Here is a 72,089-nt window from a genome sequence, read left to right as displayed (position 1 = left end):
TTTTTCTTTTCGGTGATTCAGGAACGTGCAGGCTTTTTTTGCCGAAGCGCTTGTCTTGATCCTTCCCCATCTCCTCATTTAGTACCTCCAACTACCTCTCACTAAATTTGTGTTTTCTCTTCCTCTCACCAACCTCCTTTTCCTTTTCCTGTGTGTCCATGGTAGTTTTGCGTGTCTGCAAGGTGGTTGCTGTGCAGCTCCTGGGTGTTTGGGCTCCCTGCCTCTCCCACAGCTTCAGGCTCAGTGTAACAGCATGTGTCAGCCCACTTCCTGGTTGTGAGGTCATCAGGATGCACCGGATTAATTGATTTACTGAATCGCTAATACCGATTCGGTACTGCGAAATCGGTATTTATTTTTAGCGATTTTTACAGAATCTCAATCTTTTAGCGATTTCTTATCTACATCGGAGTTCTTAATAGCAATTCGGTAAAAATCGCTATTAAGAACTCGTAATTTGGGTTTGATTTACTAATTAGCAATTTTTTGAAATAGCGGATTACTGATTTGGTAATGCGAAATCGCTAATACTGATTCGGTACTACGAAATCGGTATTTATTTTTAGCGATTTTTACCGAATCTAAATCTTTTAGCGATTTCTTATCTACATCGGAGTTCTTAATAGTGATTCGGTAAAAATCGCTATTAAGAACTCGTAATTTGGGTTTTACCTACATATGGCCCTAAGTCTATGTTGTGGTTTTATCTACCAACACTGTAAACAACGAAGGGTACGCAGTTCCCCAGAATGATAAGGTGAAAATGGAGTGGATGAACCAAGCAATGGGTGAAGACCCCAACAAAGGAGGAAAGGGAGAGGAATCCTCCCTTTCGGAACTAAACCCTCATACACCCAGCAAGCTAGGTGTCATGCTTCATCATATGGGTTTGCTCCTCATTAGGCTGGCGGTGCAATGTCTGACGGGCACCCATAGAGGGGCACTTTACCAGAGATCTGTTGATCCTGCCGTTGGTGCTGTGGGTGTGAGGGCCCTAGGGAGAGTGTAGACGTGGGGGGAAGGGTGGATTAAAAAAGGTTAGATAATCCACTGGCTGAATTTAATGGTGAGGTCACCTACCTCATTAAAATACATGAAGAGAGGATGCTCGCTGGTGCAATGATCCAGGAAAGGAAGATCTAATTAGTGTTATGGGTCAGCATGTTTCATGCTAGTGCAATTCATCAGGACCTTAAGGAGTAGCTATCTACACGCTGTGGTGGGCGAGAGTTCTACCTACCACAGGATACTGAGGGGCAGGTCAGAGATCCCGCCACTTCTTAGTGGGACCTAAACAGGGATGGCAAAAACGGGGGGGGGGGGGGGGGGGTTATATAAAAGTAACTGTGAGTATTGTCATCAACCTGGTCCACATTATCAAGGTTCAACCGGCTAGAGCAAGTTTGTGATCGCATTATGGTAAACAAACCTAGCCAAATAAAAGTGTATTAATAACAACATAGACTGGGTCTGGTGTCAATAGTTACGTAATAAAAGCTTTACAATTATAGTCCTGATGAGCAAACAGGTCTGTGTGTCTCATCCTACTAAGTTAAAGCGATGGCTACAACGGTCTTCTCCAGTGCCGAGCACCTCGAGTGTAGGTACCCTAGGAAGGGGAGGCAAAAACAGGTTCATGGCTAAATCATATGGTCCAGGACCACCATTACCAATCTAAACAACCCCCTCTGAAAATGCTGGCCGGTAGGGTTTTTTTCCGTGTGTCTGAAACAGCCGTAGTTGCAGCCGATACTCCACGCAGTCATTCCACTAAGATCTACAACAATTCGCGGTCCGATTAACGTGGCTCCCAACAAGAGCCCGTCTGGTGCCACCATGGGCACGTGAGGCCAGCCAGTATCCGCCTACATGGCGGCAACCCAAGTAGTGCACCACACCAAACCTCTTACTATCCCGCAAAGAATTGGGACCCACTGTTGTTTTTAGGCAGGGGAGTTGAAGTGAGTACAAATGCTGACCACATAGGTTTACCAAGCACACCCCGTCAGCCGTGCATTCAGGGAACGGGCTGCTTCGAAAAGGTGCAGATCCATACTCAAGTTAACACCCACACATACACGTAGCTATCATCCGCTCTGCACTTACCTGTCCGCTTAATGGACGCCGCCACCAGACCTACCCGCACGTCAGGGAGTCGAAGAGAAGCTGGAGCGGTTTCCTCACCATTTTATTGTAATCTGCCGTGCTTTCTCGTATTCCCTTATCACGTGCAGGGGGGCCTCGTAGACGATACGCATGCGTACTGGGCAGTGTAGAGGTCGTGAAAACTCCCTGTGCAATGCAGCTTATTGCCGTCACACCGGCGGCCATATTGGAGTGTGAGATAGTGATACCGGTAGCCAAGGAACTACCGACAACCACTGTCAGCATAAGTCTGGGGCCTGGCAGTGTCGGGCAAGTATAGTAAATTAACATTGTACATCCTTTGTTGTAAATTGTAAGCCCAGTCAAAATCAAGAGCTGGGAAACCCGGTCACCATTTAAAAATTTGTATAGTGGATATAATATAATAAGCCTGTGGTTGCACATAGAAAGCCCATCCGCAAATCCCGTATGGAGAGTTTAATCCTGGTGGGTCAGCTAATGAGTAGGTGAGCCATTTCAGGATGATCTGAGTGACATTTATTAGGGAAGTCTCATAGGGCGGTCTTAATGGCAAATCACAATTATCCCATGGTGAGAAAAGGATAGCCCATCGTGCCTATAATCAGGTCAGTATTAATCAATTGTCATTGTATAGGAAGGGCCGGATCTCCCACCTCGTAGTCGGCCTAGAGCTAAGCCATTGTTGAGTGTAGTGATTCTTCAGGTAACGGAGTTATAGCAAGGGGAGGTAGGGATATTCCATTGCGTGGCCAGTCTAGACTGAAGTCAATACTGAACGCAGTGTATGATACGTCACTGGTATCGAGGCTTATGACTATCACGGTGCCCTTGCTAGGGATCACCATGGAATGCAATCATTAAGACCATCAGTATCGGTGGTCAAACGGTGCACCCACCTTTTTTCTATTCTGAATAGGGCCTGATGTGTTATATGGGGGTGTGCTTCAAGCACCGTCCATTTCAGGCTATCTGCACTGTGGTTCATGTCTTTGAAGTGGGTGTATAGTCTGGTGTGTGCATTAAGGCATCTCATGTTGCTCTTATGTTGCGTAATGCGCTATTTCACTTGACTCATGGTCATTCCAACATATCTTTTGTTGCAAGGACAAATGAGGAGATAGATGCATTTAGAGGTGTTGCAGTTCATGTGTCGTTTTGGGCGCCATACAAAGGTCTCAGAGAGTCTAATCTCTTTACAGGTACTGGTCTGGTTGCACACAGAGCAACCCCCACAGGGGTAATGGCCGGTTACAGGAGGCAAGTCCCAGAGTGTTCGCTGGGCACTTGATTCCATCCTTCTCGGTCTCGTATGTACCAAGTTATCCTTCAGATTAGCTGTGCGTCTGAAAGCAGACCTAGGCCGAGGGATAGCTAGATCACCTGAGTACACTATACTCCAGTGTTTATTGATTGTCTACTTGATGAAGGTAGAGTTCCTCATGAATGATGTAACAGAGGTGAGTGTATCAGTCGGCTCCTTCGTAGTGGTTTCTAATAGCGCCTCTCTAGGGTTATTCATGGCTCTCTGGTAATAGTGTCGGATTTGCCTAGATGGGTAACCTCTATCCTGAAGTTTGTGTTGTAGTTGTTGGGCCTCTATTCTGTAATCTGTCATGGTGGAGCGGGTTCCTCCTAATGCGGAGGAACTGTCCAAACGGGAGGTTGTCTCTAATTTGGGGTGGTGGCTTTTGTAGAGGAGGAGGCTATTCCTGTCTTTTTCCTTGCTATGGAGATTGGTGCTCAAACCCCTCTCAGTGAGCCAGTTACTCAGGTCCAGGAAGGGGATACTGCTGTCCGATATTGTGTGGGTAAATTTTAAGAATGGGTTCTGTGTATTCACCCAAGCACAAAAGGCCTCACAAGTGGTGGAGTCGCCATTCCATAGTATGAGGATGTTGTCAATGTATCTTCTCCATACAGTGAGTGTTAGAACTGGCTATTTCTGGTAGGCTAAGGCTGACGCCAAAGCCAGGCAGAAACCACCATTCTAGTCAGGGCAAGGAAGTCACACGCCAAGATAACCCCTGCTCACCCCCTTGGTAGCTTGGCACAAGCAGTAAGGCTAAACTCGGAGGCAATGTGTAAGGCATTTGCACCAGCGCACAACAGCAACAACACACTAGGCACACCACAAAAGGAACTCCACACAAGGTTATTATAAAAATAACTTCTGTATTGTCAAAACATATCAGATAGAATCACACATGTACATTGTGCCAACTGGCACGGGCAATATTTACAAGGGATTATTCACAAGACAGGGCCACTCGGGCCACTGTCATAATCAGCACTTAGTAGAAATTAAATACTGTCAGAAATTAGAATAAAAGAATATAAAATCACTGTAGCACAAAGTAACAGTTATAAATCACAACCAGTATATACTGGTAACAGGAAACAGGACCTTACTAGGACCACCTGTACTAAAAAGAACAACCACCTAAGAATAAAATACATTTAGGGGTATACACAAGAAACCATTACCCATGATGCATGAAACACATTCAGAGGAGTAATAAAGAGAAACACATGATGCCTAAAACATTCAGAGGTGTTAAAAATAAAGCACATGATGCAATAAAATACATTCAGGGGTGCAGCGCAAGAAGACACATGATGCCTAAAACATTCAGAGGTGCAGCACAGGGAAAATGAAGACACATAATGCATGAAAACATTCAGAGGGGCCAGAGCAATACAATAGCGCAAAAATCACATGATGTCTAAAAACATTCAGAGGTGCAGGAATCACACATAATGCAAGAGAACACATTCAGAGGTGCAATAACCATATAATTGCGCAAAAACTCACATAAGCCACTAACTGTGGCAGTCCCTAGGCCAACGGCCTTGTTGGGGCTCAGACGCCCTGAGTCTCAATGTCAGGGTGTGCTGCCATGCAGCGCCAGTCCAAGAACAAGCCTAAACGTAGCAGGGGCCCACTACTTGCTGGGCCCCTGGAATCATCCCAAAACCTAAACGGTGCAGCTGCCCACTAATTGCTGGGCAGCTGGGGATCAGAACTGCGGCAGGGCTCTCACTAGCCCTCATGAGCAAACTGCGCCCACTGCTGCCGCCAAACATGCCCAACGTTGGAGCTCTCAGGCTCTAAAAACAATGGTGCCCCCATGAGCCTCACCGGACTCTAACCCTAACACTCGGAGGCAGGAGGGGGCGGGCACCGTCAATGTGCCCCGACGCCCCCTCTATCTAATATGGCCCTCTCTGGAGCCAAACAGGCTCGTAGGCAAAATATGGCCCCTCTGACCCTCTCTAGGCTCACACACGTTGGGGCGACCTACTGCCAACTGGGGCTGCCCTTGAAGCCCTCGTGGCTTCGCACTGGCAACAGGCGTGAGCTCGCGCCACTGGGGGGGGGGGGCGGACACCGACAATGTGTCCCGGCGCCCCTCCCTTCTCCTCTGCCCCCCTCTGCCCGGCCCTTAGCCCAGACTCACCGGGACTCCGATGCGGAACACCAGCCTTCACTCTCTCTCCGGGGCTCTCTCGGCACATGGGAGCCCCTCAACCGGCCGCCATTCTTCTCGTGGTCGCCCTCCTCCCGGTCACACTTCTCCGAAGCAGGGCCTTCGTCATCAAGGCTGGTCCAATCCCAGCGCGGCTCCTTCCTTGAGCCCCTGGTGACGACGTCAGTCCCGGAAGGAGTTGGCCAATCCCTGCGCGGCTCTCGGACGAGCCCCCGATGATGCGGGGAATTCTTGGAAGCGCTCAGCCAATCCGAGCGCGGCCCCTCACGAGCAGCCTGCCTCAGCAACCAATCAGGTCGCGGCCCCTTCTCTACAGCCGGGCACATGCGAACAGCGGCTTCTGGTCACCTTCAGGCCCCCGGGCAGCGGCAATCATGGCGTGGGCAGCCGAAGTTAAATAAAATTAAAAATAAGCGAGGTGGGCACTCGCCAGGGCGGGCAAAGCGCTCCTCAGCGCTATAATCAAAATAAAGCGCTCTAAAGCGCTATGGGGCGATAAAGCGCTCCCAAAGCGCTAGAACACAAAGTACAAAGGTCCTTATTGAAATGCAGCTCCACCATGCTGCACAAAGGTCCCAGAGAGTCCCAGGGGGCAAAGCAAAGTCCCCCCATCAGCCCAGCAAGGCAGAGGGGTCCCCCAGAAGTCCAGGAAAGTCCATCAGAGGTCCAGGGGCTGGGCAGGGCCCAGGGATTCCCCTGAGCCCCAGCAGCAGCATGCCCCTGGCAGATTCAAGTTAGAAACAAGAACATTTTGGATGGGGGCACAGCCCCTTCTTATACAGTGAAAAGTCTTTGAAGTCCTTTGAAGCAGGCAGTGTGAGAACCAGCAAGAACTGGTTATAGGGAAGTCCCTTCAGTATCAGGGACAGAGGTGACAGTCGCCCAGCGGGAGGTGGAGCCAGCTTTGTAGTCAGGCAGGCACAGCCCTTCACTATCAGGTGCCATCTCCTCCCACTTCCCTGGCAGCAGATGCAGCCTTTCATCCATGGGCTGACTCAGACAACCTCCTGGGCTCTCCAGCCCCTGTCACCCTCAGACCAGACAGTCAATCCACAAGCAGGCCCAGGCACTCTGACCCAGGCTCACCAGCCAATCACATGCTAGACACAAATTACACAAATATGCCAACTTCTAAAAGAGGCACTTCTAGACTAGACACACTCATGCCGCATATACCATTTCGCAGCATTCAGTCTCACGAGTTCGTACATATCAAACTCGACCCTGCACTCCCCACACATCAAGAACTACCATGGGCATACATATTCCCCGTTCATTCTTATGGGAGGGCAGGTCACTCACCACTCATTCACAGAGAGCTCAAGCACTTTACACTGTACCACAGTGAAAAAGTGCGCAGAGGCCTAAAATCACCACCACCAGGTTCCAGAAACAGGCTAGGAAAAAGCAAAAAGTTTGGGGGTGAACCTGCCCAAAGGGCCGCTGTCCAACACAACCCCCTTCCAGCCAAAACGCAGGGTAGACCAATCACTCCACTGATGGGCTTCCTTGCTTTGGGCGACAAAACACGGACACGGACCCGCACGGCAGGGACACCCTCCGGTTTTACGCCACTCTGAACCTACATGGTTTCCTCCAAACAAGAACTCTCTGACACAAGTAGGATGCCCTACTGGTACTCACTAGTCATCCACAGCCAAGACCATCCAAATATCACAGGTCCTAACCAATCCACAGAGTGGGGGGCAGTAACCCCTGGCACACAATAGCCATTCTCCACTCTCTCTCTCAGTGTAGCTACAACTACCACTGATCCTTCAACCTAGGGACCACACCCTCACAGAAAAGCACTTCACCAGAACACAATTCTCCTACCAGATCAGGACCTCACTCCATCACTGGTCTATCACCTGGAAACTATCCACTTCTGAGGTACAAAGCACACAGCACAGTCCCTCTTCAAGCAGGTGGGGGGACACAGCACACAGAAAAGTTCCCTTTCCTCTACCTTAGTGGAAACAACAAACTGCAGGTGAGCCCCAGAACACACAGCAAGGGTAGCCCCCTCAGTCTTTTCAGCTGTTCCACTTTGGCAGAGATTCCTCTTGACCTAGAAGTTTCCTAATCTCCCAACCTAAGATCTAAACCTTCAGGTTGCACCGGGGTCAGAAGTAAGGACACCGTCCCTTGCACCCCCTTCCAGTATCATGACTACTGGCCCAGTATGTCTCAGGCTAGACAGAGCACACGCCAGCAGCGTTTCAGCGACACACTCTCCTCCAGTACTCCCTATCACAGGGTAATTCTCAGTATGTCCCAGGCTAGACAGAGCACACACCAGCGGCGTATCAGTGACACACTTTCCTTCAGTACTCCTTCCAGGTTAGGCCACAACCCCAACCTGGCTTTCCCCCCTCCTCGGGGAACGACCTCAAGAGGCCCTACAAATGGTCAAGCACTTTTGACGGTCAAATGCTCTGCGAGCCAGGACTTCTGCACCCTCCACTTAGGAGCGGTACTGCCCAACACTAGGACCGCCGGAGTTCTGGTTACAGACACTCCCCGTCCTCTAGACACAGGAAGATCCTCCTCAATTGACCTATGTACAGCTTAGGCCCCTGACCTGGCGCTCCCTTAGGGAACCCTCCAGGCCCTCAGGCAGGGTTTCGGGCAACGTAGGACACACCGTCCCACACTCACTCCGCCTCCACTGAGACAGGACGTGAGCCCCTACACCCTACCCTTTCTACTGGGATCTAGTTGGGCTACACAGTAACCTCTTCTCCTACACAGGATCATCAGATACTCAAGCCACTCCTTTTAGAATCACCTCCTAATGCCTCTGCAAGACATCTAGCACACCACCAGACATCCACCTTCTTGTCCAGTGCCTCTGCAGGACCCCCTGCACACCACCAGAGGTACACCTCACGTGCAAGCTCCTTAAAAAAACTCACACCAACTCCTCCAGTTCAAGACACCACTCATCCACACACTCCCCCTCCAGACTGGTGAGACAGTTCCTCACTGCCTCTGACTCACAACTTGTACCCCTCTTACTGAGCACCAGGCACCATACTCTGGGAACTGGGAATGGGACTTCACACTCACTGGACACATTTAAGCTGCCACCACTGGATCCTACCACGCTGGGGAATCCAGACACACACACTACACTCAGGGAACAACCACCCTCCTGAGCTAGTCATTTCTCATAGGGATTGGATACTGGACCCAGCAAGGGATTCCTAATCTATGGGAACCTCCCCCTCTACTGGCGTCCCGCCCTGTCACTTTCTCTCATCTGCCACTAAACATAAAGTGCAGAAACACATTTGAAAATGACACTCTTGAGGAAAAACACAAATCAAAAACAATAATCCCAAACATGTGACTATCTGAAAAAAATTGCAGAGTTTTGTAATGTAGCCAGTTGTCGCTATGGCACTGCGCAAACACAAGTCCAAATCCGCACCGCTGGCCAACAATGTTAGAACTGGCTATTTCTGGTAGGCTAAGGCTGACGCCAAAGCCAGGCAGAAACCACCATTCTAGTCAGGGCAAGGAAGTCACACGCCAAGATAACCCCTGCTCACCCCCTTGGTAGCTTGGCACAAGCAGTAAGGCTAAACTCGGAGGCAATGTGTAAGGCATTTGCGCCAGCGCACAACAGCAACAACCCACTAGGCACACCACAAAAGGAACTCCACACAAGGTTATTATAAAAATAACTTCTGTATTGTCAAAACATATCAGATAGAATCACACATGTACATTGTGCCAACTGGCACGGGCAATATTTACAAGGGATTATTCACAAGACAGGGCCACATGGGCCACTGTCATAATCAGCACTTAGTAGAAATGAAATACTGTCAGAAATTAGAATAAAAGAATATAAAATCACTGTAGCACAAAGTAACAGTTATAAATCACAACCAGTATCTGCTGGTAACAGGAAACAGGACCTTACTAGGACCACCTGTACTAAAAAGAACAACCACCTAAGAATAAAATAAATTTAGGGGTATACACAAGAAACCATTACACATGATGCTTGAAACACATTCAGAGGAGTAATAAAGAGAAACACATGATGCCTAAAACATTCAGAGGTGTTAAGAATAAAGCACATGATGCAATAAAATACATTCAGGGGTGCAGCGCAAGAAGACACATGATGCCTAAAACATTCAGAGGTGCAGCGCAGGGAAAATGAAGACACATAATGCATGAAAACATTCAGAGGTGCCAGAGCAATACAATAGCACAAAAATCACATGATGTCTAAAAACATTCAGAGGTGCAGGAATCACACATAATGCAAGAGAACACATTCAGAGGTGCAATAACCATATAATTGCGCAAAAGCTCACATAAGCCACTACCTGTGGCAGTCCCTAGGCCAACGGCCTTGTTGGGGCTCAGACGCCCTGAGTCTCAATGTCAGGGTGCGCTGCCATGCAGCGCCAGTCCAAGAACAAGCCTAAACGTAGCAGGGGCCCACTACTTGCTGGGCCCCTGGAATCATCCCAAAACCTAAACGGTGCAGCTGCCCACTAATTGCTGGGCAGCTGGGGATCAGAACTGCGGCAGGGCTCTCACTAGCCCTCATGAGCAAACTGCGCCCACTGCTGCCGCCAAACATGCCCAACGTTGGAGCTCTCAGGCTCTAAAAACAATGTTGCCCCCATGAGCCTCACCGGACTCTAACCCTAACACTCGGAGGCAGGAGGGGGCGGGCACCGTCAATGTGCCCCGACGCCCCCTCTATCTAATATGGCCCTCTCTGGAGCCAAACAGGCTCGTAGGCAAAATATGGCCCCTCTGACCCTCTCTAGGCTCACACACGTTGGGGCGACCTACTGCCAACTGGGGCTGCCCTTGAAGCCCTCGTGGCTTCGCACTGGCAACAGGCGTGAGCTCGCGCCACTGGGGGGGGGGGGCGGACACCGACAATGTGTCCCGGCGCCCCTCCCGTCTCCTCTGCCCCCCTCTGCCCGGCCCTTAGCCCAGACTCACCGGGACTCCGATGCGGAACACCAGCCTTCACTCTCTCTCCGGGGCTCTCTCGGCACACGGGAGCCCCTCAACCGGCCGCCATCCTTCTCGTGGTCGCCCTCCTCCCGGTCACACTTCTCCGAAGCAGGGCCTTCGTCATCAAGGCTGGTCCAATCCCAGCGCGGCTCCTTCCTTGAGCCCCTGGTGACGACGTCAGTCCCGGAAGGAGTTGGCCAATCCCTGCGCGGCTCTCGGACGAGCCCCCGATGACGCGGGGAATTCTTGGAAGCGCTCAGCCAATCCGAGCGCGGCCCCCCACGAGCAGCCTGCCTCAGCAACCAATCAGGTCGCGGCCCCTTCTCTGCAGCCGGGCACATGCGAACAGCGGCTTCTGGTCACCTTCAGGCCCCCGGGCAGCGGCAATCATGGCGTGGGCAGCCGAAGTTAAATAAAATTAAAAATAAGCGAGGTGGGCACTCGCCAGGGCGGGCAAAGCGCTCCTCAGCGCTATAATCAAAATAAAGCGCTCTAAAGCGCTATGGGGCGATAAAGCGCTCCCAAAGCGCTAGAACACAAAGTACAAAGGTCCTTATTGAAATGCAGCTCCACCATGCTGCACAAAGGTCCCAGAGAGTCCCAGGGGGCAAAGCAAAGTCCCCCCATCAGCCCAGCAAGGCAGAGGGGTCCCCCAGAAGTCCAGGAAAGTCCATCAGAGGTCCAGGGGCTGGGCAGGGCCCAGGGATTCCCCTGAGCCCCAGCAGCAGCATGCCCCTGGCAGATTCAAGTTAGAAACAAGAACATTTTGGATGGGGGCACAGCCCCTTCTTATACAGTGAAAAGTCTTTGAAGTCCTTTGAAGCAGGCAGTGTGAGAACCAGCTAGAACTGGTTATAGGGAAGTCCCTTCAGTATCAGGGACAGAGGTGACAGTCGCCCAGCGGGAGGTGGAGCCAGCTTTGTAGTCAGGCAGGCACAGCCCTTCACTATCAGGTGCCATCTCCTCCCACTTCCCTGGCAGCAGATGCAGCCTTTCATCCATGGGCTGACTCAGACAACCTCCTGGGCTCTCCAGCCCCTGTCACCCTCAGACCAGACAGTCAATCCACAAGCAGGCCCAGGCACTCTGACCCAGGCTCACCAGCCAATCACATACTAGACACAAATTACACAAATATGCCAACTTCTAAAAGAGGCACTTCTAGACTAGACACACTCATGCCGCATATACCATTTCGCAGCATTCAGTCTCACGAGTTCGTACATATAAAACTCGACCCTGCACTCCCCACACATCAAGAACTACCATGGGCATACATATTCCCCGTTCATTCTTATGGGAGGGCAGGTCACTCACCACTCATTCACAGAGAGCTCAAGCACTTTACACTGTACCACAGTGAAAAAGTGCGCAGAGGCCTAAAATCACCACCACCAGGTTCCAGAAACAGGCTAGGAAAAAGCAAAAAGTTTGGGGGTGAACCTGCCCAAAGGGCCGCTGTCCAACACAACCCCCTTCCAGCCAAAACGCAGGGTAGACCAATCACTCCACTGATGGGCTTCCTTGCTTTGGGCGACAAAACACGGACACGGACCCGCACGGCAGGGACACCCTCCGGTTTTACGCCACTCTGAACCTACATGGTTTCCTCCAAACAAGAACTCTCTGACACAAGTAGGATGCCCTACTGGTACTCACTAGTCATCCACAGCCAAGACCATCCAAATATCACAGGTCCTAACCAATCCACAGAGTGGGGGGCAGTAACCCCTGGCACACAATAGCCATTCTCCACTCTCTCTCTCAGTGTAGCTACAACTACCACTGATCCTTCAACCTAGGGACCACACCCTCACAGAAAAGCACTTCACCAGAACACAATTCTCCTACCAGATCAGGACCTCACTCCATCACTGGTCTATCACCTGGAAACTATCCACTTCTGAGGTACAAAGCACACAGCACAGTCCCTCTTCAAGCAGGTGGGGGGGACACAGCACACAGAAAAGTTCCCTTTCCTCTACCTTAGTGGAAACAACAAACTGCAGGTGAGCCCCAGAACACACAGCAAGGGTAGCCCCCTCAGTCTTTTCAGCTGTTCCACTTTGGCAGAGATTCCTCTTGACCTAGAAGTTTCCTAATCTCCCAACCTAAGATCTAAACCTTCAGGTTGCACCGGGGTCAGAAGTAAGGACACCGTCCCTCTGCACCCCCTTCCAGTATCATGACTACCGGCCCAGTATGTCTCAGGCTAGACAGAGCACACGCCAGCAGCGTTTCAGCGACACACTCTCCTCCAGTACTCCCTATCACAGGGTAATTCTCAGTATGCCCCAGGCTAGACAGAGCACACACCAGCGGCGTATCAGTGACACACTTTCCTTCAGTACTCCTTCCAGGTTAGGCCACAACCCCAACCTGGCTTTCCCCCCTCCTCGGGGAACGACCTCAAGAGGCCCTACAAATGGTCAAGCACTTTTGACGGTCAAATGCTCTGCGAGCCAGGACTTCTGCACCCTCCACTTAGGAGCGGTACTGCCCAACACTAGGACCGCCGGAGTTCTGGTTACAGACACTCCCCGTCCTCTAGACACAGGAAGATCCTCCTCAAATGACCCAAGTACAGCTTAGGCCCCTGACCTGGCGCTCCCTTAGGGAACCCTCCAGGTCCTCAGGCAGGGTTTCGGGCAACGTAGGACACACCGTCCCACACTCACTCCGCCTCCACTGAGACAGGACGTGAGCCCCTACACCCTACCCTTTCTACTGGGATCTAGTTGGGCTACACAGTAACCTCTTCTCCTACACAGGATCATCAGATACTCAAGCCACTCCTTTTAGAATCACCTCCTAATGCCTCTGCAAGACATCTAGCACACCACCAGACATCCACCTTCTTGTCCAGTGCCTCTGCAGGACCCCCTGCACACCACCAGAGGTACACCTCACGTGCAAGCTCCTTAAAAAAACTCACACCAACTCCTCCAGTTCAAGACACCACTCATCCACACACTCCCCCTCCAGACTGGTGAGACAGTTCCTCACTGCCTCTGACTCACAACTTGTACCCCTCTTACTGAGCACCAGGCACCATACTCTGGGAACTGGGAATGGGACTTCACACTCACTGGACACATTTAAGCTGCCACCACTGGATCCTACCACGCTGGGGAATCCAGACACACACACTACACTCAGGGAACAACCACCCTCCTGAGCTAGTCATTTCTCCTCACACTACCTCTCTTCAATCTACCCACACAGGGACAGAAATAGGGATTGGATACTGGACCCAGCAAGGGATTCCTAATCTATGGGAACCTCCCCCTCTACTGGCGTCCCGCCCTGTCACTTTCTCTCATCTGCCACTAAACATAAAGTGCAGAAACACATTTGAAAATGACACTCTTGAGGAAAAACACAAATCAAAAACAATAATCCCAAACATGTGACTATCTGAAAAAAATTGCAGAGTTTTGTAATGTAGCCAGTTGTTGCTATGGCACTGCGCAAACACAAGTCCAAATCCGCACCGCTGGCCAACAATGTTAGAACTGGCTATTTCTGGTAGGCTAAGGCTGACGCCAAAGCCAGGCAGAAACCACCATTCTAGTCAGGGCAAGGAAGTCACACGCCAAGATAACCCCTGCTCACCCCCTTGGTAGCTTGGCACAAGCAGTAAGGCTAAACTCGGAGGCAATGTGTAAGGCATTTGCGCCAGCGCACAACAGCAACAACCCACTAGGCACACCACAAAAGGAACTCCACACAAGGTTATTATAAAAATAACTTCTGTATTGTCAAAACATATCAGATAGAATCACACATGTACATTGTGCCAACTGGCACGGGCAATATTTACAAGGGATTATTCACAAGACAGGGCCACATGGGCCACTGTCATAATCAGCACTTAGTAGAAATGAAATACTGTCAGAAATTAGAATAAAAGAATATAAAATCACTGTAGCACAAAGTAACAGTTATAAATCACAACCAGTATCTGCTGGTAACAGGAAACAGGACCTTACTAGGACCACCTGTACTAAAAAGAACAACCACCTAAGAATAAAATAAATGTAGGGGTATACACAAGAAACCATTACACATGATGCATGAAACACATTCAGAGGAGTAATAAAGAGAAACACATGATGCCTAAAACATTCAGAGGTGTTAAGAATAAAGCACATGATGCAATAAAATACATTCAGGGGTGCAGCGCAAGAAGACACATGATGCCTAAAACATTCAGAGGTGCAGCGCAGGGAAAATGAAGACACATAATGCATGAAAACATTCAGAGGTGCCAGAGCAATACAATAGCACAAAAATCACATGATGTCTAAAAACATTCAGAGGTGCAGGAATCACACATAATGCAAGAGAACACATTCAGAGGTGCAATAACCATATAATTGCGCAAAAGCTCACATAAGCCACTACCTGTGGCAGTCCCTAGGCCAACGGCCTTGTTGGGGCTCAGACGCCCTGAGTCTCAATGTCAGGGTGTGCTGCCATGCAGCGCCAGTCCAAGGACAAGCCTAAACGTAGCAGGGGCCCACTACTTGCTGGGCCCCTGGAATCATCCCAAAACCTAAACGGTGCAGCTGCCCACTAATTGCTGGGCAGCTGGGGATCAGAACTGCGGCAGGGCTCTCACTAGCCCTCATGAGCAAACTGCGCCCACTGCTGCCGCCAAACATGCCCAACGTTGGAGCTCTCAGGCTCTAAAAACAATGGTGCCCCCATGAGCCTCACCGGACTCTAACCCTAACACTCGGAGGCAGGAGGGGGCGGGCACCGTCAATGTGCCCCGACGCCCCCTCTATCTAATATGGCCCTCTCTGGAGCCAAACAGGCTCGTATGCAAAATATGGCCCCTCTGAGCCTCTCTAGGCTCACACACGTTGGGGCGACCCACTGCCAACTGGGGCCGCCCTTGAAGCCCTCGTGGCTTCGCACTGGCAACAGGTGCAAGCTCGCGCCACTGGGGGGGGTGGACACCGACAATGTGTCCCGGCGCCCCTCCCTTCTCCTCTGCCCCCCTCTGCCCGGCCCTCAGCCCAGACTCACCGGGACTCCGATGCGGAACACCAGCCTTCACTCTCTCTCCGGGACTCCCTCGGTACACGGGAGCCCCTCAACCGGCCTCCATCCTTGTCGTGGTCGCCCTCCTCCCGGTCACACTTCTCCGAAGCAGGGCCTTCGTCATCAAGGCTGGTCCAATCCCAGCGCGGCTCCTTCCTCGAGCCCCTGGTGATAACATCAGTCCCGGAAGGAGTTGGCCAATCCCTGCGCGGCTCTCGGACGAGCCCCCGATGACGCGGGGAATTCTTGGAAGCGCTCAGCCAATCCGATCGTGGCCCCTCACGAGCAGCCTGCCTCAGCAACCAATCAGGTCGCGGCCCCTTCTCTGCGGCCGGGCACATGCGAACTGCGGCTTCTGGTCACCTTCAGGCCCCCGGGCAGCGCTAATCACGGCGTGGGCAGCCGAAGTTAAATAAAATTAAAAATACGCGAGGTGGGCACTCGCCAGGGCGGGCAAAGCGCTCCTCAGCGCTATAATCAAAATAAAGCGCTCTAAAGCGCTATGGGGCAATAAAGCGCTCCCAAAGCGCTAGAACACAAAGTACAAAGGTCCTTATTGAAATGCAGCTCCACCATGCTGCACAAAGGTCCCAGAGAGTCCCAGGGGGCAAAGCAAAGTCCCCCCATCAGCCCAGCAAGGCAGAGGGGTCCCCCAGAAGTCCAGGAAAGTCCATCAGAGGTCCAGGGGCTGGGCAGGGCCCAGGGATTCCCCTGAGCCCCAGCAGCAGCATGCCCCTGGCAGATTCAAGTTAGAAACAAGAACATTTTGGAAGGGGGCACAGCCCCTTCTTATACAGTGAAAAGTCTTTGAAGTCCTTTTGAAGTCCTTTGAAGCAGGCAGTGTGAGAACCAGCTAGAACTGGTTATAGGGAAGTCCCTTCAGTATCAGGGACAGAGGTGACAGTCGCCCAGCTGGAGGTGGAGCCAGCTTTGTAGTCAGGCAGGCACAGCCCTTCACTATCAGGTGCCATCTCCTCCCACTTCCCTGGCAGCAGATGCAGCCTTTCATCCATGGGCTTACTCAGACAACCTCCTGGGCTCTCCAGCCCCGGTCATCCTCAGACCAGACAGTCAATCCACAAGCAGGCCCAGGCACTCTGACCCAGGCTCACCAGCCAATCACATGCTAGACACAAATTACACAAATATGCCAACTTCTAAAAGAGGCACTTCTAGACTAGACACACTCATGCCGCATATACCATTTCGCAGCATTCAGTCTCACGAGTTCGTACATATCAAACTCGACCCTGCACTCCCCACACATCAGGAACTACCATGGGCATACATATTCCCCATTCATTCTTATGGGAGGGCAGGTCACTCACCACTGATTCACAGAGAGCTCAAGCACTTTACACTGTACCACAGTGAAAAAGTGCGCAGAGGCCTAAAATCACCACCACCAGGTTCCAGAAACAGGCTAGGAAAAAGCAAAAAGTTTGGGGGTGAACCTGCCCAAAGGGCCGGGTCCAACACAACCCCCTTCTAGCCAAAACGCAGGGTAGACCAATCACTCCAATGATGGGCTTCCTTGCTTTCGGTGACAAAACACGGACACGGACCCGCACGGCAGGGACACCCTCCGGTTTTACGCCACTCTGAACCTACATGGTTTCCTCCAAACAAGAACTCTCTGACACAAGTAGGATACCCTACTGGTACTCACTAGTCATCCACAGCCAAGACCATCCAAATATCACAGGTCCTAACCAATCCACAGAGTGGGGGGCAGTAACCCCTGGCACACAATAGCCATTCTCCACTCTCTCTCTCAGTGTAGCTACAACTACCACTGATCCTTCAACCTAGGGTCCACACCCTCACAGAAAAGCACTTCACCAGAACACAATTCTCCTACCAGATCAGGACCTCACTCCATCACTGGTCCATCACCTGGAAACTATTCCACTTCTGAGGTACAAAGCACACAGCACAGTCCCTCTTCAAGCAGGTGGGGGGACACAGCACACAGCAAAGTCCCCTTTCCTCTACCTTAGTGGAAACAACAAACTGCAGGTGAGCCCCAGAACACACAGCAAGGGCAGCCCCCTCAGTCTTTTCAGCTGATCCACTTTGGCAGAGATTCCTCTTGACCTAGAAGTTTCCTAATCTCCCAACCTAAGATCTAAACCTTCAGGTTGCACCGTGGTCAGAAGTAAGGACACCGTCCCTCTGCACCCCCTTCCAGTATCATGACTACAGGCCCAGTATGTCTCAGGCTAGACAGAGCACACGCCAGCGGCGTATCAGCGACACACTCTCCTCCAGTACTCCCTATCACAGGGTAATTCTCAGTATGTCCCAGGCTAGACAGAGCACACACCAGCGGCGTATCAGTGACACACTTTCCTTCAGTACTCCTTCCAGGTTAGGCCACAACCCCAACCTGGCTTTCCCCCCTCCTCCGGGAACGACCTCAAGAGGCCCCACAAATGGTCAAGCACTTTTGACGGTCAAATGCTCTGCGAGCCAGGACTTCTGCACCCTCCACTTAGGAGCGGTACTGCCCAACACTAGGACCGCCAGAGTTCTGGTTACAGACACTCCCCGTTCTCTAGACACAGGAAGATCCTCCTCAAATGACCTATGTACAGCTTAGGCCCCTGACCTGGCGCTCCCTTAGGGAACCCTCCAGGCCCTCAGTCAGGGTTTCGGGCAACGTAGGACACACCGTCTCACACTCACTCCGCCTCCACTGAGACAGGACGTTAGCCCCTACACCCTACCCTTTCTACTGGGATCTAGTTGGGCTACACAGTAACCTCTTCTCCTACACAGGATCATCAGATACTCAAGCCACTCCTTTTAGAATCACCTCCTAATGCCTCTGCAAGACATCTAGCACACCACCAGACATCCACCTTCTTGTCCAGTGCCTCTGCAGGACCTCCTGCACACCACCAGAGGTACACCTCACGTGCAAGCTCCTTAAAAAAAAACTCACACCAACTCCTCCAGTTCAAGACACCACTCATCCACACACTCCCCTTCCAGACTGGTGAGACAGTTCCTCACTGCCTCTGACTCACAACTTGTACCCCTCTTACTGAGCACCAGGCACCATACTCTGGGAACTGGGAATGGGACCTCACACGCACTGGACACATTTAAGCTGCCACCACTGGATCCTACCACACTGGGGAATCCAGACACACACACTACACTCAGGGAACAACCACCCTCCTGAGCTAGTCATTTCTCCTCACACTCCCTCTCTTCAATCTACCCACACAGGGACAGAAATAGGGATTGGATACTGGACCCAGCAAGGGATTCCTAATCTATGGGAACCTCCCCCTCTACTGGCGTCCCGCCCTGTCACTTTCTCTCATCTGCCACTAAACATAAAGTGCAGAAACACATTTGAAAATGACACTCTTGAGGAAAAACAAAAATCAAAAACAATAATCCCAAACATGTGACTATCTGAAAAAAATTGCAGAGTTTTGTAATGTAGCCAGTTGTCGCTATGGCACTGCGCAAACACAAGTCCAAATCCGCACCGCTGGCCAACAATGTTAGAACTGGCTATTTCTGGTAGGCTAAGGCTGACGCCAAAGCCAGGCAGAAACCACCATTCTAGTCAGGGCAAGGAAGTCACACGCCAAGATAACCCCTGCTCACCCCCTTGGTAGCTTGGCACAAGCAGTAAGGCTAAACTCGGAGGCAATGTGTAAGGCATTTGCGCCAGCGCACAACAGCAACAACCCACTAGGCACACCACAAAAGGAACTCCACACAAGGTTATTATAAAAATAACTTCTGTATTGCCAAAACATATCAGATAGAATCACACATGTACATTGTGCCAACTGGCACGGGCAATATTTACAAGGGATTATTCACAAGACAGGGCCACATGGGCCACTGTCATAATCAGCACTTAGTAGAAATGAAATACTGTCAGAAATTAGAATAAAAGAATATAAAATCACTGTAGCACAAAGTAACAGTTATAAATCACAACCAGTATCTGCTGGTAACAGGAAACAGGACCTTACTAGGACCACCTGTACTAAAAAGAACAACCACCTAAGAATAAAATACATTTAGGGGTATACACAAGAAACCATTACCCATGATGCATGAAACACATTCAGAGGAGTAATAAAGAGAAACACATGATGCCTAAAACATTCAGAGGTGTTAAGAATAAAGCACATGATGCAATAAAATACATTCAGGGTGCAGCGCAAGAAGACACATGATGCCTAAAACATTCAGAGGTGCAGCGCAGGGAAAATGAAGACACATAATGCATGAAAACATTCAGAGGTGCCAGAGCAATACAATAGCACAAAAATCACATGATGTCTAAAAACATTCAGAGGTGCAGGAATCACACATAATGCAAGAGAACACATTCAGAGGTGCAATAACCATATCATTGCGCAAAAACTCATATAAGCCACTACCTGTGGCAGTCCCTAGGCCAACGGCCTTGTTGGGGCTCAGACGCCCTGAGTCTCAATGTCAGGGTGTGCTGCCATGCAGCGCCAGTCCAAGAACAAGCCTAAACGTAGCAGGGGCCCACTACTTGCTGGGCCCCTGGAATCATCCCAAAACCTAAACGGTGCAGCTGCCCACTAATTGCTGGGCAGCTGGGGATCAGAACTGCGGCAGGGCTCTCACTAGCCCTCATGAGCAAACTGCGCCCATTGCTGCCGCCAAACATGCCCAACGTTGGAGCTCTCAGGCTCTAAAAACAAAGGTGATCCCAATAGCCTCACCGGACTCTAACCCTAACACTCGGAGGCAGGAGTGGGCGGGCACCGTCAATGTGCCCCGACGCCCCCTCTATCTAATATGGCCCTCTCTTGAGCCAAACAGGCTCGTAGGCAAAATATGGCCCATCTGAGCCTCTCTAGGCTCACACACGTTGGGGCGACCCACTGCCAACTAGGGCCGCCCTTGAAGCCCTTGTGGCTTCGCACTGGCAACAGGCGTGAGCTCGCGCCACTGGGGGGGGGCGGACACCGACAATGTGTCCCGGCGCCCCTCCCTTCTCCTCTGCCCCCCTCTGCCCGGCCCTCAGCCCAGACTCACCGGGACTCCAATGCGGAACACCAGCCTTCACTCTCTCTCCGGGGCTCCCTCGGTACACAGGAGCCCCTCAACCGGCCGCCATCCTTCTCGTGGTCGCCCTCCTCCCGGTCACACTTCTCCGAAGCAGGGCCTTCGTCATCAAGGCTGGTCCAATCCCAGCGCGGCTCCTTCCTCGAGCCCCTGGTGATGACGTCAGTCCCGGAAGGAGTTGGCCAATCCCTGCGCGGCTCTCGGATGAGCCCTCGATGACGCGGGGAATTCTTGGAAGTGCTCAGCCAATCCGAGTGCGGCCCCTCACCAGCAGCCTGCCTCAGCAACCAATCAGGTCGCGGCCCCTTCTCTGCGGCTGGGCACATGCGAACGGCGGCTTTTGGTCACCTTCAGGCCCCCGGGCAGCGGCAATCATGGCGTGGGCAGCCGAAGTTAAATAAAATTAAAAATACGCGAGGTGGGCACTCGCCAGGGCGGGCAAAGCGCTCCTCAGCGCTATAATCAAAAGAAAGCGCTCTAAAGCGCTCTGGGGCAATAAAGCGCTCCCAAAGCGCTAGAACACAAAGTACAAAGGTCCTTATTGAAATGCAGCTCCACCATGCTGCACAAAGGTCCCAGAGAGTCCCAGGGGGCAAAGCAAAGTCCCCCCATCAGCCCAGCAAGGCAGAGGGGCCCCCCAGAAGTCCAGGAAAGTACATCAGAGGTCCAGGGGCTGGGCAGGGCCCAGGGATTCCCCTGAGCCCCAGCAGCAGCATGCCCCTGGCAGATTCAAGTTAGAAACAAGAACATTTTGGAAGGGGGCACAGCCCCTTCTTATACAGTGAAAAGTCTTTGAAGTCCTTTGAAGTCCTTTGAAGCAGGCAGTGTGAGAACCAGATAGAACTGGTTATAGGGAAGTCCCTTCAGTATCAGGGACAGAGGTGACAGTCGCCCAGCGGGAGGTGGAGCCAGCTTTGTAGTCAGGCAGGCACAGCCGTTCACTATCAGGTGCCATCTCCTCCCACTTCCCTGGCAGCAGATGCAGCCTTTCATCCATGGGCTGACTCAGACAACCTCCTGGGCTCTCCAGCCCCTGTCACCCTCAGACCAGACAGTCAATCCACAAGCAGGCCCAGGCACTCTGACCCAGGCTCACCAGCCAATCACATGCTAGACACAAATTACACAAATATGCCAACTTCTAAAAGAGGCACTTCTAGACTAGACACACTCATGCCGCATATACCATTTCGCAGCATTCAGTCTCACGAGTTCGTACATATCAAACTCGACCCTGCACTCCCCACACATCAAGAACTACCATGGGCATACATATTCCCCGTTCATTCTTATGGGAGGGCAGGTCACTCACCACTCATTCACAGAGAGCTCAAGCACTTTACACTGTACCACAGTGAAAAAGTGCGCAGAGGCCTAAAATCACCACCACCAGGTTCCAGAAACAGGCTAGGAAAAAGCAAAAAGTTTGGGGGTGAACCTGCCCAAAGGGCCGCTGTCCAACACAACCCCCTTCCAGCCAAAACGCAGGGTAGACCAATCACTCCACTGATGGGCTTCCTTGGTTTGGGCGACAAAACACGGACACGGACCCGCACGGCAGGGACACCCTCCGGTTTTACGCCACTCTGAACCTACATGGTTTCCTCCAAACAAGAACTCTCTGACACAAGTAGGATGCCCTACTGGTACTCACTAGTCATCCACAGCCAAGACCATCCAAATATCACAGGTCCTAACCAATCCACAGAGTGGGGGGCAGTAACCCCTGGCACACAATAGCCATTCTCCACTCTCTCTCTCAGTGTAGCTACAACTACCACTGATCCTTCAACCTAGGGTCCACACCCTCACAGAAAAGCACTTCACCAGAACACAATTCTCCTACCAGATCAGGACCTCACTCCATCACTGGTCCATCACCTGGAAACTATTCCACTTCTGAGGTACAAAGCACACAGCACAGTCCCTCTTCAAGCAGGTGGGGGGACACAGCACACAGCAAAGTCCCCTTTCCTCTACCTTAGTGGAAACAACAAACTGCAGGTGAGCCCCAGAACACACAGCAAGGGCAGCCCCCTCAGTCTTTTCAGCTGATCCACTTTGGCAGAGATTCCTCTTGACCTAGAAGTTTCCTAATCTCCCAACCTAAGATCTAAACCTTCAGGTTGCACCGTGGCCAGAAGTAAGGACACCGTCCCTCTGCACCCCCTTCCAGTATCATGACTACAGGCCCAGTATGTCTCAGGCTAGACAGAGCACACGCCAGCGGCGTATCAGCGACACACTCTCCTCCAGTACTCCCTATCACAGGGTAATTCTCAGTATGTCCCAGGCTAGACAGAGCACACACCAGCGGCGTATCAGTGACACACTTTCCTTCAGTACTCCTTCCAGGTTAGGCCACAACCCCAACCTGGCTTTCCCCCCTCCTCGGGGAACGACCTCAAGAGGCCCCACAAATGGTCAAGCACTTTTGACGGTCAAATGCTCTGCGAGCCAGGACTTCTGCACCCTCCACTTAGGAGCGGTACTGCCCAACACTAGGACCGCCAGAGTTCTGGTTACAGACACTCCCCGTTCTCTAGACACAGGAAGATCCTCCTCAAATGACCTATGTACAGCTTAGGCCCCTGACCTGGCGCTCCCTTAGGGAACCCTCCAGGCCCTCAGTCAGGGTTTCGGGCAACGTAGGACACACCGTCTCACACTCACTCCGCCTCCACTGAGACAGGACGTTAGCCCCTACACCCTACCCTTTCTACTGGGATCTAGTTGGGCTACACAGTAACCTCTTCTCCTACACAGGATCATCAGATACTCAAGCCACTCCTTTTAGAATCACCTCCTAATGCCTCTGCAAGACATCTAGCACACCACCAGACATCCACCTTCTTGTCCAGTGCCTCTGCAGGACCTCCTGCACACCACCAGAGGTACACCTCACGTGCAAGCTCCTTAAAAAAAACTCACACCAACTCCTCCAGTTCAAGACACCACTCATCCACACACTCCCCTTCCAGACTGGTGAGACAGTTCCTCACTGCCTCTGACTCACAACTTGTACCCCTCTTACTGAGCACCAGGCACCATACTCTGGGAACTGGGAATGGGACCTCACACGCACTGGACACATTTAAGCTGCCACCACTGGATCCTACCACACTGGGGAATCCAGACACACACACTACACTCAGGGAACAACCACCCTCCTGAGCTAGTCATTTCTCCTCACACTCCCTCTCTTCAATCTACCCACACAGGGACAGAAATAGGGATTGGATACTGGACCCAGCAAGGGATTCCTAATCTATGGGAACCTCCCCCTCTACTGGCGTCCCGCCCTGTCACTTTCTCTCATCTGCCACTAAACATAAAGTGCAGAAACACATTTGAAAATGACACTCTTGAGGAAAAACAAAAATCAAAAACAATAATCCCAAACATGTGACTATCTGAAAAAAATTGCAGAGTTTTGTAATGTAGCCAGTTGTCGCTATGGCACTGCGCAAACACAAGTCCAAATCCGCACCGCTGGCCAACAATGTTAGAACTGGCTATTTCTGGTAGGCTAAGGCTGACGCCAAAGCCAGGCAGAAACCACCATTCTAGTCAGGGCAAGGAAGTCACACGCCAAGATAACCCCTGCTCACCCCCTTGGTAGCTTGGCACAAGCAGTAAGGCTAAACTCGGAGGCAATGTGTAAGGCATTTGCGCCAGCGCACAACAGCAACAACCCACTAGGCACACCACAAAAGGAACTCCACACAAGGTTATTATAAAAATAACTTCTGTATTGCCAAAACATATCAGATAGAATCACACATGTACATTGTGCCAACTGGCACGGGCAATATTTACAAGGGATTATTCACAAGACAGGGCCACATGGGCCACTGTCATAATCAGCACTTAGTAGAAATGAAATACTGTCAGAAATTAGAATAAAAGAATATAAAATCACTGTAGCACAAAGTAACAGTTATAAATCACAACCAGTATCTGCTGGTAACAGGAAACAGGACCTTTCTAGGACCACCTGTACTAAAAAGAACAACCACCTAAGAATAAAATACATTTAGGGGTATACACAAGAAACCATTACCCATGATGCATGAAACACATTCAGAGGAGTAATAAAGAGAAACACATGATGCCTAAAACATTCAGAGGTGTTAAGAATAAAGCACATGATGCAATAAAATACATTCAGGGTGCAGCGCAAGAAGACACATGATGCCTAAAACATTCAGAGGTGCAGCGCAGGGAAAATGAAGACACATAATGCATGAAAACATTCAGAGGTGCCAGAGCAATACAATAGCACAAAAATCACATGATGTCTAAAAACATTCAGAGGTGCAGGAATCACACATAATGCAAGAGAACACATTCAGAGGTGCAATAACCATATCATTGCGCAAAAACTCATATAAGCCACTACCTGTGGCAGTCCCTAGGCCAACGGCCTTGTTGGGGCTCAGACGCCCTGAGTCTCAATGTCAGGGTGTGCTGCCATGCAGCGCCAGTCCAAGAACAAGCCTAAACGTAGCAGGGGCCCACTACTTGCTGGGCCCCTGGAATCATCCCAAAACCTAAACGGTGCAGCTGCCCACTAATTGCTGGGCAGCTGGGGATCAGAACTGCGGCAGGGCTCTCACTAGCCCTCATGAGCAAACTGCGCCCATTGCTGCCGCCAAACATGCCCAACGTTGGAGCTCTCAGGCTCTAAAAACAAAGGTGATCCCAATAGCCTCACCGGACTCTAACCCTAACACTCGGAGGCAGGAGGGGGCGGGCACCGTCAATGTGCCCCGACGCCCCCTCTATCTAATATGGCCCTCTCTTGAGCCAAACAGGCTCGTAGGCAAAATATGGCCCATCTGAGCCTCTCTAGGCTCACACACGTTGGGGCGACCCACTGCCAACTAGGGCCGCCCTTGAAGCCCTTGTGGCTTCGCACTGGCAACAGGCGTGAGCTCGCGCCACTGGGGGGGGGCGGACACCGACAATGTGTCCCGGCGCCCCTCCCTTCTCCTCTGCCCCCCTCTGCCCGGCCCTCAGCCCAGACTCACCGGGACTCCAATGCGGAACACCAGCCTTCACTCTCTGTCCGGGGCTCCCTCGGTACACAGGAGCCCCTCAACCGGCCGCCATCCTTCTCGTGGTCGCCCTCCTCCCGGTCACACTTCTCCGAAGCAGGGCCTTCGTCATCAAGGCTGGTCCAATCCCAGCGCGGCTCCTTCCTCGAGCCCCTGGTGATGACGTCAGTCCCGGAAGGAGTTGGCCAATCCCTGCGCGGCTCTCGGACGAGCCCTCGATGACGCGCGGAATTCTTGGAAGTGCTCAGCCAATCCGAGTGCGGCCCCTCACCAGCAGCCTGCCTCAGCAACCAATCAGGTCGCGGCCCCTTCTCTGCGGCTGGGCACATGCGAACGGCGGCTTTTGGTCACCTTCAGGCCCCCGGGCAGCGGCAATCATGGCGTGGGCAGCCGAAGTTAAATAAAATTAAAAATACGTGAGGTGGGCACTCGCCAGGGCGGGCAAAGCGCTCCTCAGCGCTATAATCAAAATAAAGCGCTCTAAAGCGCTCTGGGGCAATAAAGCGCTCCCAAAGCGCTAGAACACAAAGTACAAAGGTCCTTATTGAAATGCAGCTCCACCATGCTGCACAAAGGTCCCAGAGAGTCCCAGGGGGCAAAGCAAAGTCCCCCCATCAGCCCAGCAAGGCAGAGGGGCCCCCCAGAAGTCCAGGAAAGTCCATCAGAGGTCCAGGGGCTGGGCAGGGCCCAGGGATTCCCCTGAGCCCCAGCAGCAGCATGCCCCTGGCAGATTCAAGTTAGAAACAAGAACATTTTGGAAGGGGGCACAGCCCCTTCTTATACAGTGAAAAGTCTTTGAAGTCCTTTGAAGTCCTTTGAAGCAGGCAGTGTGAGAACCAGATAGAACTGGTTATAGGGAAGTCCCTTCAGTATCAGGGACAGAGGTGACAGTCGCCCAGCGGGAGGTGGAGCCAGCTTTGTAGTCAGGCAGGCACAGCCCTTCACTATCAGGTGCCATCTCCTCCCACTTCCCTGGCAGCAGATGCAGCCTTTCATCCATGGGCTGACTCAGACAACCTCCTGGGCTCTCCAGCCCCTGTCACCCTCAGACCAGACAGTCAATCCACAAGCAGGCCCAGGCACTCTGACCCAGGCTCACCAGCCAATCACATGCTAGACACAAATTACACAAATATGCCAACTTCTAAAAGAGGCACTTCTAGACTAGACACACTCATGCCGCATATACCATTTCGCAGCATTCAGTCTCGCGAGTTCGTACATATCAAACTTGACCCTGCACTCCCCACACATCAGGAACTACCATGGGCATACATATTCCCCATTCATTCTTATGGGAGGGCAGGTCACTCACCACTCATTCACAGAGAGCTCAAGCACTTTACACTGTACCACAGTGAAAAAGTGCGCAGAGGCCTAAAATCACCACCACCAGGTTCCAGAAACAGGCTAGGAAAAAGCAAAAAGTCTGGGGGTGAACCTGCCCAAAGGGCTGGGTCCAACAGTGAGGTTGTCTCTGTATGGATTATTCAGGCTCATAATGATGTTATCCTCAAAAGTAGCCATGTAGATACAGGCCACACTGGGGGCACATGTGCGCTCCATTGATGTGCCATGGACTTGATGGAATAGTTGAGTTTCATACTCAAAGAAATTCTCAGTGAGTGCAATGGAAGCGCAGTCCATAATGAAGGTGATGGGTGTGGGGTGTCGGGGATGACCAGTCCTCTTTGCGTAACACCCCATTACCTCACTACTAAGGTGTCCCCCTTTGAGGTACTCAGAGAACGTCATTCTACGTCTATACGTTACCCTGCCTGTTTAGACAAAGCTGTGAAAAATAAAGTCACAAGAAAGGTGGATCAGAGGTCCATGATGAGTAGAGTGGGAGGGATTCAGAAGAATATAAAAAATAGATATGATATTAAAAAGTCAGTCAAACAAATAATGTTTCAACCTGGAGATGTGGTGCGTTTAATATGCCACCATTTTGTGAAGAAAGGGGGTCCCAGTTTTGGTGAACCTGTGACAGTAAACAAATTGCGTGGTAATGCAATAATGGTGCAGGGTAGGCATTGGTGGAATGTTGGAAATATTGTAAAAGTCCAAGATGAAGTCCGTGATGGGACTGATGTTCATGAAAACATGCCTTCCAGACAGGTGAAAAAAAGTAGTAATAATAATAATATGCGTGCCGTTCCTGAAGAATTGGTTCAACATATTTTACGTAGATGCACTCGTTTAAGCCGTGTACCATGGAAACTCTGCAAGGGTTTTGTTTGTATTTGAATGTATTGGGGGTTGGATTATGTTTTTTTTTATATATAAGGGTGGTATTATTTGGGGCGGGGATCTTGATATGTTTGTTTTCGGGGGAAAAAATATTAATCTAGATAACTGTTTTGGGGGGAATATGTTGCGGGCATATGTATTTTAGTAGTCTTTGGAATGTGGTGGTAAGAGTTCCACTACTGCGTACTCTCTGGGAAGTCGTACCACTGATGTCAGTTGGTGGGCGTCTGGCAGAGAGCACAGAGGTGGCTTCCACCGTTACTGGAACATAAAATAAACGTACAGTATATATCAACGACTACCGTCCTCCTCCTTTGTGTGCCACAACAATGTCCTGACGTCGGCTCAACATCCTGTGGTTCTGGTCAGATTTACAAGCCCCTTGAGTCATTTTTGGCTGCAGTTGCGTCACTTTTTGTGATGCAGCGACAGCGTAGAGATGCGGCCCATTTACAACGTAACGCATCTAGGGAGATGCATCACGTTGTAAAGCCCTGCGTCACATTATACCTGCTTCAGGTATAATGTATGCAGGGTGGGCGTTCCTACGCAGGACAGCCTTGTAAAAGTGACGCAGTGAAATCTACCAGATTTCCCTGCGCCACTTCTAGGATGCCACTGCGTCAAAACCGTACGCCTGCGTGAAGCAGGTGTAAGGAATGACGCAGCACAATGAGGATATGCCTCAACGTCCATTGCTGGACTTGTGTCGTGCTTGCGACACGACTCCAGCAATGCGTGACTTTTGCGCCAACAGATGCATCAGAATTTCTGACACATCTGTCAATCCTTCCGCCATATGGCGCCGTATTGTAAATATGGCGCATCCATTGTGGCGCAAGGGTGTCTCAGAGTGGCGCAGGGAAAGTGACGCATCTCTACAGATGTGTCACTTTCTTTTTAAATCTGCCCCTTTGTCTCCCCGTACCTTAAAATATTTTACGTTGTATAATGTAACTAGTGCTCATGCAAAGCGCTCAATATATATTTGGGTTGAGTTTGCGCTCTATAAAACTCCAAAAAAAAGATAAACTTACGCAAGTCCTTCTACAAGCACAAACCTGAAAATTAGGAAGCCACGGTTTGTGGAACGTGTCAAGAAAGAACACGAGAGAATTTAGAACTTTCCATTATGGATTAAGATTATTCCGCAGTCCCAAAACGTAATGTTAAACAACAGCCTATTAGGAAATTATGAAAACGATGCCATATCTTTAACAGTGTTAAAAAATATGACCAATGCACGAATGATAAGCCTTTTTTTTAATGTTTGCGAATGTTTTAACATATGTTGCAATAGATGACCACTTAGCGAAAATTAGGATTTCAAGATTGTATCAATGTATTTCTTGCTTGCATTTGGCAAAATATATTTAACGTTCAAAAATAGTTAAGCACAATTTTAAGGGACAAATTCTCTCATGTGCAATCGTACTCGAATCCTTGCTATGACGAAATAGGCCACTAGGTGGGGAACTTACATCATATATCGTTGTTGAAGTAGGTTAAAATGCCAGCATGCAATCATCCCTGCCGCAAAAAATTCAATCAGGTTCTAAAATGAAATGTTTTGCAGACACAGTTGACCCCGTGCACCTTGAAATGTGATGTTTAGAGTTTCATGAAACAGACTGGAATTATGTATTGATGATATAAAGTTCACGGTGACTTACCGAACGTTATGCTATCACAAGGAAGAATAACGGGGACGTTATCATGCATACGTTTGTTTACAAACGATTCCTGCAATATTTAGGTTTGCAAGTAATTAATTCTGTTTTACATGAATAGTACCCGACGACTTGTGGCTTCATATCAATGCAAGTGCTTCCCGTCAGTTGACTTGGAGGGGGTGGGGAAGAGGGGGGGGGAGGGGGAGGAGTAGGAGGTGGGGGGATTATTTATTTACAGCATATGCTCGACATTTCTGCCCGAGAGGCAATAACGCCGCAAAAATATATTTACCTGGTAAGCTCAGCGGCAGACCTGGGTAGTGGTTATCGGCGCAAAACTTTGCTTAGTGTATATTATTGCTGATGTTTAGTCGCCCCTTCCAAAAATAAGAGAAAACAACATACAGATACTAAACAAACAACTGCAGGCATGGCTTGGTCCAGGATTGTTCATGGCTGCCCGACCGTTTGTTGTATTTATGGTTTGTTTGCTCGTACCAGGTGTTCTGGCGACACCAGTTAAGAGGCACATCCGGCCTCTCAGACACTAAACCGAAACAAAAGCAAACACACAGAAAGAAAACCATTGTGTGAGCGGAAACATGCGTAGTGTTTTGTAACCGACTACGCTTCCAATGATGAAGACAATTAGAACTGGCGAGGTATGGATGTTTGTGGCCATGAATGAGCTGGTAGTTGTATAGGAGAAACAATCTATCCTACATAAATGCGACATATAAGTGTTATACGTTTTATTTCGGAGTGACACAAGAAGCTAAACAGGATTCTCTCAATAAGTCTGCTACATTTATCAGAATGTATTAACAACTCTTGTGCTTCATCTCCGGGCCCTGTTCAGACGTTCTTTCTCTTGCCTGCTTTGAAGTGAAAAGCATTGAAGAAACACATCCTAGGGCCCTACTACGATGTCGTCAGGAAAGCATTCCCACCGAATCGGGGGGGGGGGGGGGGGGGGGGTGCATATTATCAAGAGGGTTTATCTCCGCTTTTTTGGGTTTAAAAGCCAACAAAGCGGAGATAAAATTATCTCCCTATTACCTAGCTGTCGCTAACACCAGTTAGCGACAGCTAGTAGGAGATAGCGACCATCTTGGGCCCCGCTTTGCATGTCAGTAATATGTATCACTAATGACATGCAAAGTGGCGTGCCAAGATGTTAGCGACTGGAAACAATCGCTAACATCGCTATCTCATATTACCAACTTTTGGAGATATTCGCGCTAAGCGCAAATATCTCCAAAAGCTAACACCTGCCCCTGAGCAGTTCTTAGCCATGTTATCCAATGGTAGGTGGATAACATGGCTAAGAGCATTAGCTCGGTAATGCATGAATATCGCTGACTTTTCAGCGATATTCATGCATTATTTCCGCAGCTCGGCGATAATTTTTTCTCGCTAACCAAGCAATAGCGATAATTATCGCTATTGCTTGGTAATATGCCCCCGGGTTAGGAATGCTTTCCAAAAGTTTCATATTTCAGGGAGTTCTATCGACTGACTACGATGTGTCCGGATGCTTATGGACTGAGGGGCATATTATCAAGGACAGGCGATACATTATCGCCGCTTTTAAGCAGAAATAATGGCCTTGATAATATGCTCTATGAATTCCAATCGAAGCCCATGTTAGATGTGTTCACATCTAACACGGGCTTCGATTGGAATTCATAGAGCATATTATCAAGGCCATTATCGCCGCTTTATCGGCAGTTTCCTGCCGATAAAAGCGGCGATAATGTATCGCCTCTCCTTGATAATATGCCCCTCAGTTTGGCCAGACTGTGATTGCTACTGAAGGGGCAGCGATTTGGGAGGAGTAAGGATGGGCTAAGAGAGGGACATAGGGAGGGACAAGCACCCTCCTCTTCTACCCACAAACAAATAAGCTCATTGCTATTCACAAACTGCACTTCAAAAGTCACGATATCCAAAAACTGACCAAAAAGCGTCCTAAATGTACTCCAGCTAAGAGCTGGACTAAGTCCAGTAACACCCATGGCCACTAACTGCAACACCCTCCCATATATAATAATTGAGGAAGGCACATAAAATAAAACTACATAGGAAATAATGTTAATATAAATTAATTTATTTACACTTTTCAAAAAATACATATACATGTATTTTAATGTTAAAAAATAAAATTATATATAGATATTTTTGTATCAACAAAATAATCTTTTGTTAAATTAAAAAAGTAACTTCTAAAAACATGTCATGTAAATTAATACATAATAAATATAAAAAGGTACTTTAGGTGGGTGCTTTATTGTTTTTTTAATATAATTTACACAAATTATTTAATATACTTACATGTATTTTTGAATTACAAATTAGTTATTAATGCTATAAGTTTTTGTACACTTTTTTCAAATTTCCCATACACTTTAGCACAGGGAGATCTCTGCCTCCATAGCAGAGGTCTCCACCAAATGGGCAGAACATCAAATTCACTGCAGTCGGGGTAAACATCTTAGCCTCATAAAGCATAGGGAAAAATAATAAAGTTTATTTAGCTTGAAAATAAATATTAAAAACGAATATATATTAAATATGAATGTAAAGTCATATTATTTTATATATTTATTTTTAATGTAGAACACAGTAAAAATGATATAGCACTATTAACTTAATGTTGAAATAAATCCTTTATCAACAGATTTAGTAAATTATTTTTCCAAACTTTAAATTAAAAAATGTATTCCAACCTAAAGAAAAAAAAAGTTATACATAAATAATTATTAAAAGTGGTACATACAACTAACTAACATTAATTAAGTTATATTTTAATAAAACAGAATATTTTAATATTTAAATTCAAACATGGTAATAAAATATATTATAATTAAATGATAAAAATTTATTATCGTAGTAACATACACTTGGATTTTTTGAATAAGAAAAAGTTGTAAACTTACTCAAAAGTGTAAATTATTCAAATGTGTATTTTACTTCGGAACTCCAGCCCGTCATAAATTGGGCAAAGTAGACATATTTGGGAGTGCATTGGAGTTGGTGGAGGGAGTTAGTTTTACTATTATAGCTCAAGTTCTACTAACATTGAGAAAAATGCATATATTTGGGGCAGAGAGTAGATTTACTATTCTAACTCTAATCCATCTGAGAAAAGTACATTTATTTGAGTGGGCGGTAGATTTATTATTCTAACTTAAGCCCTGATAACATTATGGAAACTGCATATATTTGGAGACAGAGGACAGATTTAGTGTTTTAATTCCAGTCCTTTTACCGCTGAGGAAAGTGCATGTACATATATAGAGGGACGGCATTAGCTCTACATACTCAGCTCAGACTGTGTTATGTGAGTAAATATATTCTGACGTATTCCTACCTTATTTAGTAATCCGTGACTCAGGATCACGACCCCTAAACTTCATGTCTATCAGGAGACGAAGAAGAAGTTCACCATGGTTAGGCCAAAATAATGATATATACCACCCATGTGAATATCAGCTTGGAAAAAGCTTTTTAGATGACCTCAGAAGACGGTGCATGCAGTCATATTCCGGTAATCTGTGACTCGGAATCACCATCCCTTGAATCTCTGTATATCTTCAGATGATAGGAAACAATGCGCCGAAATTGCTTCTAACGTCCTCGTAATTCTACGGAGGACACAAAAGAGGAAATTCCCACAGTTAAGCCAAAATAATGCTATACCCCACGCATGAATATCAGCTTGAAAAAACCCACTTAGACTACTTTCTAAAGACAATGCATCCTCATCCGTATGTCCCCGCGGCCCAAATCAAATCTATTGGGAAGACGCGGGCCCGTGGAGAACAAGGTTACAAAAGGGTTGCCGTCGTATAAGCGTGCATGGCCAACCCAGCATAGAGTTAGGCAGCTGGTTGAAGACAGGGAAGCCGTCAGCCCTCATGTCAGCGGTTCTCATGGCAACCTAGCTGAGGAATGTACGCTTAGGCCGAGCACATGTAGAAACGCTGTGTGTGAGCAGCTCACCGTCTCCTACAATCATGTGCTGTCATACATCCTTGCGCAATGGCTGGAAACGATCGCAAACGCATTGTGCCTGTAAGGACATTCTATGGACCCTGAAATATTGCCAAAAACCGCAAAACAATTACGTTGCATGGCTTAAGGTTGCCAGGCTTGGACATGATATTTATCTACATTAGTGTAAATTGAGGTAGCTGTGAATGCTGCAGTGTGACCTTGGTCATACCGATCATATATGCAAGTTAGACTAATGTAGTGGCGCTCAATCTTGAATATTAAGTGTAATCAACCATCATAAACCAACTTGCCCTTCATAAACCAACTTGTGTGTGTAATACCATAGCCATCAAACAGCATGGAAGGGGAGTATTGGGCTAGGCTATCATGTTAGTTGCAATTGTGCTCAATCTTAAATGGTGAATATTACCAATCTAGTAGCTGTACATGATCATGTCATTATTCATCCTGTCAATATATAATTACGCACAATGAATCACATTTCATAGGTTGACTTCTCATAGTCTAAGGTGGGTCATGGTAACATCATTGGTGCAGACTAAATACTTTAATAACGAATAAAAACATAGGTTCAATGAGAAATGTGGCAGCATAGAATGCATGTTTGAATTTAGCATGTTTTATCTTTTAACCCATACAGATTAGGGCGGTCTGCTTGTTATTTCCTCCCATTCATTCAGACCCTTCTTAACCGTGTCTAACAAGTCTATACATTTACATTCACGCAAGCTGAGAATAGCTGACAAATCACCTCCCTCAGGGTTACGCGTCATCTTTTCTAATGCCCACCATCTTAAACTCTCTGTGGGGTGCTGCAACCTGATGCAGTGCTCTACAAGTGTTGCACCCTGTGTCTTGCACGGGATCCTTGAACAATGCTGGAAAATTCTGGTCTTACCTTTATGTCTAGTCTGGCCTATAAATAACAGATTGCAGGGATATGCTTTTGCATAAATGACGTCTGTAGAGTTACAATTTGTGGGATGGTTCAATATTTATATATGGTCAGAGTAGGCAAACTCTTTCCTTTCAACAGTAAGGCCACATGCCTTGCATCGTCCACATTTAAAATGGCCTATCAGTGGTGATAACAGAAGTTGAGACCTGAGATCAGGGGATGAATGAGTCTTCAGATAAGAACGGACCACGAAGTCACGCATTTGCGTCTCCTTTTGAAAGCAAAGCATGGTTTCTCCTAGGTGTCAATCTCATCTGAGAGAAGTGCCCAATGTTGATTAATGATCTTTTTGATCTCATTGCTCCAATTGTTGAATGTAGATAGACAGATTACTCTCTATTTGGTAACTCGACACAGGTGATTGACTTCTAATAGGGTTTCCCTGTGAAAGTAACATGCACTTTTTCTAGCTTTCTTTAATAAGCCCTTTGGGTACCCCTGATCTTTCAGTCATATCAAAAGGTCATCAGTTTCTTTAAAGAAATAATCCCTGTGTGTACAGTTTATCCAGAGTGTCAGGAACTGCCCAAATTTCAAATTATCTCTGAGATTCCTTGGATGGTGACTAGAGTACCTGAGCAATGTATTGCGTTCCATTGGTTTTCTCAATAATGTGGTGTATAGTACATCATTCATAGTCTTAATACTTATATCTAGGAAACTGATCATGTCTTGGCTGTGTGACATGGTGAATTGCATGTCATAAGACCTACCGTTCAGCCAGGTAAAAAATGCTTGTAGTGCCTGCTCATCGCCTGTCCAGATCATCAGAACATCATCAATGGATCTTTTCCAAAGAGTTATATTCACACAAAAGGGGTTATCATTGTTGTAAATAAACTTCTTTTCATAATGATCCATGAAGAGGTTGGCTAGGTCTGGAGCAAAGCCAGCTCCCATCGGCACTCCTTCTGTTTGGATAAAGTACTCATGTTTTAACACAAAAACGTTTTTGATTATGGCAATTGTAAGTGGCCCCACAATAAACTCGGTTGGAACCCAAGAGGGTCCAGCCCTTTTATTGAAGACCTTCCGGACCACTTCCAGTGCCTTTTCTTGAGGCAACATCAAGGCTACATCAAGAGTTACTAGTCATTGTCTATCTCTATTGAAAGGCTGGTTCTCAACTAATTTTATAACTCACTTCCAAATATAGGAATATGTCTCTGTTACCTACAGCTGCAGAAAAAGGTCTATATATTTGCAGAGGTTTTACAAAAGAGAGCAACAGCCTGAAACTATTGTCCTCCCTGGCGGCTTCTCACTGTTTTTATGTACCTTGGGCATGGTGAACAAAGTGGGAATACGAAGATCTATCTTATTCAGGAAACCAAAATCCAATTAGCTGAGCTAGCCTTCCTTCAGTTCTTGTGAAGTTAATTGATGTATCAGCCTGGCGACTTCTTTCTTTGGATTGTTCTGAATCTTTTTGTAATCGACAATTACCTGAAGTTGCAACTCAATCTCAGTACTATAGTCTTCAGTATCCTGGCTAACAATTGACCCCCCTTGTCAGCTGGTTTGATGACTATATCATTGTTTCTTTTAAGGAATTCTAGACCAAGTCTCTCTTCCAAATCATTTAGATGCCTTGCACCATTTTTAGACTTCACAAGGCCCATACGCCGGTGAGAGGGGTATAGGAATCTCTCCTGCTTCATCTTATTAAGATTAGGTATACTATATTGATACCCGGTTTCTTTACCATACTATTAAGGGTTTATTTACTGCACTCTCTTGAGTAAGAACCTTCCGTAGGTTTTGGTGGGCATCAGTGGTGTTATGATTATACAATTGATCAATACAACTGTTGTAGCTAGCAATGCTTGTTTCTTTTGTTCCTAAGTGTATTTGTTGCTAGCAGTGTTTGTTGCCCTCCTGAATCCTGTCACCTGCCTCACGTGAATAAACCGCTGAACGGCTGGTTGAATTCCACATGTGGCGTATGTAAATGACGCTCTGTGCTGCAAGTATAAAAGACACGCCTTGGAGAGAAATGGCGCTTCGCTTCAGTGGACCCGACGCATCACCACGAGCATTCCGGATCTGTTCTCCTTGATTTAATTGAATTCTGCATCCCTCATCCTTTGGATTCCCTTTCCCTTCCGTGTTCAGTCCGCATTAGGGGCAGAGCTCTCCTAGTCTCTTCCCCCTCCCCCTCCCTCCTCCCGCTCCTCTTTGCCTTCCCTCACGGTCTACTTGACTTTGGGGCTATTTCTTCCTTGTCCCTATCTTCCACCTACCGTTCTTCCCGCTCCTCCTTACCTGATTCCTGGGACTCCGGACATCGTCCCGCGCTACTGGAGTTGGCGTCTTCTTTCTGGATCTCGGAGGTTCCAGTTGTTATCGGAAGCCCCGGCCGACGTCAACATAACTTCCTGTGCAAACAAAGAAAAGGTCATCTACCAGGTAATCGGATGCTGATTTTAGAAGCGACAATCTCTGGTGAGAACTATTTGACTTTCTAGAACAATTGTATCTTAATTAAAAGAAGATTGAAAAGACGTTACACAGAGAACTCACTTTTGCACAGAAGAAAAAACTTAATATCAGAGTTGCTATTCTTCCAAGCACCGATATTCATACAAGGTTCTTTTATTAAGACTTCATAGAAAGCTAATACACGTTTGTGCTATTGTTTGAACTTCACTTCCGCATTTTAAATGAAGATTGTACAACATTGTGTAGAGACTTTCTAGAATTCCAAAATAGAAGTTTTTTTTATTTTAATCACCAAATGTGAGTTGGGGTCTTGGCAGAATAGAATTTGCCGATATTACAGACTTCGTTGGATTGTTGTTGTTTATTCTTTTATTTGTCTTTACAGAATCCCATTTGGAGACCTAATATTACGGCTTGAAGGTACGAAGTTAATGTGAAAGTTTATTGTTTAAAACTAACACCTATCAACCAGTTCTTTACTTGGGGGTGTTTTACAGAGATAACTAAAAGTGTTTTGTGTCATTTAAAGGTGTTAGAATTTCTTGCAATAGAACCTTTACCAATTCACCTGTCAAACAACAGAAGTGTTTGCATGGACCTTGAGATTTTAGGTATGGTAATAAGAAAAGAGGAATAACAAATGTTATATAGTCCGATAAGTCGTTAAAATATTGATTGAGTCTGGATATTGTTGTTATAATAGGTGAAATTTACATCTTTGAAAGTTTAACCAGAGAAGGTCCAGAGCACTTCATCCAGAGAAACCTTTTGGATCCCTCGAGACGAAGATCCAGTGTTTGTTTGTTTCTCTCTCCACTTCCCCTTTCCCTTGCGGGTCAGTCAGTTCATCAAGCGTTCACTTCCTTGTTGTGCTGGCCGTTTCGTGGGGGAATTGGGACCATACAACTTCAAGAAGGAAACAACAGGAACGTTGTGGCTGTTTGCGCTACACATACTGGCTACTTTGAAATATATTCATAGTGATAATCCTGAGAGATGTTTATCACTTACACTATTTGAATAGGGTTCAAAACGTTGATGTACAGATCAGGCACTCCAAACTAGTTCTTCACAAATTGGTCCTAAATAAAAGGCTATATGTGTTAATATATGTGCTAAATCACAACAGATACCAAATTAAGTGTTTTTTTCTATGCATATTGTAAATGTTAAACATTTGGATAATGTTGATTGTGAATTATATGGCACTTATTTATGTATGTAATGATATAGGTTGCTTAACTGCTTGTGCTTTTACATATTTATATGTAGTGTGCTACACGATATAGGACTGACAATATATCGATCGCTTTTTGAGTCTATAACATCAGTCTTACTGTATTTTGTGTTTGTATGGTATTATATTTTAACTGTATACCATTGATTGGTTTTTCTAGTGGTCAGGACAAAGAAAAACTTTAAAATCAATTCTGTGTTTCTCAACAGAACCAACCATTAGCATATAGTGATTACTACGGAAGCCTGATTGGGAGGGGTGAGTAGTTGGTTTTGCTCTAAGTGTGTCATGAGGTTTTTGTTGATAGTCTTCCCTAGTACCTTGGCTGGGAATGGGAGCAAGGAGATTGGGCAGATGTTTTTGAGTTTGCTGGGGTCAGCTGAGGGATTTTTGAGTAGTGGTCTAACTTTGGCGTGTTTCCAGGCATTGGGAAATATTGCAGTGTTGATGGAGTTGTTGCGCAGGGTGGTGAGTTTTTGGCCAATCCTTTGGTTTCCGAGGTTGAAGATGTGGTGCAGGCATGAGGCTGTGGTAGCTCCTGAGTGGATGGATTTCCTGATGGAGGTGCTATCCTAGGTGGAGAGGTGGTTCAAGGTGATCAGTCTTTGGTTCATGTCAGTTGCAGTGGGGGCGAATATGTTGAGGAAGACTGGATGTAGGTTGGGGTTTAAAGTTTCTGTATATGGTTGTGATCTTGCCCTGGAAATGTCCGCAAGGTTGTTGCATAGCTCTTGTTAGGGAGTAATATTGTTTTGGCTGGCAGTCAGGTTGAATAATTCCTTGACTATCAGTTCCTTGGTGTTGTTGGCACTGGTTTTGATGCGTGCCGCTAGCGTTGTCTTCTTTGTCACTCTCAGCAGGCAGTGGTAGTGGTTGAGGGAGGTCTTGAAGGCTACTCTGTCAGAGGTGACCTTGTTGGTGTGCCATTTCCTCTCTAGCTTTTTGCTGTCACGTTTCACTACTCTGAGTTCTTGGGTGTACAAGCTTGCCATTTTGGAGAATTTTCTCTGATTGTTGCTCTTGATAGTGGTGATGGGTAAACACCACTGGCGATCGAAAATGTTTAAGCTCTTAATTCCCTGTTCCAGGGTGGTGACAGCAGCTGGGTGGGAGCTGTGTCCAGGTAGTCTCTAAGATTTTTCTCCAGTTGTGGTGAAGGGTGCTGGTCTACCTGGGATGTTGGTGCTGAGGCTGGAGTGAGTTCTGTGACGTGGCTGTTATTGATGCAGTTGCTGCAGGTGAAGATGGGGTCCAGGCTGTGTCCTGTGGTGTGCATGGGGGTTTGGACAATTTGGGTTGGTTGCTAATGCTGTTGAGGAGGTGGGTGGTGTTGATGTCGTTGGGGTCGTCGACGTGGATCCTAAGGTCGCCGAGGAAGATGTAGTCCTTGGATTGCAGGGCTAGGGGCACAATGAAATCTGTGATGGTGTTAAAGAAACTGGTATCTCCACCAGGCATCGGTCAAAAAGCTACATCTCCACTTTAAGGGGTAGGCTCACAGATTCCGTATCCTGATGGGTAGGCCGGATAGGATATGTGTACAAGGACTGGCCGATGTCCATTTTTACTAAGAGTAGTAGCACGACTTGGTAGGGACCCCTGTGGCTGGGCCCCTCTTATCTCTGGGGGTCCCCTCTTCGTGCTGCGGGGAAAGGACGCACCCGTAGAGAGCAGAACGAGAGGTCGAGTCTAGGGGGTGCGGAGGCCCATGAACTGGCCCCTGATAAGCTCAGCGTGAGGACAAAAAAATGATGTGGGAGCAAATCAGCTATGCAGTATACTCAATAAGCGCATTTCAGGAAATGCAGGCGTTGCTCCCCTCAATACTTTCACTCTTACATATACACTTAAGCAGATCAAGTAAATAAAGCCAATTGCTTTGTCTAAATTGGCCGCCATTTTAGAGTCAGGCATAGCTCCATTGGGTTTCGTCACAAGTCCAGAGTAAACCCCGTTAACATCACTCTTCCTCAACCGCAACCAACACTTTTTACTCTTGGTCACCACTTCACTGGCATTCTATCAAAGCGCAAAGCTGGTAAAAGAAGCTCCGTGTTATGCATGTGGCCGCCATTTTACAATCATACAGCACTCCCAAACACGCACCGCAAAAGCCCCGAAAGAGACTAGAAAAAGATGCAAGTACCCCGTTGAGTGTGTGATCGGCCATAAACTCGCAAATCCAATGCTCGGCGAAACAATCAGTGGCACCTACAAGCCACTAGGTCCCTCCGTTTTTAGAACGGCCCACTCTGCCATATTAGGTCATCGGATCTCGAAACCAGGGAAGCAATCGGTGTCATCATTTCTGCATTCCCCATCAGCCCGTCAAACTCGATGGCACCCAGAGTGGGTGGAACAAGAGGACAAATCCCGGAGGAGGGTGGCAATCAGAGGGGGGCGAGCCGCCCGATCGACTTCACAGCAGTGGGACTTCACAGCCGAGCCAGTGGCCATGATGGCAAGGCTCCATGGGCACTCCCTCAAGACACTCGGAGGTTGTGTAGCAGGCCAGCCGGAGAACTCCAGGGGGAAAGGAAGGTGTGCAGACACAAGATCCACCGTGGATTAGGTGGAAGGAGATGGGTAGGGGCCCTGGGCAAGTGCCAGAGTGAGGTCCAATCGGAGGAGCTCCAGGCCGCAGCTCCTCACCCTGCGGCCTTCTTAGGCCATCCCTCTGTTTTAATATAAAAAGAAGAAACATCTTATTGTTTTAAAGGAAATGTTTGTGGATTTTTACCACAATAAGAGTTTTTCTCAATATGAGATAGTGTACAGCAAATGTTGTAAAATGGTACGGATATTATGATTAATAATAATAATAATAATAACATTAATAATAATAATAGTTTTAATGGAACTGTTGTTGTGCTTATTTACTCCTGTGGGATATACTGCAGTCATCTTAATGATGCTATTGTTGAAATGACTACTGAAAACATTAGTTAAAACATGATTTACCAGTGCATAGAGAAAATGTTGTTAGTGAACTTAAGGATAAAGGGGCTTATTTATAAGCCCATTGCACCGCCAGTGCATCACTTTTCCTGACAGACCAGTAGCACAATGGGCTTCCCTATATTCACAATGCCATGTAAAGACAGCATGCAAGACTTTTCACGGCCTTGTAAATATGTTTCTCTTCCACTCATAACTCTGCGTGAAAGGGGCATTTGATGGGAGGCGGTGTGGGTGTTCCCACGCAACATCCATGGAACTTGACGCATTCCCAGATTTTCAACATTTTGTAAACCTGGGAATGCATCAGAATCCGATGCTTCCCCAGGGGAGGCGTAAGGAGGCGCAACGAGGAGAAATACTTCTATTTCTCCTTGTCTTTCGTCTTTTTATGGATGCTGCATTATGCAGCACCCATAGAAAGAGAAAAATGCCTTAAATTATTGTTTTTGTGCAGGAAGGCTGACACAAGGGTGTCTGTGCTCGCGCAGGGCTACTATTTGAGCACCGGCCATGAGAGAATGAGATGAATGTGCCTTATCTTGTATATACAGTGCATTCCTGCCCTTTTATTGTGATGCAGGGCAGCACATCAGAAAAGCTTTCTGCGCTCCCGGGCGTCAAAATATTGTAAATGAGGCCTAATGCATATTCTAAAATTATTATAGAATATGTTTATGCAAGCAGGATTAGTGGATGCTATCTGTGTGCCTACCTTCCTACATCAGTTGGAGGGGGTTCTACATATGTACAGCTTCCTATTTCTTACTCACTCTCATGCAATATATATTGCAATTTTTAACCATTATATGTTTTTTCTCCTTTTTGACTGATTTAAATGTGCCTTTGGAGGATTTGCCTAGTAGGGAAGGCAATACCTACAATTTAGGTTGATTACACAAAACAAGTACAATGCTAATACTAATCAAGGTTATGTGTGTCTTTAGAGAAGTGAGGTGCATACATTTATTTGAGACTACAATGAGAGAGGAGTAAAGATTGAGAGAAAATCAGAAGAACAAAAGATTATATTTGAACAGATAAAATAGGAGGAGGAATTCCATTGCTTGTTTTGTAAAATAAATAAGTGCCAGGGCTCTTGTTAGTATGCCACAGCAGTTTGCACCATACATTTCCCCTGCAATGCTGCCAATGATAGTAACAACAGAACGACTAACCATCACAATCCTACAAGTATGACAAATTGGACAATCTTAGGCCAATAAAGCTATAAGAATGGCTTGCGGGGCAGGTAATAGTCATTTTTAATATAAATGTAATTAATAATTACCTGTTATTACTGTCATCTCTAAATTAGCCTGACAGCAGCATCTTGTGACAGACTATCCCCAGTGTTGGTGTTGACAATTAAGTGCTGGTGCGGAGCATCATAAACCACTCACTCAAATTAAGCACTGAGGAATTCAGATTGTCAAATTTCCATCCTAGATTGAGAATGAAACAAAAGAGAAGAGGTGAGTTATGTGTGGTAAGGTATAGTTCTTCACACAGAGTACGGTAGAATTTGTAGGATATAGTGTGTGTGATAGAACCCTTGAAGTTAGAAGACACTATTTGTAAGGTGAAAAACCTATTTTGAGGGGAATTTATTATGTCTGTGGAGACACAGCGTATTTCATTTTGCAGAGAAATTCGGGTTGGTTCATGTTATTTAGCTTAGTGTTTCCTAGAGTTTACTATGTCGCTGAATTAGATAGTAAATAGTTTAAAAAGAGTGAGATGTAGTTTCGAACATATAGTTCTAGATATATTAGGTGCAATTATACCTTTTGTAGGTGCAACAATGAATGATGTGAAAATGTGGAGTGTCTCTACAGTTGTCGAGAGCTTGGCGTAGAAACAATTGTGCCATTTAAGAAAGTACATGTAGAAATGGTAGCTATTAGGGCTATGGTGATGGGAAATCGTCTTGCATTAGATATTCTCTTGGTGAAAGAGGACAGAGTCTGTAAGGTGATAAAAGGTAAGAGGTGTTGTACATTTGTCCCAGATAACAGTAGAATTGTCAAATCTTGGTGGATCTGGTCCAGCTGCCACTTTTTCAACGGTTTCACCACCCGCCTACTTGGAGACCAGTCTACTCAATTTAGATGTTAGCGGGTCCATGGATGAAAAGCTGCCAGAGTGCTGTTAACTCCGCCAAGAAATTAGAAGGTCGGCAGGAGTCCAGCCAAGATTACTGCCGTGTCAATCATGATCTACCTTTTTATAGACAAAAGTGTGGTGGGGAGACCTACTACTTTGAGTTGAAAGAATCGAAGGAAAACATACCTTTTTTATGTTTCCTACTTCCGTTTCCATCTTGAACCCAATTGTCCAAATCCACCCTTTGCTGCTTCTACTTGACCACAACGCTAATCAACTCCGTTGTTGCCGGAATCTAAGTTAAGCCTCTTTTACACTTATTGTACTATGAATAGTGTATAGACAATTGCTTTAGCCTCGCGTAGTCTTACACTGCTCTTACATGCAATTCTTTTATTATGTATAATGCATTAGTGTCCATTTTATGACTCATCAAGGTAAAATCAACACACCTGTATTGGAACTTAAAAACAAAACATGTTATTGTGGTGGTTGTGGCTGTTGTGCTTGTGGTGCCTGTGGGTGTGAATTCAATAGTATGGGTGTGCTGTTTGTGTGCAATGCAATATGTAAAAAAGGGCATTATATGTTATCTACATATATTTGAGAATTAAATACAATATATATGTGTAGTGATACATTAATAAGTAGTACTTACCAGTCTCCACTCCACCAGGCACTCACCCCATTAGCAAACTGAAGCCAGGACAACGCCAGCACAGGGTGAACATCAAAATAGGCATGACGTAAACTCTCCGACCTGATAGAGTACTATTAGCAAACAAAGCAGTCTGCCGTGTTGACAAAAATGCACACCTTATGCAACGGAACACAGTCTGTCGATGCGGACAGATGTTCAGCCAGCACACATCTAAATACCCAGGCAGGAAACCACCAGATTGGAGAAGGACTAGTATACTCCTCCGCGGAGCGAAGATGGGGTTCCTGCCAAGATTTAAATCAGGCCCTAAGCAATTAAAGGAGCCTCGCTTATAGGAACTGTACATTTGTGCTTTTGGGAGTTAGGGAAGCGTTTTGGTAAGGTTGTTGAATGGTTAGGTAATTTAGGTGGAATATCTTTCCTGGCTATATTAACCCCTAAAGTAATCAAAATGATTTGTGCAATGGTTCTGTTTCTTTCACTAGAATTTACTGAGTATATGATTAGTAGATATAAAAAGTTATGCCACGCCGAATTTTAAGATTTTGTTTATTAAATATTCATAAAATGTGTATATAAACCCTGGTTTTGGGGGCAAGCCAGAGATTTTCAGTTTTCATCACAGAACTGTGTCTGATTACTAGAGGCTCATTTACTGAGAGACTTTATTTCCATTAGAAATGTTGTCTGTTTGATTTTTGCAGCTTATCAAGGCTTAACATAATTCTGATGTCTTACTATGTACTCTGTATCTGAGCTTTCATGGAATATTTAGCATTTTTCTGTAGTGCTTGCGGTGTTGGGCCGACCGTTGCAGATTGGAACTGCCGGACCGTAGGTCGGAGGTCCCAACCACACAATTGGATGCACCATCCCTACGGATGGTCGGAAACATCCATTTGTAAATGGCAGCTTATGCAACGGGTAGAAAAGGCCTGCAGGACAAGCTGCCATTGAAAAAATTATGTTGTAAAACATCCCTGCACTGTGGGGCAGTCACCATTCGGTGCCATCCACACGGTGCAGGGATGTTTGGGAGGCAAATGGTGCCCCCCAGGCCACATAGCAGAGGGTCAGGGGAAGGGGGTCTTCCTAGATGCCCCCCAAGTCACTTTCTGACAGCCTTTCCATGTTGGAAAGGCCGAAATGGTAAGGCTGTCGGAAAGCAATATCACAAACACGATGGTGGAGACGAGGCTGGCACCCCTGTCATCATGGGATTGTGATTCCGTCCGATGCTCTGATGAACGCAATTAGCCCGTCGGAATAGCAGCGGACAGTCCCTCCACCCACCACATAGTAATGCGGCAGGCAGATCGAAAGGGCAGACGTCCGGCAGACCACAACCGACAGTCGGTCAGTTGCCGTCCACCCGATATCGTAGTCAGGCAAATTTTTGTTGGGTTCCTATGTTGAGGAAGGTGATTACTCTTATCACAAGATCAAGTGTGCTGGAGTAGAAACTCTGAGGTGAATGTTGGGGTGATCTAAATTATTGGGGTGCACTAGAATATTGGGGTTCGGCTTCCACAATTTGGCTCTACCTCAACCATCTCTTTCTACTTCATTGCTCTCTTTCCATCACAGCTCCCCGCTTCTGCCATTCATTTACCTAAATTCTCTCAACCTCATCCTTTTCCATGTTGCAGCTGGCATGGCTCGCGGGCGGGGGGGGGGGGCTGGTGTTGGGGCGCCACGTCACGGGGCGGTCATAATAAATAAATAAAAATAAATAAAAACTTACCTTGAGGCTGGGTCCCCGGTCTTCTCTGCTCCTGCTCTCATGCCTCCGACCCAGACAGGAACAGGAAGCATGCAGACAGGCTCCCTCCCCAAAGCCAATCACAACCCTGCAATGCAGAGTTGTGATTGATCTTAGCATCGCGACAGAGCGCTCAACCGGGGGCTGGAGGGGTGGGCATGTTCTCTATGCAGGCTGCAATCCAGGCTGCCTTCGAAGGGGAAAGTGCTCATGACTAGTTTGGGCGGTCTAAGAGGGCCAACCAAACAGACATTGCGCACTCAGGAGTGGACAAACCACAGCTCCCTTGCCCTGCTCTATAAGTGTGTTTTGCTGTTCACCCTATATGGGAAGGGTATGCCCAGACGTGGGTCCCGTGCTCACTACTCCACTGGAGTCAAGCTATCCTGGCTGAAGACTGCTGATAGCCAGAAACAAGTCCTAGGATGCTTGATTCCGGTCCAGGGAAGACATGGCTTGGCAGTTCGGGCTGTACTGCTTCCATGAGGCACATGGTCAAGGCTGATTTGCATATGGCCATGTCTGATCTGGGGTGGCTTGGTGAGCAAAATAACGATGGATTAAACCCAGATCTGTGACTGGGGGTGAATGTTTTGCCATTGTGCAACATTCCGTCCATCATCTTGTGTGTTTTGCTTTTCACCCTATGCGGGAAGGGTATGCCCAGACGTGGGTCCCGTGCTCACTACGCCACTGGAGTCAAGCTATCCTGGCTGAAGACGGCTGATAGCCAGAAACTGGTCCTAGGATGCTTGATTCCGATCCAAGGAAGACATGGCTTGGAAGTTCGGGCTGGACTGTTCCCATGAGGCACAGGGTCAAGGCTGATTTGCATATGGCCATGTCTGATCTGAGGTGGCTTGGTGAGCAAATTAACGATGGATTAAACCCAGATCTGTGACTGGGAGTGAATGTTATGCCATTGTGCAACATTCCGTCCATCATCTTGTGTGTTTTGCTGTTCACCCTATGTGGGAAGGATATGCCTAGACGTGGGTCCAGTGCGCACTACGCACTAGAGTCAAGCTATCCTGGCTGAAGACGGCTGAAAGCCAGAAACTGGTCCTAGGATGCTTGATTCTGGTCCAGGGAAGACATGGCTTGGCAGTTCAGGCTGGACTGTTCCCATGAGGCACAGGGTTAAGGCTGATTTGCATATGGCCATGTCTGATCTGAGGTGGCTTGGTGAGCAAAACAACAATGGATTAAACCCAGATCTGTGACTGGGGGTGAATGGTTTGCCATTGTGCAACCTTCTGTCCATCATCTTGTGTGTTTTGCTGTTCACCCTATGTGGGAAGGGTATGCCCAGACGTGGGTCCCGTGCTCACTACGCCACTGGAGTCAAGCTCTCCTCGCTGAAGATGGCTGATAGTCAGAAACCGGACCTAGGATGCTTGATCCCGGTCCAGGGAAGACATGGCTTGGCAGTTCGGGCTGGACTGTTCCCATGAGGCACAGGGTCAAGGCTGATTTGCATATGGCCATGTCTGATCTGGGGTGGCTTGGTGAGCAAAATAACGATGGATTAAACGCAGATCTGTGACTGGGGATGAATGTTTTGCCATTGTGCAACATTCCGTCCATCATCTTGTGTGTTTTTCTTCTCCATAAGCAGAGCAGCTCCGCCCAGCCGCCGGCCCGCAAAGGAAACATGAAATGGTAATAAAAAAAAAGTTATTACCATTTCATATTTTTGCTTCTTGCACTGTGAGAAAGCAGTGGGTGATGCTCCTCTACCATGGCGGAGGATCCGCTACTGTCCTTCTCTTTAGTTCAACCCTTTCCTATGCCTTACTATGCATCTCACCTCACTTTCTTTACCTCTCCTTAGTGTACCTTTTTCTACCTCCACCTCTCTTGCCCTACCTTTCTCTCTGCAGCACAACTCTCTTTACAAGACTTATGTTTATCTATCTCACTTCTAATTTTGTTCCTCTACCTACCTCACTACTCTCTCTCTCTATACCTTACATCTTTCTGTGCTTCTGACTACTGCACCTTTCTGTCTACCTCTGCCTTTTTCTATCTTTAGCTCTTTCTATATCACCTCTCAATCAATCAATCAATCAATCCACTTTATTCGATTTTTAAAAATCATAAAAGTACAAGACACTAATACAAAAACACACACATTAAAAAAGACATATAAGTCATCTCTATACAACTAGAGCTGGGCAATGATTAAAAGGGCCGGACAACCATAATACAGATTCATAAAATGAATACCAATTATACTTTATACACTGAGCAAACTATAACATCTTTTCTTCTTAGAACGGGCAGCAGCAACCAAAAAGCAGACTACTTAAAAAATGTCCCATGGGTTGCTCAACATTTGAAGGTAAAGTAAAGCTGGTTTAACTTGAACAAAACCCTTTCCTCTCAACAAAGGGATTACAAACTTCCTCCTAATATCATTATAATAATCGCAGAACATCATTAAATGTAAGGTGTTCTGTACAGAGAAGTTATCACAATGACAGGGATCCGCCTCCTCTGGTTTACACCAACCGTGGAAGACACCTAATGAAAAGTGGATCAAATTGAAACGGAACCTAGTCAGGAGCCAGCGGTGGAAAGGTTTAATCACCGTTATCAGGTAAGGTTCAATTGACAGAGTGGTTTTAGTCAAACGATGAGCCCTAGCTGATGGTTTCTGCAGCGGTGGAAAGGTTTAATCACAAGTGAGGTGAGATGCATAGTAAGGCATAGGAAAGGGTTGAACTAAAGAGAAGGACAGTAGCGGCTCCTCCGCCATGGTAGAGGAGCATCGCCCACTGCTTTCTCACAGTGCAAGAAGCAAAAATATGAAATGGTAATAACTTTTTTTTTATTACCATTTCATGTTTCCTTTGCGGGCCGGCGGCTGGGCGGAGCTGCTCTGCTTATGGAGAAGAAAAACACACAAGATGATGGACGGAATGTTGCACAATGGCAAAACATTCATTCATTTAAAAAAAAATTACTTTAGAGCCATTTCTCTACTACGCAGCTCTCTTCCGTCTTGGAGGTCTTCTTTTCTGAGGGTGGTTTCTGCAGCTCCTGCTCTTCCCGTTCAATCTTCAATATATTTAGAAAATGTATCTTGACCCACTTTACATCCTCCTTACAAATCTTTTCAGGATAATCAAATAGCTCAGACCGTCCTATTTTAGACAGCATACGTTTAACATATACCAGCCACTTGATGTCTTTGGCTTTATCAAGATTGACTCTATCACGTAGAATCTGATGGTTCAATGTCAATTCTTGGTTAAGCCAGATTTTAAGCCAGCACAAAAGAGGAGCTAAACTCATTATATCTGACACATACCCCTGTCCTAGTTCCTCATGAATCACATAAATAGATGTTGACTGGGGGACAGACAGGAGACTACGGAGGAATCTATTCTCAGCTATCTGGACCCCTGGCAGTAGTTTAAAAACCCAAATAGGGGAGCCATAGGTGTAGATAGCCAGACACTTAGATCGATAAATTTTGAGGATTGCCTCTACTGGCCTAGCCCCCAAACGCTGGGCATACCCCAATAAGGCAGAGTTCGATCTAGTGACAGCCATTCTCTATACTTTTTCTTGAGGGACCCAGGAACCCTGATCGCCAAATAGATATGTAAATGAGGTGACCCTTGATACTTCCACTCCATTACAATGGAAAGGCTTCACTTACCTAGATGTTTTTCTGTTCCCGATTGCCATGGTGTGCGACTTCCCACTGTTCACAGCCAGATTCAAGGACTGCAGATAGGTTCCAAAAGCATCCAAGAGCTTCTGGAGGCCCAGCAAAGTACGTGCTAAAAGGACAGCGTCATCCGCGTATAGAAGAACAGGTATTAAATATTCACCTACATGCGGAATATCCAAACTTGCCACCTTTAAGGATTTGTCCAAAGCATAAATATAGAGAGTGAACAATAGGGGTGCCAATATGCACCCTTGGCAAACACCCCAGTCAGATTTAAAAGACCTGGTGCATCTACCATCCTGAGATATCCTCACTGACGCATGGAGATCCGGATGAAGGTCAGCTAGAAAATGCACTAAACATGGCTCAATACCATTTCCATTAAAATGTTCCACAGCTTTGACCTGTTAACCAGGTCAAAGGCGGATGACAAATCCATAAATGCCATGTACAAAGAACCTTCCTTCGCCACAGTATATTTACCAATTATTAAATGCAGGTTGAGGCACTGGTCCATAGTGCTTCTACCCTGTCTAAAACCATACTGCAGGTCTGATAAAATCTTATTTTCAGTGACCCATCCTGTTATCTTTGCTAAGATCACTTTACCCAAAATTTTAACTGCTGAATCAATCAGTAATATGGGTCTATAGCACCGCGGGTCCCCTCTCTGACCTTTTTTAAAAACCGAGATAATAATTGATTGGCTCCAAGATGACGGAAACCCCCTGGGTACCACAGGCGTTAAAAACATTAGCCAATATTTTTGACCAAAATTTGGGATCACACTTATAGAGATCAGCTGGGACCCCATCAGGACCTGGGGCTTTATTACTTGCTGTCTCCTTTATTGCCTTTTCGATATCCATTTCACTAAACACAAATGGATCTGTTCCTGATCGTCGAATTGGGTTAGCAGTAGACAATAATGTAGCACCCAAATCATAGATCTCCCCAAAATGTTCCTGTGTGATATTACATTCCTGTCCTCTGTGATATTACATTCCTGCACATCGTTCTACAAGGTAGAAAAAAAGGGGGCATTTATAATGGACCAAAATTTAGAACTATCTTTTAAAACTTCTACTGAGAGAAGAGCATTCAAAGCCTCTGCCTTAATTTCTGCTTTCCGGACGTGCACTGCCAGTTATATACTGCTTACGAAGGTTAGCTACCACCCCCTATCTCGAGGTCTCTTCTTCAATGCTGAAATGAGTGAACGATGGGCTTTAGAGCACGTTTCGTTAAACCACCTCGGCCCACGATTCCCTTTGGACTCAGCGCCAATCGCCAGATCTAATGTGATCTGGCTACAGCTACCCTCAAAAGCTTTAAGGATCAAGTCCTTTGGGTTTGGGGAATCCGCACATATAGAGAGATTCCCTTCAGCTTTTCTACAAAACACCATAAAGAATGTATCGGGCGTTACTTTTCACCACTTGAGCCTCCTCCCCTGGTCACGTACTACCAGACAATTAGCTCCACAATTTCACCCCCCAGGCCCATGATACCAACCCTGCCATCCAATTCTAGAATTACAGGATTGTCATCACTATATAATGACACCCTGGCGTTGTAGAAAACTACTTTATCCAGACACTTGGGGGACAAAAATATATAGTAATGGTATCTTTTCTGTTAGATTTGAACGTGGGACACCGCTCTAAATTACTAAAAAAGCCAGGTTTGAAAAGATCTGCTACTGCCAATAGGTCCTCCAGGGCCTCCCCCGCTGAGAATTTTCAAAATGCGGAGTCGTCGAGTGATTTGGACATAATACTCTGTGGATTGATTTAATCTATATTTAATCTATATTCTTCTAAAAAAAATTAAATAAACTCAAATGTTGGTTCTTAAAGTCCGCCTCCCCAGAGTTATAGAAATTTACCAATAATAACTTGAAATGATTATGAGTAGTTACTTCTACTGCCAGACAGTGTGGGGAATCTACCTCTAACATTTTTGATGATCCCTTTAACTTAAGCGATAGGAGAAGCACAAGTCCTCCTATTGCTCTTCCTACTGTTGACGGCTGAGCAGGCCGAAAAAAAGACCTAAACCCATTAACCTAACAATTTCCCCCCGTATCCTACGTTTCCTGTAAGGCTATTCTATCCCGAGATTTAATAAAATCATGCCATAAGGGGTCATCTCTTTTTGATCTAAGGCCCACAATATTCCAGTTAATAACGCTACAGGTTCTTAAAATTTCACCTCCAGCATCATTATTGACAGGACCTTTTGAAAAAGGAGCAGCTTCACCAACCCCTTTTTCGATCAGTCAATCAATCTCATCAAGTTGGGTTAGTGGAAGGAATCTATTTGAGAGTAGTATCAGAATCAATCTTGCATTATTCGATTTAGTAATACAAATCATAAAAGCACACAGGTTAAAAACAATTAATACAAAAAGTCATACATGTAATAAACATATCCAAATCAAGGTGATTAATATTACCCAGAAAAAATGCATTACAATTTTTTTGATCAATTCATTGAATTACGGAACTTTACTACAAGTTTTAGGAACCAATTCAGTGCATGTATAACATTATCTTCTTCCAGCCGTTGCAATTTGAAAAAAGCTAACATACAAGTTTGAATCCCCCATGTCCTTAAAATGGGTGATAGGTACGCCCTGCGTGGTGCCTGATAAAATTTACAAAATAGGACACAGTGAATGTCGGATTGATACGAAGTATCATCGCAGGGACATACAAGATTTGACATGGACCAGGTGTTACGTTGGGGGAATGTGACAAGTCAAAAGAAAATGCCTAGCCTAAAACGAGTAAGCAGCGAGAGGGCATAAGGGCTGTTCACTAGTATTAGATATTTTTGTAGACCTTCATGGGAGGTGATTTGCTGATATCTAATGATGGTTTGTTTTTCTTTTTCTACATTCCACCTAGAAGTAACAAGGTGGGGCAGAGTCATCTTTTTAATTAGACTTCTTGATACCTTCTCCATCATACTTGGTTTTGCAAAATATTCCGGATAGCCTAACTCCTTAAACATGTTTCTTACATAGCATAGCCATTTGATTTTGGACACCCCGTCAAGCGATAGGCAGTCAGTTATTAAATCCCTATTTAATGAGGTTACTGGGGTAACCCAGACCTTGTGCCAAAGAAGAATCGGGGAAATCCTTATGGAGTCTGTTATATGGGAAAGGCCCACTTCTATGTGCAGCATGTAGGAGGATGTAGTTTTAGATACCCCCAATAAATAGGCTAGGAACTGTTTTTCACAACTTTGTATCCCCAGAGCGTGTTCGATGCCCCAAATGCCAGCACCGTAGGTAGCAGTTGAAACACACTTGACTTTATAAATATAAATTAAGTCTTTAGATGGCTTCCCCCCCAATTTAGTGGAAAAAGTTCTCAAGGCACCAATAGAGCGCAAAAATTCCAGTTTCCTACCATTAACTGCTGTTTGCCAAGAGCTCCCTCTATGAAAATGTACCCCTAAATAAGAGAAAGTATCTGTGTTTTCAATTCTCTTGTTGTCCAGGAAAATTGGGCAGGGTGCCCTTTTTCTACCCTTCCCACAGACCATTGTAAAGGTTTTAGAAATATTTATTCTCAGGCCGCGAAGCTTCATATAGGTATTAAATATGTCTACAGTTCTTTGTAGCCCGAGTCTGGTCCGTGACATTAATGCCGCATCATCGGCGTATAATAGTAATGGGATGGGGGTTCCTTTAATAGTGGGATAGTCGTGTTGAAAGTTCCTGAGATATTGTCCGATTGAATTAATATATAGGGTGAATAACAGGGGTGCCAAAATGCACCCCTGCCTAACACCCCTTTCTATGGGGAATTTATCTGAGCATTCCACCCTGGGGCCATACCTAACCCTTGCACCTTCCTCTCTGTAAAGTTCCTTAATATATAATAAAATATGACTGTCGATCCCCATGTCGCTGAGTGTCAGCCATAGGAATTTGTGATCTACACAGTCAAAGGCGGAACTTAAATCTATAAATGAAATAAAAAGGTTCCCGCTCTTAGCCTGAGTGTATTTAGCAACGATAAGGGCCAGATTTAGGCATTGTTCCGTTGTCCCTTTTCCTGAGCTAAAGCCATACTGTAAATTAGAGAAAATGTGTTTTTCCTTCCCCCAGGTTTGTATTATATTTAGGATGATACGGCCTGCCACCTTTGCCAAGGCATCCAGCAAGGAGATTGGCCGATAGCAGGTCGGGTCGTTCCTCTTGCCCTTTCTGTAGAGGGGTATGACTATAGCGTCGGACCAAGTGGTTATGAAACCTTGTTGATTCGCTTTGTTTAAAATGTTAGTTATCATTGGGGCCCATAAGTCTATTTCGGCCTTGTAGGTATCTATAGGGACACCATCCGGGCCCGGTGCCTTGCCCGAAGAACCATCCTTTATGCCTTTAATAACTTCCTCATAACTGAAGGTTATAGATAATGGGAAAGGGGTGGGCTGTTTGCCTACCAAGGAACTATTAACCTCGTCTATGGGAATAATTCCACCTTCGTTGGGAGTCGATCTACAATACAGATGTTTAAAATGAGCTACCCATTGATCGCCTATAATTGCCAAGTCGATGAGATTCGCCTCTTTGGTTTTTAAGAACGGGTCATTTACCACCTTCCGGAAAGCCCTGTTGTCTCTATTATTCGAGGCTCCTTTGAGGGCTGCCCATACCTTGTTCTTTAGGGTGGCTTTTCTTATTTTTATGGTATTTTTGTTGGTTTTTCTGGAGATGCAGATTAAATCCGGGTTTTTAGGAATTGTGTGCAATGCCTTTTTAAGAAGTGTTAGTGCTTTAGTGCCCTTACTATCAAACCACCTGTGGGGTTTTGAGACCCCCTTCCGATGTTTTCTTGTTAATAAGGAATTGACTGTGGCTAGTATTTTAGAAAAGGATTTCATTACACAATCTGGTGTCTCTTCTCGGGTTAAACAAATCATTATATCTTCGTTATTAGAAGCAACTTGTTTTTCCAAAAAGCCCGTAGGGTCTACTTTGTCCCATTTAATTGTATAGCCGTTTCTTTTGTGGCTAATCTTATCTCTGAAGTATATAGAGTATTGACCTCAGCCCTGCATGTTAGTTTTTTTACTCTGATGCTAAACACTATAGGGTAATGGTCTGAGTGTGGGGCCTGGCCCATTTCCCAGGTAGCCACTAGCCCGGCGTGGGATGCAGAAATTAAAGTGAAATCAATTATCGTATTGCACCCCCTCCCATTAAAGGTAGGTTGAAATGGTATACTCGGAATGCAGATCTCATTTATAAAAGCTAAATAAAAATAAAAAAGTATGTTAGTAAGAAAGATACCGAGTGGCGTATGATTAAAATGGGTAGGGCAATCTTCCCCATAATCCGATAGGCCCCACAAACCATGCGAGTCATGAGGACAGATCGTGCAATCAAAGTCTCCGACCCAAAACATAATATTATCACCTACCAACTGATCATGAAGGGAGATCAAGGTCGAGAGAAGTTTACCCAAGGTAGCCTCACTCCTGTCAGGAGGAATATTATTGCAAAAATTTAATATAATGGCGTTTTGTAAAGGTCCCCATCTTGACCACAATATCTGATAGAATTCAGTTGCCATGAACCTTTTGACTTCAATGCCCCCAGTGATGGATACAAATGTACAGAGACCCCCTTTGTTGTGGCCGTGAGTACTTTGAACGGCTGGGGTATTTGTGTTTTTGGTACACTTTATCTGCTAAACCAGCCACATTCCAGGAAAGGAAGCTGTAAGTAAGATCCATTTGTTTAGAGGTATTTAAACGAGTGTGTTCAGGGACATTATGCTGAAACAGAGGTAGATCATCTATAACAGTTGGATTAACTAATTGATCGTTCTGTTTTAACGGAGACCCGGTAGAAACAGTTGGAATCATAAGGTCCCCTGCCACAGGGTCAGTTTTTGGACCACCACTCTGGTTAAAGTTTGTTAACATTGGGCAGCTTAATATTTCCGGGCTGTGTGTCACAGTACTTCCCAGTTGTCAATCCAGGTCGTTTAGATCCAAAAAGACATCATATCAATTTGTCAGGGGAAGTGACCAGTGTGGTGGATTGAAACCTTGCTGGGTTGACAAATTCCGGCGTTTAATTGGCCCTTCTATGTTCTCAAAAAGCGAGTGGTTAATAGACCATGGAGTCCTCTTCGGTGGATGGAAAGGATAGGGGTTGTGTTTATAATATGTGGGCACACCACAATGGCCAAGGAGAACAATTAGTGCCTCTGGATAAAAGTAGGTTAAGGTTCGAGGCTCTATACTACTAGATCCCTGATTCTGATACCAATCAGCGATGTGCGGGACCACCCTTCGGTCTCTAAAATTAATAATAATTACGTCCCCTGCGGTGTCTTTAGGTATTAAACCTACCCACACTAATCTTCTGACAAACACTATATCTCCATCTATATGGGAGGGCAATGGCCTATTTTGTCTGAGCCAATGAATACCTTTATTCTTTAGCTCAGAATAGCCTTCGTTTTTTCCATCTGTAAGGTCTGGGACACCTGTTAGGACTATGGCATATGGGACCGCCTCTGGAGGAAGATCTATATGACATCCTTCAGTTTTTATGGGTTTGCCCGATAGTTGGGGAGTACCTGTATCAGCAACCTTGATGTCTGGCTGTTTAGTGCCAGTTGAAAGAATATTAAGTGAAGGAGACGCTGAATCTCTAGACCCTGTCAGAGTAGGGTGTGTAAGCGGTTTATCATTTTTGTCAGTTTCCCCCGATTTCCCACAAGGGGTATTCAGAGCGGGTCGACTATCTTTAGAGGGCCTGGCGTTCCCAGTGGTCGTGTTAGGGCCAGATGAAATAACTTTGGTGGCAGCTTTATTTTTTAGTTGGAGTCCACTGGTTTTGATGTTCGTAATAATGGCTACCAAGCCCTTTAAGAGTTGGGAATTTAAGGTGGTTTCTACCACTAGATTATTTAACTGATCACCCAATCTTTTTTCCCTTTCCAAAACAGGGAGAAGTAACGATCTGACTAGATGTTCTATGTCATTCATGTCTAGCTTAGATTCAAATGATTGGATCTTTGACGCGTTTTGGGGTTCCTGAAGCTTTGATTTTGTCTTCAGTGGTGGAAAATGGTTCTGTAGTGTTTTATTATGAATATCCATTTGAGGACTTGAGCCTAGTCTAGGTACTTTGGTTTGTCTGCCCCAATGGTCATTTCCCCCTCTCTTCCTTTTCGTTAGAGTAGGTTGTCTAGATGGTTTTTGCGGGGGTGTATTCTTTGCAGTCATAGGGGTCGCATTTGGGAGCTGCAGCAAAGAGGTCTCCACTGGGGAAAAGTCCAAGGAAGAGTCCGAAATGGTTAGGTCAACTTTGGGGCTCCTCAGTGTGACTGAAGTAGGAGTTGGAGAGTTGTCCTGAAGGAGCAGGGGGATACTAGTATCCATTGTTGAAGGAATCCCTATGCTCACAGGCCACGTATTGGTCGGGAAGGTATCTGTCGTATTGGAGCTAATGACGAGCGCTTGCTTTTTTGGAGTTCAAAGGACAAGCGCGATTCGACAACAGATATTTCATGGTCCAGATTCGAGACCGCCTTTAATAGAAAGGCGTCCAAGGTGCCTCTTACCTTCTCCCCCGTTTGCGATTTTCCGCCGTTTCCAGGCTTCGGTGGCATTGTCAATGTTCGATGAAGAGTATGAAGAATAAAGAGACGGGGCCCAGCCCGGCCTCAATCATCCTCGGACGGCCTCAGACGGCCCGCCCTTTGCTCGGGCTTCGCCCGGCACCCACCCGCGCGTCCCGCGTGCACGGCTGAGTCTTGGTCTAAATAGGAAGATAAGAGAGTGGAGGCGGGAAGAGGACCAGCTGCGGCAGATCGAGGTGCACTGCCCGCTGGTCCTCGCAGTCCTGCTGTGAGCCTGGTGTTGCACTCCGAGGTTCGGCGCTGGTCCAAGAATGGCAGGTGAGGACAGCACTCCCTCGGTAAGGTGGATGCGAGCGGCTCCCACGAAGCGGGGGCCTCGAGGAGTGGGGTGAAGACCAAGAAACAAACAGACAAGAGTTCCTTCCGTGGTAAGGGGCAGGGCTACAACAACTGACCCTCGCCCAAAGCAGCAAATCCGCCTCAACAATCTGTGACGGGCTATAGTCCAGGTGTGGGGATATGTTTAGGTCCCTACTTCTATTCTCATGGTTGGACACTGGACTTCTTTTATGGGATGGCTTAATAAAGGTTGCGGTCGTCTCCTAGTTTCCCCTCCCATTACTAGATCCCCACCTCTACTAGACTTTTTCACAGGGGGGTAGAAGAAACCCAGAGGAAATGCCCTAATATCCCCCCCATGAACGGGAGAGGAATCCCAAACAATCCTTCTGCAACACCCCGTTTATTAAAATTAACTATGATGCAGTCACCAGGGACCTGTTTAGGTCCGCTTCCACCCAAGAAACCCTCGTTGCCATTATAATATGTTCTGAAGTCTTAGGTTGGCCAGTGCAATATTGATCACAGCAATGTTTTGCTTTACGGATGAGGCCCCTCGTTGATTCACTCTCAAAATCCCTAACCAGAGGTACCCCAACAAGCACCGCAACCAAGGGGGTAGCTTCCGGTGGGAGATTAATTCTATCACCTTTATGACTTACATCAACAGTTTGGGGTGTACACTTCTCATTACCTGTCCCCTTCATAATGGTAGATAATAGTTTATCTGAGCTACACATCTTGGAAAAGGACTTCTCAGTATTTCGATTTCCGTTTCCTCTCTCTTCAACACCGTGCACAGATTTTAACCCTCTTCCTACAGGTAAATATGGTTGATTACCAAGATCTTTCTCTTGGGTTTTTGTGCTTCTCATTAGGGGTTTAGGTAACAAACATACTTTTGGTATAACTTCAGTAGGGTGCTTAGAGTCCATAAAAAAGGAGTCCAACCTCTCAAACCTTTTCTTAAGGTCCCCCACACATGTATTGAGAGTGTCAATAATATCTTTGGCAATACCCATTAATATGGTCTCAAACCGCTCGCTGAAAATCTCTTTTATTAGCAACCGGAGGGTCTGTTCAAAATTTCCATCCAATGCAAACGGCGGTTGAGCCAAACTTTTTTTTACCTTCTTTTGCCATTTACTAAATTTCTTGTTTGAGCCTTGTTCTCCTCAGGCACCCCCTTTGAATCTACCGCAGGACTGGCTGTGACACAGGGGATAGAGTCCACAGCTACAGTCACTTTTGAGTTTAGCTCATAAATTTGAGTTTCACTTCTTCCTTTTGGGGTGTTAATCACTATCACTGGTTCCAATGGTACGGGGGCTTGAGATTGATGTTCCGCTGCCACAAGGTCCTCCCCACAGGATTGACTTGTAACTAACCCCAACTCTTTTTTAGCAGAGGCGATCTCTTTGCTCTGAACTCCCACAGCTGAGGTCAGATATGAAATTATTGAAGGGGTCTTTCTAGGTATTTTAGCCTTTAGCCCCTTTGTTTCCACATTCCCCACATGTTTGCGCTTACCCATATTCAGCAGATGTTATAGGCTCAATTGCTCCAGCAGCTCCACTCGCGAGACTGCACTGCCTTGAGGGAGATGTAGTTACAGTCAGTGTGCGGTCCGCGAATTGAAGCAAGGAGAGGCACTCGCGGCGGCGTCAACCCCCAGCACAGTCCCTGGGCAGCACCGGATCACCAGGCTAGGGGCACCAGCAGAGAGCAAATCCAAGGAAACAGGTGAATCCTGAATGGATGTTCTACTACATGATCTCTCCAAAATTTACATTTGTATTTGTCCAAGTATTGCAATTCAATGTTTGCCCTTCGATGCAAAAAAAGTTTGTTGAGACAAATCAGTGTTGTACTTCTTGTAACAGGCTGCTACCCTTGTTATAGACTCATCGACAACAGTGCCTGCATGTATATTTTCAGTGCTGCTCTTACCGGTCAAGGGAGATGCAGCATTGCAGAGTTGCCCGGTTAGCCCTGGAATTTGAAGCTGTAGTTTTCAGCCATGCACAGCGCTCTAATTTAAAAATCACCTCTCATTAAGCCTCACCTCTATTTACATAACCCCTCTAGGTACTCCACCCTTATCTATCTACATTCCTTTCACCCTATCTCTAGCTCCCATCTCTACCTCACTTTAAAACCTTTCCTATATCTACCCTTCTCTTTCTCTACATGCCTGCCAACACTCTGTGACCAGCTTTCAAAATAGCTAATAAGTATAATGATGTCACCGGAAAATATTCTGTATGACCTTCCCCTAGTGATGCCATCACAGGAAATCAAATCCTGTCACTCAGGAGGCTCAGGAGGAAGCTACTCCACCTGAAATTCTGGTTCATACTGCTGGTAACATACATTTCTAGTGATGGTTAGAGGTGCATAGGCCCACCCTAAACACATGCAGTCAGGTTTCACTTACCTACCCAGGATCAAACTAAGTCCAGGGGCTTGCCTGCAAATTAATGATGATATCTAACCTTCACAAGCAGCTCTTCCAATTTGATCAATCCAGAGCTGCAGCACTGGTAGCATTACAAGATGTGCCATGGTTCTAGGGATAATCCCTTCCAGTCAAAGGTATTTACAGATTGTTGTTTTTAGTATTGTTAGTCTCATCAGAATGACTCATGACCACAGCTCCAAGAATGAATCATGGAAAAATATGTAAAGCACAGGTTTGGAATATGTGATCCCAGCTAACAACAAGCTTGCCCGAATACTTTTGCAATATTGGCGACCTTACGACTACTAATACTTCTCAAACCCTACCTTCAGCAAAATCACTGCATTGCTTCAGAGCCATACTAGCAGTTCTACCAATGCTCCTAAATGCTCCCCTGAAGCACCCTCACTCTATTGTTTTAGAGGGAAATTTATTACAACAGCTCAGCCAATGTGTCTCAGTCAGAGCTGCAGAATGATCATGTGACTATTTCAATGCGACCAAAAAATTATCCGCAATCCTTCTTAGTGCAATGTCAGTTTCGGACCCTCGGCAAAGACTGACCTTGCACCTATTATCTGAAACCTGTAAACTTGCAGCCTACCCTCATTGCAGATTTTACCATATTGAGGGGTCATCGCCACCCACCTCACCACAGCAACAATCGTCAAAAGCCACAGTATTACACAAAAACTCAGCCTCACTTTCTTCTTTTCCTCCATTATGACTTTCATCTCCCCAAGTCTTCCTATCCAATTCTCCCAAATGACCTTCAACTCCCTGTCCATTCTCCTGTTACCCATCCTCTCCTTCCTTTCCCCCAATATGTCAAGCACATCAAACATCTGAAGCTACCTTTTAAAATTTGTGGGCCTCATCTTGTACCCATCAATCAACAAGTTTGGTAGAGGATGCACCTAGTTTGAAGAAGCAAAACACTAGAATTGTTTAGTCTTGAACTCCACTCATGTAATGCAAGTTTAGACATGTATATGGTTTGCCAAGTATTTGTGTGGCCCCCAAGCCAACTGTAACACCTTCAACCAGCCCCATTTCATTAGCAAACAATATATTACATTTTGTAACTTGTATCTTGGTTTTAAGATTTTAGGTATGAGTTCAAATGTTCTAGTATATACAAAGCACAGTTAACTAAAATGCCACTAACTGATGGTGTGAGTTTTACATGACGTGATTTGGCAGCTCTAGCCAGTGGTCCTGGACAGCAATTTTGGGGATCCTGCCATTAATGTTATATCAATAAATTCAAATGGATTGTGAACAATTCAAGCATAACACAAAAAAACAAGTATCACAAAAGTGCCATGACCAGTCAGCAGGACAGCAGTATGGGTGTGGTAGTTAGCTTGTAGTGCATTTTAAAGGACTGGTAAGGTAGCTCACTGTCGTTTACAAGAAGCACATTTTCTGTTGGAGTTGCCACTAAATTTACATACGTCACAAAATGGAGAGCCCTACTCCAACGAATGGGCTAGTCATCCAGTTTAGGAAAAGCAAAACGCTTTTTATCGTTTAAATCTCACTCACCAGGGTTACCCCTTGGTGGCATGCTTCATGATTGGTTTATTCCTGTTCCACTGTGGAACAGGGCGTGTTACTATCTGTGAGTTACATAGGAGCACTGAATGATATGAGATCACAAAATAATGGAGAATAGGAGCTGGAGGGGTTCTTTTTAGGTTAAAAATACCTGGCTGGTAGGAAAATGTTTAAAATATGGAAATAAAAGGTGAAAAGTTTAATTGAGTTTATTGACCTTGTCTTCCTTCATATGCTCGGTCTACATGTTTCTGCCACCCTTCCTTGTGGCTTTCGCCAGAACAATGAATCTCACTCCCTGAGACCACTCCTTACTTTACTTTACAATAAGTGCCAAAAGCTATACAGTCAATCACTCTGCATGCCAAATATAAACCATACACCTATGTGTTGTTTTTTCCAAATCATCTGCAACATAAAAGGAGAATTGTCTTGCAATATAGTAGTGGGCATTAAAAAAATCCTGTTTGCCCAAAAGCGGGGTAGCAGTCAAAAACGCCACTTGTATTAAAATTCACCATTTCGTGTTATTGCCCGTGCACCTGAAAAAGAACATCCAAATGCTGTGAAAATAAAGAAATATGTGAACACATCTAGCTCCCTCACTGGACATAATCCCTGTGATCAAACATTCACACTAAACCAATAACTTCTTGAAATGGTGATAAACTTCCCATTTGTTTGGGTCCTGCAGGTTTATTACTGGTCTTAACCCTTTGTCCTTGTTCTCAATGAGGAAGATATTGCTGACAAAATCTAACTCTGAACCCTCTCTGATTGCCCCTTTGGTTAGCAATTCCTTTACTTCCTGAGACTCTAGCTTCTTGTCTTCCTGCGATAACACCATTTTCCATGGTATTTTTGTTAGGGCAGGGGTATCCACAAACTCTATCTTGTATCCCCTGACTGTGCTCCGAAACCAGGGCTCCTGTATCAATAGATTCCAACTTCCACAGAATTTGGTCAGACTGCCTCCCACCTTAAAAGGTCTTTCGAGATTCTTACATGTGGAGAATCTGCTCTGTTTCTGGTCACCCCTGAAGGATCTCCCATGCTTCGCTGTCTTTGTAGGTAGAAGGATTGGGGGCTGACGAAGGTTGGTTGAGAGAATCTTGCCCATGGCCCAGGAAGGGTCCTGTAAATGCTTGGCCATAGCCGGGGTGCCACCCTCTCTCTCCCGGCCCTACCAAAAACCCTATCCTGAAACACTTATTTTGATGTCCTTTTGGGACTTCTGAATGGAATTAAACACCCCTACATATTTAGCCATTTCTCTTATAAAGTCATCTCCGAAGAGGAGCCCTTGAGAGATGGAGCCCCGTCTTTGTTAGCCATGTCTACTAGTTTTTGGTCTTTTTTTGTAGGACGCTCTTGCTTCTCTCATTGGAAATTGCATTATTTGCATTACTTCGAAGGCAAATTGTACTTTAGACCCATTGGCGTAACACCTTGGGGTCGATTGGTGTATCGCCAAGGTAGGCTACTTGGGCCATTTCAACATTGTTTGTTAGTGCAAAATCTTAGCCTCCGTGTCATGCCATAAAATTAGCTTGCAATAGTAGTGGGCACTAAGCAAAATCCTGTTCGCCCAAGAGCGGTGTAGCAGTCATGAACGTCATGTTTCTGCAACCCTTCTCTGTGGCTTTCACCAGGACTTTGAATCTCACTCCCTGAGACCACTCCTTACTTTACTGTATAATAAGTGCGACGTGCTATACAGTCACACACTCTGCATGCCAAATATAAACCCTACACCTATGTTCCAAATCATCTGGAACATAAAAGGAGAATTATCTTGCAATATAGTAGTGTGCACGACACAAAATCCTGTTTGCCCAAAACCAGGGTAACATTCATAAATGCCTCTTAGAAATGGGGTTACCAATTCTACAGGGGTAGCATGGTGCAGAGCGGGCAGGCAAAACTCCTGAGGACTTGTGTGAAGCATCCATGCAGTACACACAGACGACACACCAGGCACAGCACAAAAAGAGACACAACACCCGTTTGGATGAAAAAGAATAACTCTTGTATTGTCTCCAACCTGCAACAGAAATCACAGTAATCACAGTGTTGCGCCAACTGGCACCAGTGCAATATATACACAGGGATTATTTACCGGGAAAAGGTAAGCCCATCAGTTTCCAGGCTGTAGGTAAAAAATGATAAAGCAACATCACATGGCATAGATCATCAGTAGGCCCATAACTGCGGGCATTCCGCATATAAATAAGGCATTAGGCATAATTCACAGTATGACCTACATTAGCGTCAGGCATGGACCTAAATCATAAGGAGGGAATCCATCAAACGTGGACATAAACTTAGGAAAACATCAGGCATGATAGTATGGGCTGAACACCTTTGATGAAAACTATGAGGAGGCATATAACGCACTATACCTCATTAGCCTCAAAGCATAAGAACAGAGAGGCATCACTTTAGCAGTAGCTCCATTACCCATAAATGCAAAATAGACATAAGCAGAGGGTCATCGGGGCATCCTCCTCAACACGGGTGCATCATTTATTAAATCATCCCTAGGCATATGTTCCCTGCCGGCACACTTAAGCAAACCTCTATGGAGGGCGTGCCCTTAGGCCCACTTGTACAGGTAGATCCGATGACCAAGCTCAGGGGAATTATATCTGCAATAGGGGATCATGCCCTACACAAAGATATTCACTAAGGGCAACCTGCTTTATTCCGAACAGTCTGCAAGGGCAACTAACACTTTCCAGGCGGAGATTCAGTGTAGATTTGAAGAGGGCCCGACAGCAGAGGCAGTTCGCAGACAGTCCCTCTGAGCATCTGAGAGATTGGGGTCTAGCGGTCAGGCCCCCACAGGATCCCCTGACTCACCAGACAGCTGAGCCCCATTCACCGGGGCTAATTGGGGCGGGCTCTGGACGTCTCTTGCGGTCCAATGCAATAGGGGGGGCAGGCACCGACAATGTGCCTCGAGTCCCCCCCTCCATTTCCTCCAGACAGCCGCTGGCTCTGCGGGGCTCTGGTGCCCCTGAATCAGCACCTGCGTCGCCCCTCAGAGGCCCCACTCACCGGCAGGCCTCCGGTCTCCTCGGGGCATGCGGGCGTCTTCAGAGCGGCTGGGGCAGCGTGGGGTAGGCTCCCACCTGGCTCCTGGTTCTACACGGGGCTCCCTCGTGGCCCCAGTAGCCCCGCACCACCACCTCCTTCGGCTTCACCCAGGTTCCCTCCTGGGACCCGGGGCTTCCGACGGCCTCTTCTTGCTTCCCGGCCGGGCGGCCAATGACAGCGCGGTGTTCAGGGGGGCGTGGCCAATGACGAGGCCCCCTCCCTGATCAGGTGACGCCTCCCACACTGCCTTCCCAGGCCTAGCACGGCCTTCCTGAACTCAGCGGCGGCCCTCTCTTGGCTCCGGGGCCGCTGCGACGGTGGAGGCAGCAGCGGGGGGAGGGGGGCCCGGATATCCTTCAGGCGGCGTAGGGCAGCGCCAGCACCCCGGGCCGCAGCTGTGATTTCCCAGCGGTGACGAGGGGTAGGCTCCCTCCGTGATGAATCACACTACGTGAGGTAGGCACTTGCTCGGGAAGCAGGCAAATGCGGGGTGGGCACCCGCTTTGATTTAAATTTGCATAAGGGGGCCAAAACGCGGGCTCCCGCCGCGCTTTCAGGCAGCCAGTTCATCTTTGGGCAACACAGCGCTTTGTGGGTACAGCGCCTCCAGGCAGTCCAGCACCTTGAGAGGCAACAGTTTTCTTAGTATAGCGTTTGGAAACAGCAGTTCAGGCAGTAGCACTTCCAGCAGTGCAGCGCTTCGCAGGGCAGCAGCGTCTTCACGGCACAGCGCTTTAAGATTATAGCGCTTCGGGGGGCAGACAGTCCAAGTAACAAGCTCCAGGGGTCCCGGTGTAACGCTCCTCACCTCCTGGGTGGTCCAGTTCCAATACAGCGCTCCCCTCTGCTTCAGGGGCTTTTAGGTGCAGCGCTTGCTTGGCGCAAGGTCCCTGCAGCCTCAGGGACCTAAGTTGGCACTCCTTCCTCAGGGGCCAGGGAACAGAGCAGCAGACACTACCGGGTCAGGTCAGCAGTTAGTGGGAACTCATCAAAACAGGGTGGTAGGCTTTCACCATCCTCCACTGTAGCGTTTCTTTCCTCCTACACAGCAGCCTGAACTCCTGCAGCGGGGCTTCCACTAGCCCTGGGGGACAGCAGAGGGGTTTAGTAAGGTGCAGGGTCCAGCACACTGGCCCAAGTGGCGGTATCCCCTGGCAGCAGGTCCCCTCATGTTCCTGTCCCTGCTCTGTCTAAGCACATGGTGGCACATCCCCTTATTTATATGCCACTCACCCCACCTACCAGTCAGTGCCAGAAGCTTCTAGAATCCTCTGGTAAACTGACTCACGGGGAGGAGTAAAGCACCCTGGGGGCCAGGCTTTCCCTCCAAATGCTGGGATTGCTGGGTACCAAACATCTACACGGCTAACCTACTGCAGTCAGGTGGCACAACACATAGCCATGGCATCTATTTTAAATGCGACATTCCACCAGGGTGCATTTCCACAATTGGGGGGGTTAATAAGTGCACATACCATTGCATTACATTGTCTCATTAAACAGGGCATCTGTTGGACCTGGGGTTACCAGTCTACATAGGGTAGCTTGGCACAGAGTAGGAATGCCTATCCCAAAGGTACATGTGTTAAGTTTGCATCACACCCTTCAGTAACACAGTGCCCATCCACTAGAAAAGAAAGGCACCACACCAGTTTTAGGAAAATACGAGCTGTCTTTTATAAAATAATCTTTAGCATTTCCTTATCCTTTAGCAAGGTCTCCATTCAGTACAGTACATATTTCTGTTATCAATCAATGGTTTAAGCACAATTTCACAAAGCAGCAATAATACTTTTCTCCCTTCTTCAATACAAGAACTCAGGGATAATTCCTGCAACTTGAGCAAGAAATGTATATTTCACAGCTTCAATTAAGGTACACAGAGGTCATCAGCTTACTCTACAGTGTGACAAGTTTGTACATTACCCTCAATGTTCAATGCTACTACAAGCAGGGGAATACAGGTTCCCAGGGACAGTCCACTAACAGGCCCCTAGTATCATGGCTCAAGCAGCTGGCTATCTGGATAAAGACAGTCAATATAAGTTACATTTATCATACATCCGTTTAAATAGTTCTTAGATCACAACGGGATATTCGTTTCTCACAGAATCAGTCTTAGGCTCTAAGGGCCAGATGTAGGAGCCCTAATACCGGTCGGTAACGGCCGAATTCGGCCGTTACCGACCGGTATTAGGGTTTCCAGATGTAGGGGGCCTATATTTTACCGATTCTGTAAAGTTACAGAATCGGTAAATTTACAGAATCGGTAAAATACCGAATTGGTATATTTACCGATTCGGAAAAACCATATGTAGGTGGCACTCCTAAGAGTGCCACAGGCCCTTAAAAATCGGTATTTTACCACCCAATCCTATTGGGTGGTAAAATACCGAATTCAGGTGTGCATGCACATCTGTGCATGCACACCTGTGCAATGTGACACACAGACATGCCCTTAGGGCATGTCTGTGTGCCACATTGCACACAAGTCCAGAATTGGGGTGCTAGAGGGTGTCAAAGTGACACCCCCTGCACCCTTGCAGGATTCGGTATTTACCGATTCTGTAAATACCGAATCTGTATTTCATATTGATTCCTATGGGCTTCAAGGCCCATAGGAATCAATGGGAAATACAGATTCGGTATTTACAGAATCTGTAAATACCGACTCTTACAGGTTCGGTAATTTTTTACCTACATCTGCCTACTTCCAATTTACTGACTTTTAAATAACGAATCGGTATGACTCGGTATTTAAAAGTCGGTAAATCGGATTTACCTACATCTGGCCCTAAGTATTTTAATTAATAGGAAACACCCTTCTCATCAGCTTCCCTTTTAACATCAATACAGCCCTGGTACCTCGGCTTTCATGTGCAGTGCATTACTTCAGTCAGCTAACTCCCTTTCTCAGAGTGCGTTGTCTTAAGCAGTGACAGTTCTTTTTCCACTGGGCCACGCACGTCAGAAACGCTGTCCCTAGCGCCGTTAGCTGAAGGAAGTATCTCCCCACCGGGTTGTGATTCCTTGGTCCCACCCAGTTAATTGTCAGTCACTCGGTTCCAGGTTGATACCCCGGGTGAGCCAGTCTCTCCCGCCACAACTTATAATCCGCAGTAGGGCCCTTTCACCCTCACAGCCTTACCGGGTCTCTGCTAAACTCGTCCCGGTCTATTCACTCGGCAACTCCTCCTCAGCTCGTGCTTCCACAGCTCTGTGGTATTCCCGGCCCAAGTGCTGCCGGCTTCCAAGCAGCTGACTGGGCCGGGGTTGTGGCGCTTCTCACGTCTTCGGGTCCCGCCCCGCGCCTTACCCGTCAGAGGGGGAGGAGGCTACGCGGGCTGGCCTCTGTCAATTTCCCGCCCCCTTCTTCCGGGTTCCTGCTTGTCCGCTCTTCCACGAGCCTCAGCGTTGTCGGTCCCCAAACCTGCTGCTCGGCTGACCCACACCAGGCCCTCCCTGCCGACTCTCCTCACCAGGGACCCGTAAATCGAGGCAGCCGTCCGGCAACAGGTGTTCCCCTCAACAGCCCCTACGAGGTAGGGTTTTACTTCTCTTTACGAACGCCTGTCAAAGGGAACCCTCAGCGGAAGGGGCGATGAAGAGCTAGATCCTGCACTTTCTAGCAGCAGTTCAGGCTGGAACCCCGAGGTGGGGGAAAGACAGAAGGCTAGGCTATCTGCTAGACTTGGGATTGCCCTCCTTGTTGTATTCTCAGGTGGATGTTCTGCAGCTCCACAGCCGGTATACTAACAGGATTAGCGAACTAGTGGTGAATTCGCGCTGACAGGGCTTAGTCAGTAGGCGGGGGTACGTCAGCAAAGTAGGGTAGCTGACCCATGGGGCAATCTCACCCTACTCAGTGCGCCTTCCTCCCCACGCTAATGCTTTGCTCCACACCAGACTCCACTCAAGCTCTCGGGTCACGTCTCCTCAACATCTAAAATGGCCGCCCTGGTTCTGGTCTTTTATAGGCTGGCTCTGTCTACCAGAACCCTCCAGATGGTTCTAGTACTTTCCTTACAGAAATCGCCACTATCTTAGAAGCCTTTGCAACTGAGAAGTCTATAACATTGCTAGGAGACTTCAATTTCCATCTGGACTGTAACAAAGATAAAGACACCATGTCTTTACAGTCGGAAATGGAGGTCTTCGGTCTATCACAGCTGGTGATGGGACCTACCCACAATGCAGGACATACACTAGACGGAATATTTACTAATTTAGATAATCTGCTAGTCACTGACGTCCTACCAATGACTTGGACTGACCATTACTTGGTACTAGGTACGATAAAAATTAGCGAAACCTCCACTGTTAAAACACCTACCCCCAAACAGGAACCTTTTAAGGTATGGAAAGACATCAATATTCCTAACCTTAAGGTAGCATTAGACAATTCTAAACCCACTTTGTCTAATGATCCAGAAATAGCTACAAAGCAATACCACACCTGGCTGGACCAGGCTACTAACAAATTAGTACCAGTTAAAAGAATGTCCAGGAATAGAAACTCCCCATCAGCACCCTGGTACACAGAGGAACTCAGAAAACATAAACAGCTATGTAGAAATAAAGAAAGACACTGGAGGAAAAATTATGACGATGAAAGTAAAAATACGTATACGGAGCTTCAAATTCAGTATAAACTCTTGATTATAGAGGCTAAAAAAAAGTACTACAGCGAACAAATTGAAAGTGCAAAAAACTCTAACAAAAAGCTCTATGACATAACCAAACAGCATGCAGGACGTGTTCCTGACTTGAATCCTCCTTGTTCACAAAGTTTTTGTGACTCATTAGCATCCTTCTTTTTCACTAAAGTGAATGATATCTTCTCAGCATTTAACTCCGCTGATAATCAAAGCACCGAGGATATAACAATGCCACTTATTGACAATATTTTTCCTCAGTTTGCGGAAATTACAGAAAATCAAATCCAGGACATCATCAAATCCATTAAGTCTGGCTCAGCATTGGATCCTTGTCCCCTGAAAACCCTCCGCCCATTAAGGAACACCGTGGTTCCAGTCATAACCCAAATTTGCAATCTAATGTTCCGCACAGGAATTTTCCCTAACCCTTTAAAAAAGACCTTACTGAAGCCACTTCTGAAAAAATCAGGCCTAGATAAAACGGAGTTGAAAAACTACAGGCCTATAGCCAACCTCCCGTTTCTTGCCAAAATAGCAGAGAAAGCCATGAATACTCAACTTGCGGAATTTATCGAGCAACACCATCTGCTCGATGAAACCCAATTTGGATTCCGCAAGTTTCATGGAACAGAAACGGCGTTATCAAAGCGGCGGATGACATCCGATTAATCCGAGACCAAGGAGGCGCAGCACTGTTGGTGCTTCTAGACTTATCGGCCGCCTTCGACACGGTTGACCACAAGATCTTGGTCGACCGTGTTGAAAAGATGGGCGTGCAAGGCCTTGCTAAAAAACTGCTGGCATCTTTTCTGACGGATAGATCCCAGGCAGTCACCTTAGGACAATTCGAGTCAGCAGAGTTGTCCTTGCCATGTGGGGTACCTCAAGGTTCATCCCTTAGTCCGACACTATTTAAAATTTATGTGTCGGACCTCGCTAAAACAATCAAAGCGCATGGGATGAACCTTACCTCATATGCGGATGACACCCAGTTGATTCTGGCCGTCAGAGATGATGGGGAAACAGTAGCGGAGAGTTTTAAAGCAGGTATGCTGGCCATCGGACAGTGGATGTCAGCAAACTGTTTAAAACTGAACTCCGATAAAACCGAGGTGGTAACCTTTGGCCATCTCAGCCCTAACTGGTCCCCGGCATGGTGGCCGTCATCTTTTGGAGCCTTGCCCAAACCAACCACGAAGGTGAGAAACTTGGGCGTCATTTTTGACGACAACTTGAACTTCATGGCTCATGCCAACCAGACGGCCGCCACAGCGTTATACAAACTACGCGTGGTTAAGAAGATCCTTCCTTTTCTCCCCAAAAATGTAGGCAAGACATTAGTCAGCGCCCTTGTCCTGTCAGCATTAGACTATTGCAATCGCCTGTTTGCCAATGCCCAAATTAGGGTCATCAAGAAAATGCAGACAGTTCAGAACGCAGCAGCCAGACTTCTCTCAGATATCCCCAAATTTAAGCCTATAACTGAGACTTTGAGAAGCTTTCATTGGCTCCCTATCAGGAATAGAATCAAATTCAAAACATTGTGTATTGTTTATAAATCGCTACACCAACAAGCACCTCAATTCCTGAGAGACCACCTTGTTCCATATATTCCTTCTCGGCCACTCCGTTCAGCCAAGCTGAACGATCTGGTAGTCCACGGACTAAATTAGTCAACTGGGGAGACAGACGTTTCCTGGTTGCCGCCCCAAAACTATGGAACACTCTTCCTCAATTCATTAGATCCAGCCCAAATCTCCTGTCATTCAGAAAGAAACTGAAAACATGGTTGTTTAACCTCTAAGAGCCAGAAGCCAAGCATAGGAGAGTTCACAATAGTACAGCGCCAAGACGCCTGCGGGCATTTGTTCGCGCTTAAGAAATGTTAAAAATAAATAAATAAATAAATAGTGTAATCCTATGGCCCAGGTCTCTGAGGTAAAAATGTGGCAGTTACCAGCCACCATTTTGTGTGTTTATGTAGTCAGTCAGAAAGGCACCTAGGCCTCAAGAAAAAGTCTATGAGGGCAAAGAGCACCTAACCCCTAGGTCAACACCTGAAAAATTCCAGTGGATATCAAAAATAAAAGGTTTGAGGGGCAAAAAGGGGACAAAATAAATAATAAAAGGAGGGACCACCCAAAAGGCCTTCAGGTCTAACACGCGTCCCCCCCAGCTGAAAGTGGGTAGAGCTACCCAACCCCTTGGGAGTCCTCATCACTAAGGCGGAAATACCTAGAGAGACCGTCTGCAATGGTGTGGTCCACTCCAGGCCGATGTTCCACCCGGAAGTCCGTTCCCTGTAGGGAGATGGACCATCTCAACAACTTGGGATTCTCCCCCTTCATTTGCATCAGCCAACGAAGGGGTCGGTGGTCGGTCTGAACCAGGAAGTGCGAGCCAAACAGGTATGGCCGCAACTTCTTTTGAGCCCATACCACTGCAAAAGCTTCCCGCTCAATGGCACTCCACTTCTGTTCCCGGGGAAGCAGTCTCCTAGATAGAAAGACAACAGGTTGATCCAGACCCTCTTCATTGAATTGCGATAACACTGCCCCAATGCCATGCTCTGATGCATCTGTCTGGACGATGAACTCCTTGGAGAAATCTGGGGCCCTCAGGACCGGTGCTGCACACATTGCCTGTTTCAGCTTCACAAAGGCTTGCTGACAAGCCTCCGTCCAAATTACCCATCGAGGTTGTTTCTTGGAGGTGACCTCAGTGAGGGGCACCACAATAGTGCCATACCCCTTCACAAAGCGACTGTAGTAACCTGTGAGGCCCAGGAAAGCTT

This window comes from Lissotriton vulgaris, chromosome 4_1 (genome assembly GCF_964263255.1).
Source record: "Lissotriton vulgaris chromosome 4_1, aLisVul1.2, whole genome shotgun sequence".
NCBI lineage: Eukaryota > Metazoa > Chordata > Amphibia > Caudata > Salamandridae > Lissotriton > Lissotriton vulgaris.
The sequence above is the reverse complement of the archived record's forward strand: the minus strand, read 5'-3'. Positions refer to the sequence as shown.